We start from the raw sequence: 72,089 nt of genomic DNA, 5'->3' as shown, positions 1-72,089 counted from the left end.
AGCGGCGCCAGAGTCGACATAGGCATCCGCGGTAATAGATGATAAAGAACAAATCAGGGTCACAGATAGAATAAACTTAGACTGAAAAGTGCCAATTGAAACTGACTTATCAAGCTTCTTAGTACGCTTAGAGCATGCTGATATAACATGAGTTGAATCACCACAATAAAAGCACAACCCATTTTTTCGTCTAAAATTCTGCCGTTCGCTTCTGGACAGAATTCTATCACATTGCATATTCTCTGGCGTCTTCTCAGTAGACACCGCCAAATGGTGCACAGGTTTGCGCTCCCGCAGACGTCTATCGATCTGGATAGCCATTGTCATGGACTCATTCAGACCCGCAGGCACAGGGAACCCCACCATAACATCCTTAACGGCATCAGAGAGACCCTCTCTGAAATTCGCCGCCAGGGCGCACTCATTCCACTGAGTAAGCACAGACCATTTACGGAATTTTTGGCAGTATATTTCAACTTCATCTTGCCCCTGAGATAGGGACATCAAGGCTTTTTCTGCCTGAAGCTCTAAATGAGGTTCCTCATAAAGCAACCCCAAGGCCAGAAAAAACGCATCCACATTGAGCAACGCAGGATCCCCTGGAGCCAATGCAAAAGCCCAATCTTGAGGGTCGCCCCGGAGCAAGGAAATCACAATCCTGACCTGCTGAGCAGGATCTCCAGCAGAGCGAGATTTCAGGGACAAAAACAACTTGCAATTATTTTTGAAATTTTGAAAGCAAGATCTATTCCCCGAGAAAAATTCAGGCAAAGGAATTCTAGGTTCAGATATAGGAACATGAACAACAAAATCTTGTAAATTTTGAACTTTCGTGGTGAGATTATTCAAACCTGCAGCTAAACTCTGAATATCCATTTTAAACAGGTGAACACAGAGCCATTCCAGGATTAGAAGGAGAGAGAGAGAGGAAGGCTGCAATATAGGCAGACTTGCAAGTGATTCAATTGAAAGCACACTCAGAACTGAAGGAAAAAAAAAAAAAAAAAAAAAAAAAAATTTTCAGCAGACTTCTTTTTTCTCTCCTTTCTCTGCCAATTAATTTAACCCTTTGTGGGCCGGTCAAACTGTTATGGTTCTCAATGGCAAGAGAACATAGCCCAGCATACATAGGAACTAGCTCTTGGAAGGATGGAAACTTAAACTGACCATGAACTAAACCTGCCGCACAACTAACAGTAGCCGGGTAGCGTAGCCTGCGTTTTATCCCTAGACGCCCAGCGCCGGCCGGAGGACTAACTAATCCTGGCAGAGGAAAATATAGTCCTGGCTCACCTCTAGAGAAATTTCCCCGAAAGGCAGACAGAGGCCCCCACATATATTGGCGGTGATTTAAGATGAAAATGACAAACGTAGTATGAAAATAGGTTTAGCAAAATCGAGGTCCGCTTACTAGATAGCAGGAAGACAGAAAGGGTACTTTCATGGTCAGCTGAAAACCCTATCAATACACCATCCTGAAATTACTTTAAGACTCTAGTATTAACTCATAACATCAGAGTGGCAATTTCAGATCACAAGAGCTTTTCAGACACAGAAACGAAACTGCAGCTGTGAACTGGAACAAAATGCAAAAAACAAACAAGGACAAAAGTCCGACTTAGCTGGAAGTTGTCTGGTAGCAGGAACATGCACAGAAAGGCTTCTGATTACAATGTTGACCGGCATGGAAGTGACAGAGGAGCAAGGTTAAATAGCGACTCCCACATCCTGATGGGAACAGGTGAACAGAGAGGATGATGCACACAAGTTCAATTCCACCAGTGGCCACCGGGGGAGCCCAAAATCCAATTTCACAACACAGCACCTTGTTGAATCTATGCCACGAAGAATTGAGGCAGTTCTGAAGGCAAAAGGGGGTCCAACCCGTTACTAGCATGGTGTACCTAATAAAGTGGCCGGTGAGTGTATATGTCATTGAGACACACACACATATATATATATTTATATATACTGTATTTATATTTAATTCAGCGCGAGATATGTGAAAAGCCGGTAATTCAATTGCCGGCTTTTTCTTTCTCCTTCCCAAACCCGACATGATATGAGACATGGTTTACATACAGTAAACCATCTCATATCCCTTTTTTTCCATATTCCACACTACTAATGTTAGTAGTGTGTATGTGCAAAATTTGGGCGCTGTAGCTTGTAAAATAAAGGGTTAAATGGCGGAAAAAATTGGCGTGGGCTCCCGCGCAATTTTCTCCACCAGAGTGGTAAAGCCAGTGACTGAGGACAGATATTAATAGCCTAGAGAGGGTCCATGGTTATTGGCCCCCCCGGCTACAAACATCTGACCCAAGCCACCCAAGAAAAGGCACATCTGGAAGATGCGCCTATTCTGGCACTTGGCCACTCTCTTCCCACTCCCGTGTAGCGGTGGGATATGGGGTAATGAAGGGTTAATGTCACCTTGCTATTGTAAGGTGACATTAAGCCAGATTAATAATGGAGAGGCGTCAATTATGACACCTATCCATTATTAATCCAATACTACGAAATGGTTAATAAAACACACACACATTATTTAAAAGTATTTTAATGAAATAAAGACACAGGGTGTTGTAATATTTTATTATACTGGTAATCCACCTGAAGACCCTCGTTCTGTAACAAAGGAAAAATAAAAAAACAACAATATCTCATACCTTCCGTCGCTCAGGTCAAGTCCCACGAAGTAAATGCATCTGAAGGGGTTAAATCATTTTACAGCCAGGAGCTCTGCTACAGCAGTGCTCTGTCATGAATCCCCAATGGCTAGGGATAGCACAGGACAAGCAAAATATAACAAATATCGGACGAGCTCTAGGGTGATGGAACCTGGGCTGACCGCTGCCCTACGCCTGACAAACGCAACTAGAGATAGCCAGGGAGCGTGCCTACGTTGGTTCTAGACGCCACGCACCAGCCTAAGAGCTAACTAGTACTGCAGAGAAAACAAGACCTCACTTGCCTCCAGAGGAATTAACCCCAAAGGTATAGTTGCCCCCCACATGTATTGACGGTGAAATGAGAGGAAGGCACACACATAGAGATGATGTATATAGCTTTAGCAAATAGAAGCCCGCTGAAAACTAGAAAGCAGAATGATACAAAAGGGGACTGAGCGGTCAGCAAAAAACCCTAATCAAAAAAACCATCCTGAGATTACAAGAACCCATGTGCCAACTCATGGCACATGGGGAGAACCTCAGTCCACTAGAGCAACCAGCTAGCATAGAAACATTCTAAGCAAGCTGGACCAAAAACCAAACAACTGAAAATCAGCACTTAGCTTATCCTGAAAGATCTGGGAGCAGGTAGGCAGGAACCAAACAGAGCACATCTGAACACATTGATAGCCGGCAAGGGAAATGACAGAAAGGCCAGGTAAAATAGGAAACACCCAGCCTCTGATGGACAGGTGGAAACCAAAGGCCGCAACCCACCAAAGTCACCCAGTACCAGCAGTAACCACCAGAGGGAGCCCACCAACAGAATCCACAACAGTGCTCGTGCCTGTAAAAACCTTGGGGAATGAATAGAAAGCAGGGTGACCTGTAGTTACCTTGAGTTGCGGTGATGCGCCCTCTGCTGGATGTCCTCATATGAACTCGAGCGTGGGAACTTTTCCCAGGCTCCAGTTCATGAGGACCGAGATGAGATCCTCAGGCTATGTGCACACGTTGCGGATTTGCCTCTGGAATTTTTTGTGCGGATTCTGCATCTCTTGGCAGAAAACGCAGGTGCGGATTTGATGCGTTTTTATGCAGATTTTGTGCGGATTTGATGCGTTTTTACCCCTGCGGATTTCTATAATGGAATGGGCACAAAAACGCTGCAGATCCGCACAAAATAAGTGACATGCTCCTTCTTTTAATCCGCAGCTTTTCCGTGTGGAATTTTCCGCACCATTAGCACAGCATTTTTTTATTACATTATACTGTAAATCACTTGCTGATCTGCAGCGTTTCTGCACGGAAAAAAACGCTGCAGATCCGCAGTAAATCCGCAACGTGTGCACATAGCCTCAGACCCCTTGTGAGACCATATGCCGGTGCGGTTGGCCCTGGGTTCCTCCTAATGGAGGACAATGCCAGACCTCATGTGGCTGAAGTGTGTCAGCAGTTCCTGCAAGATGAAGGCATTGAAGCTATGGACTGGCCCGCCCGTTCCCCAGACCCGAATCTGAGCACATCTGGAACATCATGTCTCGCACCATCCACCAACGTCACGTTGCACCACAGACTGTCCAGGAGCTGGCGGATGCTTTAGTCCAGGTGTGGGAGGAGATCCCTCAGCAGACCATCCGCCGCCTCATCAGGAGCATGCCCAGGTGTTGTAGGGAGATCATACAGGCACGTGGAGGCCACACACACTACTGAGCATCATTTTCTTGTCTTGAGGCATTTCCAGTGAAGTTGGATCAGCCTGTAACTTCATTTTCCACTTTGATTTTGAGCATCATTCCAATTCCATACCTCCGTGGGATATTAGTTGTGATTGACGTTGATAATTTTTAGGTTTTATAGTTCTCAACACATTCCACTATGTAATGAATAAAGATTTACAACTGGAATATTTCATTCAGTGATATCTAGAATGTGGGATTTTAGTGTTCCCTTTATTTTGTGAGCAGTGTATATGGGCCTGACTTACAAAGATTCAGCTCGTCAGTTATTAATCACGTGATGTCATAGACCTAATGGAAAAAGGAACAATTAGATGGGTAGAAGGGTAAATTGAGCAATTGTAAGAACACAGTGCTATATAATATGATGACTGCAATGTATTAAGAGAATAAAACTGTAATGGGAGGAGGAGGAAGAGGAGGAGTGCTACTTTAAATACAATCATATATATCCGTATCCCTTTATCTGTTTAGTTACCATTAGGGCATCCACCAAATGATGGACACTTTAATTGAAACCAAGCGCCCCCCATTATAGCTAAGTCATATTAGTTTCCATTACTGTGTTTGGGTCTGACATGTAAAATATAGGACGTCAGGGGTGAATATCGCTATTTATCCTGTGTATTGTGTAAATGGCTCCCAAACAATGAATGATTCTATATAGAACTTTGAAATCACACTCCCTGTTGAGCCTCAACCCTAAAGTACTCCACTTTTTTTTTCTTTTGCTGTTATTTTTTGGTAAAAAAAGATGGGGTACTTTAGAGGTCCTTTTACCCAAGTCTCTGACTCCTTCCTTTACTGAGGGGTCATCAGGGTGGGATGTGGGGGGCACCGTCAGCTTCATCTGCCTAGGCCACCAACACTCCTGGTCCCGGCCCTGGTATACACTGCAATGATTAGATGCAATTCATGACAGAGGCCGCAGCAACAAACAATGTAACGTCAAGCAGATTTTCTCTGAAAGCGCGGAGTGTTACGCTGAATAATCACATTGCGATACAGCTTAAAGGGGTTTTCTGAACTCAAGACAAATTTCTGCAGTCGCTCTATATGTGACTCCTCACACTGTGTATGTGTATTACATGAGCTTATCTGCCTCAATCTTGGAAATCCCCTTTAAAGTGAACAGTGCTTATCAAGTCCTTTATTAGGAAAAATAATAAAAACATTCCAAAATTGTACGCTGCTCAAAAATTATTTAAATGAATACTTGTACATCACAATATAACCCCAAACCAGTAAACATTCAGAGATATCAATCTGTCCAGTTGGGAAGTATTGATTCTGAATCAGTGTGCAATGCTTTGGTGCAAATTAAAATGACAACATGTGCAAAAACTCAGGGACGACACTGGGTGGTTTAGAGGGAGGACTTGCAGGTCATGTTACCCTGGCGCAGAGGACGCTGTCGGACCACCTCATGCGGCTGTCTGAAATGTCTCCCAATGGGCAGCATTTTGACACCCCTAATGCTATGTGCACAATTTCAGGATTTTTTGCGTTTTTTCGTCCGTTTTCCGTGGAAAAAACACTAAAAAAACCCACATACATATGCATCCCATCATTTTTAATACATTCCGCAATTTTTGTGCCCATGCTGTGTTTTTTTGTGCAAAAAAAAGCATCGCGGTAAAAAACGCAGCATGTTCATAAATTTTGCGGATTTTTTGCGTTTTTGCAGCTATTTATTGCATTGGGAAGCCCCGGAAAAAAACGCGAAAAATCCGCGAAAAAAAAAAGCGCAAAAAACACGTGCGGACTTCCTGCAGAAAAAGTCCGGCTTTGTTCAGCAAAATTCTGCACACTTTCCTGAACGTGTGCATATAGCCTAAGGCCGGCGTCACACTAGCGAGTTTTACGGACGTAAGAGCGCAGAAAATACGTCCGTAAAACTCGCCAAACGAACGGCACAATTATTCTCAATGGGGCTGCTCCTATCAGCCGTATATTACGGTTCAGTATTATACGGCTTTCTACGGCCGTACAAAATCGCAGCATGCTGTGTTTGTCAGCGTATTGCGCAAAAAAAACGCCAATGAAAGTCTATGGGGGCGAGAAAAATACGGATTCCACACGGACCAGCAGTGTGACTTGCGAGAAATACGCAGCGCTGTTAGTGAAAAGTCGGTAATTCAATTGCCGGCTTTTCATTTCTCCTGCCTAAACCCGACATGATATGAGACATGGTTTACATACAGTAAACCATCTCATATCCCCTTTTTTTTGCATATTCCACACTACTAATGTTAGTAGTGTGTATGTGCAAAATGTGGGCGCTGTAGCTGCGAAAATAAAGGGTTAAATGGCGGAAAAAATTGGCGTGGGCTCCCGCGCAATTTTCTACGCCAGAGTGGTAAAACCAGTGACTGAGGGCAGATATTAATAGCCTAGAGAGGGTCCATGGTTATTGGCCCCCCCTGGCTACAAACATCTGCCCCCAGCCACCCCAGAAAAGGCACATCTGGAAGATGCGCCTATTCTGGCACTTGGCCACTCTCTTCCCACTCCCTGTAGCGGTGGGATATGGGGTAATGAAGGGTTAATGCCACCTTGCTATTGTAAGGTGACATTAAGCCAGATTAATAATGGAGAGGCGTCAATGATGACACCTATCCATTATTAATCCAATTGTCTGAAAGGGTTAAAACACACACACACACACACACACACACACACACACACACACACACACACACACACGATTAAAAATTATTTTAATGAAATAAACACAGGTTGTTTTAGTATTTTATTGCTCTCTCAATCCAGCTGAACACCCTCGCTTGGCAAAATAATAAACCCACAATATACATACCTTCTGATGACCTGTCACGTCCCACGAGGTAATCCATCTGAAGGGGTTAACTCAATTTACAGGCAGGAGCTGCGCTAAAGCACTCGCTAGTGCCTGTAACCCCCGGGGAATGAATGAAAGCTGGGTGATCTGTACTTACATTGAATCGCGGTGAGGTGCCATCTGGTGGATGAACTCATGAACTGGAGCCTTGGAAAAGTTCCCACGCTCGAGTTCATATGAGTTCATCCACCAGAGGGCGCCTCACCGCAACTCAATTTAAGTACAGATCATCCTGCTTTCATTCATTCCCCGGGGGTTACAGGCACGAGCGAGTGCTTTAGCGCAGCTCCTGCCTGTAAATTGAGTTAACCCCTTCAGATGGATTACCTCGTGGGACGTGACAGGTCATCTGAGGGTATGTATATTGTGGGCTTATTATTTTGCCAAGCGAGGGTGTTCAGCTGGATTGAGAGAGCAATAAAATATTAAAACAACCTGTGTGTTTATTTCATTAAAATACTTTTAAATAATGTTTTTTTTTTTTTTTTAACCCTTTCAGACAATTGGATTAATAATGGATAGGTGACATAATTGACGCCTCTCCATTATTAATCTGGCTTAATGTCACCTTACAATAGCAAGGTGGCATTAACCCTTCATTACCCCATATCCCACCGCTACACGGGAGTGGGAAGAGAGTGGCCAAGTGCCAGAATAGGCGCATCTTCCAGATGTGCCTTTTCTGGGGTGGCTGGGGGCAGATGTTTGTAGCCAGGGGGGGAGGCAATAACCATGGACCCTCTCTAGGCTATTAATATTTGCCCTCAGTCACTGGCTTTACCACTCTGGCGGAGAAAATTGCGCGGGAGCCCACGCCAATTTTTTCCGCGATTTAACCCTTTATTTTAGCAGCTACAGCGCCCAAATTTTGCACATACACACTACTAACATTAGTAGTGTGGAATATGCAAAAAAAAGGGGGATATGAGATGGTTTACTGTATGTAAACCATGTCTCATATCCTGTCGGGTTTGTGAAGGAGAAATGAAAAGCCGGCTATTGAATTACCGGCTTTTAACATATATCGCGCTGAATTAAATATAAATACAGAATATATATATATATATATATATATATATATATATATATATATACATATACATATACACACTGTATATATGTTTTCCCGAACATTTGAGCACATAAATCCATTAGATGTCGGTTTTGCAAGCCTGCGAGAAAATCTCGCAGTACGGATGCCATACGGATTACATACGGAGGATGCCATGCGCAAAATACGCTGACACACCCTGACTACGGATCACTATTTTGGGAACATTTCTCCGTATTACGGCCGTAAAAAACGGACCGTATTGTCTTACGCTGAGTGTGACGCCGGCCTAAGGGCTCATTTCCACATGCGAGGCACACGTCCGTATCTCGCATGTGGAAACCAAGCTCTGGCGCCGGCACTTTGGAGCGGAGCGTGCAGCTCCATGTGTTCCTATGCAGCCGCACGCTCCGCTCTGGAGTGCCGGCTCCACAGCTTGGTTTCCACATGCGAGATACGGACGTGTGCCTCGCATGTGGAAATGAGCCCTTAGAGTGAGAATTTGCAGTTCTTTGAGTCGGTTGTTAAACTGACAGCCGCATCGGAGAACAGTTAAAAGGACTGTCCAGTGCATGGAATTGCACTCACATCTTTCAGGCAAAAGTATAATTGAAGTTCTGACCACCTGTACTCCTGGGGACAAGGCGACATGCAGGAGTGTGATGAGGTCACCTGATCATGCTGCTGACGTCAATCCTAATAAAATAAAAAAAACACAGTAGCAGTCATAGAGTCTCATCAATATATATAACTTTTATTGAATAAGAATTAAAACCTAAAAATCCAGGTGCAATGACATGAATGGGAAGTGAATGCACGCTCACAATGGCCATACTGAAAGGGCTAAATTGGCCAACCACCCCTGCAACACCATAATGTCAAACCGCATTGCGGCAGGTATCTACAGCTACACTGTTCATGCAGGTGCAGTATCATTCAATAATCAATATGCTGACAATTATCCCAAAAATTCAATTCATGGTACATACCTAGTGAATGCAGGCATGGAAGGCAAATAGCCCTACCCCAAAGCGCGTTTCGCAGCTAACAGCTCCTTTCTCAGGGGGCGTGTGGAGGAAGCGTGGCGTGTGTATATATATATATACACACACACCGCCAGCTGGAAATGTGCTACATACTTACACGCCGCGCCACCCATCCCCGTCACCACGCACAATACATCCCCCATCTGTCCACGCTGGAAAAAAGGGGGGCCCCCATGTGACCAGGCGCTGGACGTGAGAAGGAGGCCGGCACACGGCTATGGGAAAGGAGGCGCCTGCGCACAACCATGAACACATTGCGGCCATTTTACATAAGGGCAACAACAAGGGCAACTACAACAATTAGTGCTAATAATAGACAAAACATTGAATGCTATACATATTGCTAGACTGAACAATGAAGGCATAAACATACTTAACGGCAATATTTACAAACATGGCAAATCCGGTTACAGAGGCCAATCGTATTAGCCGGAATTATACAGCACTTATATATACCCCATATACAAAAACTCACATATCAATGTGAATATATATCAATAAATCAACAATACATATATGTAAACATTACCCCATCTTATATCCACAGCCCACCCACATGTATGTACATATAAATATATGAAAATACACATAATTATAAAAATATAGATAGGCGAAAATCCCTCACAATACAGAAGATACACAAATGCATATATACCATATAGAACTACCAAGGAAACATATGCAAACTAATCTAATCTAATCCCTAATCTTTTGTATTAATAAATATTTGTTGTATTTTTTCATTAATTTGGACTTCCTTGATTGTTGTTTTTTTCTACTTTCGTTTTTGTATAAGCCCATGAAGGCAGGGTCTTCTCTCCTCTGTACCCATCTGTCACTGTTAGTTTCTTCATTGTAATTTATATTTTGTATGTAGCTCATTTTCACATGTACAGCACCATGGAATCAATGGTGCTCTAAAAATAAATAAATAAATAATAATAATAATGTAATAAAAAGTTGATACATGTAGTATTAGTATTCTACCACTAGGTGGCAGTGATGGCTCACTAATGAATTCTCGCTGTACTCTGTATGCAGTTTTATATTCATGAATTGGTCCACTTTTAAAGGGAATCTGTCACCAGGTTTTTGATACTTCGGTCGGGTTCACATTGCGTTAACCGCAGCCCGTTCAACACATACGTTAACGGGCTGCTGTTAACACAAGTGCCGGTATGGCTGCCCGCTAGCGCAGATAGAGCATCTGCTAGCTCTATCTGCGCTAGCGGTGACGGACCCGGAAACGCTGCAGCCCGCATCTCAGGGTCTGTCACTCAACCCATTGTGGGCGTGCGCTAGTGATGCGTCCAACATTGCAGTCAATGGCGGTGTTAACGGACTACGTTACACCACGTTATGCCGCGGTGTAACGTAGTCTGTTTAACGGACGAGCAGAACGCAATGTGAACCCAGCCTTAGGCCGGGTCACACATGCAACTGCAATGCGAGAAACTCCTGCGGTTCGGCCCGAGTGCCGGTGGCAGTGCCAGGTATTGAGGCGACAGACTCGCCCGAGTTTCTCGCATTGCAGTTGCAAGTGGGACACCGGCCTTAGGGTCCCTTTCCACTTGCGAGATAAAAAACGGTCCGTAATCTGGACCGAAAAAACGGATGGAACGTATGCGATTTTCATGCGAGTGTCATGCGAGTACAATGCGATTTTTAATCGCATCATCCGTTTTTTATAATCGCATCATCCGTATGACATCCGTATTACTGTCCGATTTGTACGCACCGGTGTCCTTTGAAAAGCCGGCAATTCAGCGCGGTGTACAGTAAAATCACACTGACAGGTTAGAATAGAGTAGATATATACACATAGAATAGGTATATATACATATATATATGTCAGTGAGACACCTATATATGTATATTTATATTTAATGCAGCGCTAGATAGCATAAAAGCCGCTAATTCAATTGCCGGCTTTTAATTTCTCCTTCACAAACCCGACATGATATGAGACATGGTTTACATACAGTAAACCATCTCATATCCCCTTTTTTTTGCATATTCCACACTACTAATGTTAGTAGTGTGTACGTGCAAAATTTGGGTGCTGTAGCTATTAAATTTAAGGGTTAACTCGCGGAAAAAATTGGCGTGGGCTCCCGCGCAATTTTCTCCGCCAGAGCGGTAAAGCCAGTGACTGAGGGCAGATATTAATAGCCAGGAGAGGGTCCATGGTTATTGGCCCCCCCATGGCTAAAAACATCTGCCCCCAGCCACCCCAGAAAAGGCACATCTGGAAAATGCGCCTATTCTGGCACTTGGCCACTCTCTTCCCACTCCCTGTAGCGGTGGGATATGGGGTAATGAAGGGTTAATGCCACCTTGCTATTGTAAGGTGACATTAAGCCAGATTAATAATGGAGAGGCGTTAATTATGACACCTATCCATTATTAATCCAATTGTAGGAAAGGGTTAAAAAACACACACACACATGATTACAAAGTAGTTTAATGAAATAAAGACAGCGGTTGTTGTAATAATTTATTGCTCTCTCAATCCATCAGGAACACCCTCGCTTGGCAACATAATAAACGCACAAGATACATACCCTCAGATGTCAGATCACGTCCCACGATGTAATCCATCTGAAGGGGTTAACTAATATTACAGGCAGGAGCCCTGCAAATGCAGCTGTGCTCCGTGCCTGTAATCCCCGGCGAATGAATGAAATGTAGGTCATTGACCTACATTTCCTTCAGTCGCGGTGATGCGCCCCCTGGTGGATGTCCTCATATGACCTGGAGCGTGGGAAAAAGTTCCCAGGCTGCAGTTCATGAGAACATCCACCAGGGGCGCCTCACCGCGACTCAATGTAAGTACAGATCCTGCTTTCCTTTCAGCACCCGGGGATTACAGGCACGAGCGAGTGGTTTATTGCAGCTCGTGCCTGTAATATTAGTTAACCCCTTCAGATGGATTACCTCGTTGGACGTGATCTGACATCAGAAGGTATGTATCTTGTGCGGTTATTATTTTGCCAAGCGAGGGTGTTGCTGATGGATTGAGAGAGCAATAAATTATTACAACAACCGCTGTGTTTATTTCATTAAAATACTTTTAAATCGTGTGTGTGTGTGTTTTTTAACCCTTTCCTACAATTGGATTAATAATGGATAGGTGTCATAATTGACGCCTCTCCATTATTAATCTGGCTTAATGTCACCTTACAATAGCAAGGTGGCATTAACCCTTCATTACCCCATATCCCACCGCTACAGGGAGTGGGAAGAGAGTGGCCAAGTGCCAGAATAGGCGCATCTTCCAGATGTGCCTTTTCTGGGGTGGCTGGGGGCAGATGTTTTTAGCCACGGGGGGGCCAATAACCATGGACCCTCTCCTGGCTATTAATATCTGCCCTCAGTCACTGGCTTTACCGCTCTGGCGGAGAAAATTGCGCGGGAGCCCACGCCAATTTTTTCCGCCATTTAACCCTTTATTTCAGCAGCTACAGCGCTGAAATTTTGCACATACACACTACTAACATTAGTAATGTGGAATATGCAAAAAAAAGGGGATATGAGATGGTTTACTGTATGTAATCATGTCTCATATCCTGTCGGGTTTGTGCAGGAGAAATGAGAAGCCGGCAATTGAATTAGCGGCTTTAATGCTCTCTAGCGCTGCATTAAATATAAATATACATATATAGGTGTCTCACTGACATATATATATGTATATATACACATTCTATGTGTATATATCTACTCTATTCTAACCTGTCAGTGTGATTTTACTGTACACCGCGCTGAATTACCGGCTTTTCAAAGGACACCGGTGCGTAAAAATCGGACAGAACTCGCATGGTGCGAGTGCTGTGCGATTTTTTTCTCGCACCCATTGACTTGCATTGGCGAGTCTCGTCCGAGAATCGCAGCAATACGCAGCATGCTGCGATTTTTTTCTCAGCCGATCCAGATTTTTCTCAGTCCGATTTCGGCTGAGAAAAAAATCGCAAATCAAAAGACACCTATTAACTAACATTGGTCCGAGTGCAATCCGATTTTTTATCGGATTGCACGCGTCCGTTTTCCTCGCAAGTGGAAAGGGACCCTAAATCTGAGAATAGCATGAAAAAAAACACAAAAATTGAGCTTGACTTAAAGGGAAGGTGCCATCAAAAAAAAAAAATTTTCCAACGATTGAGAAAACGTAAAGAATTAATGTTTAAATTTTCTTAAAAAATATTATCATTTGTTTATAATTTAGTAAAATATGAAAAATAATTTTAAAAGGTTTGGCATTTCCACTTTTAAACACTGGGGGGAGCAGCTACTGACATTTGACAAAAACCTAGTGTACAACTAGCTGACATTACGGCACTGCAGTAATTATGGGCGGAGTCGGCTGACATGGCTGCGAACACAGTGAGAAGCCATTTTGTTGGTGACTGCGGAGTTATACTGACAAGTAGACAGTCACAGAGGATGGCAGGCAGCAAGGATTCTGGGAGATATGTGGTGGAGGGAGCAGGGTGACAGCAGCACAGAGTATTTCAGGAGAGCAGTGTGCTGGTCTATGAGGGGCACCTGTTCGGTGCGCGGAGCAGCCAGGGATTGTACATAGAGCGCTGTCTTTTATACACATGGATGGACCGTCTGCTCCACAGAAATCCAGGAAACGTTTCTGTGGATTGATGGCCTGTTCTGATCCAGACTTTGCATACTAAGACCCCATTCCCCTCCTCAGATCTTGTCCTGGCGATGTGTGAAAGCGAGGCGACAGGCGCAGTACGGGGTGACGCTGGGAAGGAAATGTAGCCATATAGTAAAAATAAAAATGAGACCCCTCTCTTCAGCTGCCTCTCCAGCCTTCCCCTGACTGCACCTAACTGGAGGTCATGCTGCCCCCTCTATTACCCCAGACCCGTGTGCAGCTTCTCAACCAGAACCACCCTAGAATGGGTCCCCTTTCTGAAGATAATACTGCCATAGTGTTCTCACATAATACCATCATATAGATCGCAAATAACGACGCCAGTGTTCTCACATAATACCGCCATATAGATCACACATAATACCACCATATACTTCTCACATAATACCGCCATATAGATCACACATAATACTGTCCTATAGTTCTCACATAATACCATCATATAGATCGCAAATAACGACGCCAGTGTTCTCACATAATACCGCCATATAGATCTCACATAATACCGCCATATAGATCACACATAACAGGGGGGAGAGGAGTGCATAGGAGAGGATTAGATACACGGCTCAGCAGTCAGTATCACAAAGGATAGCATTCGATACACAGCTCAGCAGTCAGTATCACACAGGGGAGGATTAGATACACGGCTCAGCTGACAGCATCACACAGGAGAGGATTAGATACACGTCTCAGCACAGTATCACACAGGGTAGGATTAGATACACGGCTCAGCTGACAGCATCACACAGGAGAGGATTAGATACATTAGATACATGGCTCAGCAGACAGCATCACACAGGAGAGGATTAGATATGTCTCAGCACAGTATCACAAGGTAGGATTAGATACATGGCTCAGCACAGTAACACACATGGGAGGAGATACACTGCTCAGAGTCAGCATCACAAAGGAGAGGATTAGATTACCTCTCCCCCGATACTTACTTCACGGCTCCGCTGCTGAGTCCTTTCTCCCTCCCGTCCTTGGTCTCCTCCTATAACCGCAGGGCTGCTGCGATTATACTGGGAAACTGGCGCTCACAGCACACTGTGAGCTCCAGAAAGATGGCGCCGATCTCCTGCCTCTGCTGTGATGTGGACGGCTCAGGGGGCGTGGCCAGATCACAGCAGGAAGCAGCTCAATGTAAAGTATAGGGTCGGACACCGACCGCAGTCTCCTATGCCCAGGGCTGCCGTATTTGCAGAGTGTAAGTGTCGTGCAGCTACACTTACACTCCTGCAAAGCAAAATGGCGGCGCCCAGTGGCTGAAAAAATAATACGGTAATTAAAAAAAAAATGTTAAAGTTAAAAAATGTAAATTTGTATTAAATATAATTGTTTATATAAACAATCATTTTTAATACAAAAAATAAAATGCAGTGCCTTCCCTTTAAGTTGGTATATATGCAGCACTGTTATGATCCGGTGACCTTGGAGCCGCATGCAAGACTTTCTCAGGAGTAGGTGGTACCTGTACTGACCGCAATCCCTAAACTAACACCGCAACTAGAAGTAGCCGTGGGATGTACCTAACACGTCCTAGACACCTCGACACAGCCGGAGGACTAAATACCCCTATAGATGGAAAAGGGAATTCTATCTTGCCTCAGAGCAGAACCCCAAAGGATAGGCAGCCCCCCCAAAAATATTGACTGTGAGTATAAGAGGAAAGACTCACGCAGGCAGAAAAACAGGATTTAGCAAAAGAGGCACTTCTAGCTAAATAGAAAAGGATAGGACAGAATTCTAAGCGGTCAGTATTAAAATCCTAAAAATATCCACAGCAGATAATACAAATATTCTACATCTAACTAAAGACATAGAAAGTATATCTGCATCTCCTGAGAATCCAGCATGACTGAAAAATCCAAACAAAGTCTAAGCTGGACAAAAACACAATGAATTGCACTGAACTGCAAAGCACACTGCATGTGTGCACAGAGACAAAAAAACAGACACTTATCTTAGCTGAGTTGGCAGCAGGGCATGAGGAACCAGAGAGAGATGCAATCCCTCCAAGTACAATGGACAACTGGCAAGGAATCATGGATCCTGCACACCTAAATACCTAATAGAGCTGAAATCAGCAGAAACACCTGCCCTGGATTACAACCCCAAGACAACTGCACTACCACCAACAAACACCGGAGGGAGCCCAAGAGCAGAATTCACAACACAGCACATAAAACGCATGTTCACAAAAAACCTACAAGAGAAAAAAATAAGCAAAAACCCTGCTGTAAATAAGTAAAAAGAAAAAAGTGCATCTAAATAACAGAGTATTTAGTAATACTGTTTTTGATCAAAAATAGCATAAATTCCATCCCACCACGACAAGGTGACTCTGATCGGGACGGTCCTACACTGTCTAATATTAAACCTTACCATGTGTCAATGTTGACCTCAGTGTGAATAAGGGCAGACAACAGGACTGGGCCCAACCAGTAGACTTCAGTCTGGGGGAGCTTTATATAATGTGGGGCAGAGTCTCTGATTCCAGCGATGTATCACTGACTGTGCTATTTAGTGTAGTTATTTTAAAATCATTGTTTTATCAGCAGGAGATTATCAGTCGAGGACTACTTGGCTTGCTGCCAAGTAATCCAGCCTTGCCCCCACCACTGATTGGCAGCTTTCTGCCTCTGCACAGTGTGCACAGACAGCTGCTAAACAATGCAGGGTTATACAGAGCTCAGCTGTCACGATTGGACTAGCGAGTAAACTGGGACCAGGGGCACCTTTCCTGGCCCTAGCTCTAGGGAGCGCCCTAACTCGCCCTGTTCCCCGGGATACCTCAGATGGCGAGGATGCCGGGGCCTCCGCCCTTGCCCTTTCTCCTGACTGCCGCCCTGCGTCTGTCCCCCTCCCCACCCGGGGAAGAGAGGCGCTACCGTGTACAACAGAACACCAACCCAACAAACGGGAATGAAGACAAGGGTAAAAAGAAAACTCCACTCACACAGAATATGCTCTCACAAATAACAGGGGTAACCACCAGGGTGTGAAGGACGGGGAGAGTAAATAAGGCAGGTAAGGATGAGGAATATTCCAAGCGTACAAACCATACAACTGTCGCACAATAAATTCCTCCAGCTCTCCAAACACCAGCTCCTCACTACTCCAGGTCTATCAAGCAAGTGCTATCTCAGACAAAGGTCTGATTAGAAGGCCTAGCTTTTATAGGAGAGAGGAGTGGCTAACCGAGCACAGCTGAATGCAGGAATATCCACATGGCCTATTAACCCCTGTCCTGCTGAAAAAAAACAAAACACCATTAATACACAGGAGAAGTGCTTCTTCTCAAAGATGAAGCAGAAGCCATCAGACGCCGTGGTCTTCTGTTACTGCTCTGTCGCGGTAACTCCGTGACAGTACCCCCCTTCTATGAGGGACCTCCGGAACCTCAGGACCTAACCCCTATCTGGGTGGGCCGCATGAAAGGCCCGAACCAGTCTGGTTGCATGAACGTCAGAAGCTGGAACCCACACCCTCTCCTCAGGACCGTACCCCTTCCAATGCACCATGTATTGAAGTGACCGACGAACAAGATGAGAATCTAAGACCTTTGCTATCTGGAACTCCAGATTACCATCGACAATGATCGGAGAAGGTGGCAGAGGTGAAGATCCTGCAGATGCCACGTACTTCTTGAGAAGAGAACGGTGAAACACATTGTGGATTTTAAAAGTAGATGGCAGAGCAAGGCGAAATGCTACCGGATTGACGACGGCTAGGATCTTATAGGGACCAATAAACCTGGGACCCGATTTCCAAGATGGAACCTTTAGCTTAATGTTCCTTGAGGACAGCCACACCAAGTCACCAACACTCAGGTCCGGACCCACCAAACGTCTCCGATCAGCCACACTCTTATATTTGGAGCCCATTTTTTGCAAATTATTAACCCCTTAAGCCCCAAGGGTGGTTTGCACGTTAATGACCGGGCCAATTTTTACAATTTTGACCACTGTCCCTTTATGAGGTTATAACTCTGGAACGCTTCAACGGATCTTAGCGATTCTGACACTATTTCCTCGTGACATATTGTACTTCATCATAGTGGTAAAATTTCTTCGATATAGCTTGCGTTTATTTGTGAAAAAAATGGAAATTTGGCGAAACTTTTGAAAATTTCGCAATTTTCCAACTTTGAATTTTTATGCCCTTAAATCACAGAGATATGTCACGCAAAATACTTAATAAGTAACATTTCTACTTTACATCAGCACAATTTTGGAACCAAAATTTTTTTTTTTGTTAGGGAGTTATAAGGGTTAAAAGTTGACCAGAAATTTCTAATTTTTACAACACCATTTTTTTTTTGGGACCACATCTCATTTGAAGTCATTTTGAGGGGTCTCTATGATAGCAAATACCCAAGTGTAACACCATTTTAAAAACTGCACCCCTCAAGGTGCTCAAAACCACATTCAAAAAGTTTATTAACCCTTCAGGTGTTTCACAGGAATTTTTGGAATGTTTAAATAAAAATGAACATTTAACTTTTTTCACACAAAATTTATTTCAGCTCCAATTTGTTTTATTTTACCAAGGGTAACAGGAGAAAATGGACCCCAAAAGTTGTTGTACAATTTGTCCTGAGTACGCTGATACCCCATAAGTGGGTGTAAACCACTGTTTGGGCGCATGGCAGAGCTCGGAAGGGAAGGAGCGCCATTTGACTTTTCAATGCAAAATTGACTGGAATTGAGATGGGACGCCATGTTGCGTTTGGAGAGCCCCTGATGTGCGTAAACATTGAAACCCCCCACAAGTGACACCATTTTGGAAAGTAAACCCCTTAAGGAACTTATCTAGATGTGTGGTGAGCACTTTGACTCAACAAGTGCTTCACAGAAGTTTATAATGCAGAGGCGTAAAAATAAAAAATCATATTTTTTCACAAAAATGATCTTTTCGCCCCCAATTTTTTATTTTCCCAAGAGTAAGAGAAGAAATTGGACCCCAAAAGTTGTTGTGCAATTTGTCCTGAGTACGCTGATACCCCATATGTGGGGGTAAACGACTGTTTGGGCGCATGGCAGAGCTCGGAAGGGAAGGAGCGCCGTTTGACTTTTCAATGCAAAATTGACTGGAATTGAGATGGGACACAATGTCGCGTTTGGAGAGCCCCTGATGTGCCTAAACATTAAAACCCCCCACAAGTGACACCATTTTGGAAAGTAGACCACCTAAGGAACTTATCTAGATGTGTTTTGAGAGCTTTGAACCCCCAAGTGTTTCACTACAGTTTATAACGCAGAGCCGTGAAAATAAAAATTCTTTTTCCCTCAAAAAATTATTTTTAGCCCCCAAAATTTTTATTTTCCCAAGGATAACAAGAGAACTTGGACCCCAAAAGTTGTTGTCCAATTTGTCCCAAGTACGCTGATACCCCATATGTTGGGGTAAACCCCTGTTTGGGCGCACGGGAGAGCTCGGAAGGGAAGGAGCACTGTTTTACTTTTTCAATGCAGAATTGGCTGGAATTGAGATCGGACGCCATGTCCCGTTTGGAGAGCCCCTGATGTGCCTGAACAGTGGAAACTCCCCAATTCTACCTGAAACCCTAGTTCAAACGCACCCCTAACCCTAATCCCAACGGTAACCCTAACCACACCCCTAACCCTGACACACCCCTAACTCTAATACCAACCGTAAATGTAATCCAAACCCTAACCCTAACTTTAGCTCCAACCCTAGCCCCAACCCTAACCCTAGCCCTCACCCTAGCCCTTACGGGAAAATGGAAATAAATACATTTTTTTAATTTTATTATTTTTCCCTAACTTAGGGGGTGATGAAGGGGGGTTTGATTTACTTTTATAGCGGTTTTTATAGCGGATTTTTATGATTGGCAGCTGTCACACACTAAAAGACGCTTTTTATAGCAAAAAAGTTTTTGCGTCTCCACATTTTGAGACCTATAATTTTTCCATATTTTGGTCCACAGAGTCATGTGAGGTCTTGTTTTTTGCGGGACGAGTTGACGTTTTTATTGGTAACATTTTTGGACACGTGACAGTTTTTGATCGCTTTTTATTCCGATTTTTGTGAGGCAGAATGACCAAAAACCAGCTATTCATGAATTTCTTTTGGGGGAGGCGTTTATACCGTTCCACGTTTGGTAAAATGGATAAAGCAGTTTTATTCTTCGGGTCAGTACGATTACAGCGATATCTCATTTATATCTTTTTTTATGTTTTGGCGCTCTTGTATGATAAAAGCTATTTTATAGAAAAAATAATTATTTTGGCATCGCTTTATTCTGAGGACTATAACTTTTTTATTTTTTTGCTTATGATGCTGTATGGCAGCATGTTTTTTGCGGGACAAGATGACGTTTTCAGCAGTACCATGGTTATTTATATCCGTCTTTTTGATCGTGTGTTATTCCACTTTTTGTTCGGCGGTATGATAATAAAGCGTTGTTTTTTGCCTCTTTTTTTTTTTCTTACGGTGTTCACTAAAGGGGTTAACTAGTGGGCCAGTTTTATAGGTTGGGTCATTACGGATGCGGCGATACTAAATATGTGTACTTTTATTGTTTTTTTTTTTAATTTAGATAAAGAAATGTATTTATGGGAATAATAAAAAAGATCAATCTGATCTGATCAATCAATCCCCCCGTGAGCGCGGCCGATCGCATATGACGTACTATCCCGTCACTGGGAATTAAGTCCCAGGTCACCTTGACGGGATAGTATGTCATATGGGATTAAGGGGTTAATCACCCCCTGCCAAATCGTAGAAATAGCAGAAGAGAACCGTTCCTCCTCCGGTAAACCAGAAGGGCGATCACCATTGAACGAACTAAACTGCGGATGAAACCCATATGCCCCGAAAAACGGGGACTTACCAGTTGATTCCTGACAGCGATTATTAACTGCAAATTCAGCCAACGGTAAGTAGGTCACCCAGTCCTCCTGATTCTCAGATACAAAACATCTAAGATATGTTTCTAAATTCTGATTAACCCGTTCAGTCTGCCCGTTCGACTGGGTGAAACTCCGAAGAAAAAGAAAAATGGATCCCCAGACGGGTGCAAAACGCCCTCCAGAATTTGGAGATAAACTGCACACCCCGATCAGAAACAATATCCGTAGGAATCCCATGCAGTCTTATTATTTCCCTGACTAAGATTTGCGCCAGAGTTTTGGCATTAGGCAAAGCTGGCAAAGCAATAAAATGAGACAATTTACTGAACCTGTCCACCACCACCAGGATTACAGTGTTCCCTGCAGACACAGGTAGATCCGTAATAAAATCGACTGACAAATGAGTCCAAGGTCTGCTGGGAATCTCCAATGGTAGGAGAGCCCCTGACGGATGAGTATGTGAAGTCTTAGAACGCGCACAGATATTGCAGGCGGCGACATACTCCTGAACATCCTTAAAAGCCCCTGGCCACCAAAAACGCAGAGTAAGTAGATCCGCGGTAGCCTTAATCCCTGGATGTCCAGCCAGCACCGTATCATGATGTTCACTGAGGATTCTAAGACGGAGATTGACTGGTACAAACAGTTTACCAAGAGGACAGGTAGCAGGGGCGTCCCCCTGAGCGTCCGCCACCTCTCTTTCAAGATTGGAGCATATGGACGCCATCACTACCCCTTTTTGCAGTATAGGTACTGGTTTGCACTTATCGCCTCCCCCAGGAAAGCAACGGGACAAAGCATCTGCCTTAACATTTTTGCTTCCCGGCCTAAAAGTAACAAAAAAGTTAAATCTGGTAAAGAACAAAGCCCATCTTGCCTGACGAGGTGTAAGACGTTTTGCTGACTCCAAGTAAACCAGATTCTTATGGTCAGTGATCACCATCACAGGGTGAACCGCTCCTTCCAAGAAATGACGCCACTCCTCAAATGCCCATTTGATAGCTAAGAGTTCCCTATTACCAATATCATAGTTTCAGCTGGTGACAGTTTTTTAGAAAAGTAAGCGCATGGTTGCCATTTACCAGGAGACGCACCTTGCGATAATACAGCCCCCACTCCCACCTCGGATGCATCCACCTCCACAATGAATGGCTGAGTGACATCAGGCTGAATAAGAATCGGCGCAGAAGCAAAACACCCTTTCAAAGTGTCAAATGCCTCCCTGGCAGGACTGGACCACTTGGAGAAGTCCGTCCCCTTTTTAGTCATATCAGTGAGCGGTTTAGCTACTACTGAAAAGTTTTTTTTATGAACTTACGGTAGTAGTTGGCAAAACCCAAAAACCTTTGTAAGGCCTTCAAATCCTCGGGACGATCCCATTCCAATACCGCCCGGACTTTCGCCGGATCCATGCGAAAACCGGTGGCAGATAATACATATCCAAGGAAAGGGATCTCCTCAACCGAGAACATGCACTTTTCAGGTTTGACATACAATTTATTGTCCCGAAGTATCTGTAGGACTTGTCTGACATGTTGCTGGTGTGACTCAAGGTCAGGTGAGTACACAAGAATGTCATGCAGGTAGATAACAACAAACCTGCCTACAAGGTGACTAAGATGTCATTAATAAAGTGCTGGAATACGGCGGGCGCGTTCGTTAACCCAAAAAGGCATCACTAGATTCTCGTAGTGTCCTTCTGGCGTATTGAACGCAGTCTTCCACTCATCACCCTCGTTAATGCGGAAGAGATTGTACGCCCCCCTGAGGTCCATTTTAGAGAACCATTTTGCCCCAACAATTTGATTAAAAAGGTCAGGTATAAGAGGTAGCGGATACGGATCACGGACCGTGATAGCATTAAGTTCCCAGAAATCCAGGCAAGGACGTAACCCGCCATCCTTCTTCTTTACGAAAAAGAACCCTGCAGCAAGGGGAGAAGAGGAAGGTCGGATATGGTGTGAGGAAAATTTTCTCTGCCTGTTAGCACCAGCTGAGGGATTTTTGACTTCTGACCATGGTCCCCAAGAACACATGGCAGACACTGGGCTCAAAACCCCCCCTTCCCATTACTTCAGGATTTAGCTTTCCTTCTCAGAGAGTGTGGGGGTTTTATGAGAGCCAAGGTATTTACGACCGGCATTTCCTGCCGTGTAAGCTCTTGTCCGGCTATAGCTGGATTAGAAACTTCTAGAATCCATGAAAGTTCTTTGTTTGGTTTTTGTAAGATATTAGGCAAACCATTTAAGTTACGAACACGAAAATATATATTCGCAAAGTCCATCGGAGCATCTATCCATCACTCTAAAGACGAGTTTCTAACTCCATCTGGTAAAGAAGTAGGGATTTCTCTGTAAATATACATCCCAAATAGGACATATTTGATCTCCCCTGAATGCTAGCGATAATACGAGATGAATGCTGGGTGGGGTATGATGATGACATGTTCGGTAGCGAAGTTACGGGCATCAGATATATTTAATGCACAGTTAGTAAAACTGAAAAGGTAGGAGGGTCTGGGATAGCCAGCCCTTTCTGGTGATGTCAACAAGCTGAGCTATAACTGTTTTGGCCGGACTCCAGCAGTCAGTCTGTTGCTGGAAGAACATGTGAGTCTGATCTGAAGAGCTGTACCTCATGCATTGGGATTTTTGGGAGCTCCGCCCACCAGCATGGTTTTTGCCTGAACTTATATGAACTAAGAAATGTGAGTGTTATCTTTTCTCCTTTAATCCTCTTTATGTTATAATTACCTTGTACATATTTGCAATTGTCTCATTTGTAACATTTTTGTAAAATATTTTGATATAAACACTGCATAAACTTTATGAGTATAATATTTCATACTAGTTCATTCTCCATGCTCTAAATGTACCCTGTCTCCTGAAGGGAATTACGCTACTGTGTTGGGTTAGCTTCGGACCCGTTTAATCGGAGCTGGTGGCAGCGATAGTGTGCAGACTTTTGGGTGATGTGTAGCGACTGCGGCGTTTATAATTATTGTTCCTGCCTGAGCTGGAGTAGTTTATCGCGTCGCTGCAGCGTGCCCAATAGCCAGTACATAGCAGGCAGCCTTTCTGGCGACCAATTACCCTAGGTGCAGTACCTAATCTGACCTGACAGTAAGGGGGGCGCCAGAGAGCTGCAAGGTTTAAGTGGAACTGTAACGGGATATACTCAAATCCCTGCAGTTCATGGTATATGGAAGAGCAGTGGGATACCTAAAATAAGCCCCTGCTGTAAACTAAGAGGTCAATAGCCTTGTGTGTGTTTTTTTAATCACATTGTGGCAGTGGAGGGATAACTAAGATAAGCCCCCCCTGCACATGTGATAGCCGTCTGTTGGTCTAAAGTCTCCCCAATCCGTGACATATTGGTGGCAGTGGTCAGGAATCCCTGGGGATTTTGTGACAAACTGCTGGCCACGGCTAAGGGATCGTGACATATGGCCCTTAGCCAGACTTTCTGTAATATAGTCCTTCATGGCCTGCCTTTCTGGACCTGAGATGTTATAGAGTCTGCTCTTGGGCAGCTTGGCACCAGGAACCAGATTGATGGCACAATCATAAGGACGATGTGGGGGAAGCTCTTGGCTCCCCTGCTCAGAAAACACATCCACAAAGTCTGACAGGTAATGGGGCAAAGACTGGATATCCACCGTTGCCAACTGGGTACCCAGTGTCCTTGACAGTATGTACTCCACTTTACCACTTCCTGTGTCTGCCAATCAATTACTGGATTGTGCAGAGCGAGCCAAGGAAGTCCCAGTACCACAGGTGAGGGCAGGCCCTCAAGCACATAACATTTTAACACCTCAGAGTGCATGGCCCCTACCTGTAACCGTAAGTGATGAACTACCTGCATGAAGTGCCCCTATCTTAAAGGACCAGAATCGATAGCTATTATGGGTATAGGTCTGGAAAAGGTTTGTGAGACAAGGCCTTGGTCCCGGACGAACCCTGCGTCGACCAAATTAAACCCCGCCCCACTGTCCAAGAAGGCGGACACGTCAACCTTATTTTCACCCACATATAAAATAGCTGGAAGGAAAAAACGAGTCTTTCCCACAGAGGTTATGAGCACACCCGGGTTGCCTACCTCCCCGCAACACGGGCTCTCTAGTTTTCCGGCGGTTGTTTAAACAAGTGACAGGTAGGACATGTGCCCACAAAATGACCTTTCTTGCCACAACAAAAGCACACTCCCCCCTTACGCCGAATAAATGCAAGTTTGCTAGGTTGGGACGCTGCACCCACTTGCATGGGTTCCACAGTAGAATCAGTACTGGTCACGCTCAAACTTGGACCTCCTGCCCCCAGAGGTGTCTCCTTATGCCTCTGGCAAAGACGGCGATCAACCCGGATCGCCAGAGACATGGCTGCCTCAAGGGAATCCGGAGTCTCATAGAGAGCTAAAGCATCCCTTACTCTTACGGAGAGACCCTCGCAGAACTGACTACGGAGGGCCGGGTCATTCCACCTAGTGTCAGTGGCCCACCGCCGGAACTCGGAGCAGTATTCCTCCTCTAGATGGTCTCCTTGCTAAAGTTGGTGCAGAGACGACTCAGCCAAGGAGACACGATCAGGGTCATCATACACTAAGCCCAAAGCCTGGAAGAAGCCCTCTACTGACTGAAGTGACTGTGAGTTAGATGAGAGAGAAAATGCCCATGCTTGCGGGTCCCCCTGTAGGAGCGAGATAACAATCCCCACCCGTTGCTCCTCCGTACCAAAGGATACCGGACGCAGCCGGAAATAAAGTTTGCAGGCCTCCCGGAACACAACAAACTTGTCCCGCCCTCCAGAGAACCTGTCTGGCAGCACGACCTTGGGCTCCACAATGGTTTGGAAAGTGAGATCCCCACACCAGACGTAACAGAGTGCTGTGAAACCACCGTGCGTAAATCCGCCACCTCCAGACTGAGCTGCTGCAACTGCCCTGTCAGCGCTGTAATAGGATCCATAACGGATCAGAAAATGCTTTCGGGTCTGAGATAATGTCACGATTGGACTGGCGAGTAAACTGGAACCAGGGGCACCTTTCCTGGCCCTAGCTCTAGGGGGCGCCCTAACTTGCCCTGTTCCCCGGGATATCTCAGATGGCGAGGATGCCGGGGCCTCCTCCATTGCCCTGTCTCCTGACTGCCGCCCTGCGTCTGTCCCCCTCCCCACAGGGGGAAGAGAGGCGCTACCGTGTACAACAACCCGACAAACGGGAACGAAGACAAGGGTAAAAAGAAAACTCCACTCACACAGAATATGCTCTCACAAATAACAGGGGTAACCACCAGGGTGTGAAGGACGGGGAGAGTAAATAAGGCAGGTAAGGATGAGGAATATTCCAAGCGTACAAACCATACAACTGTCGCACAATAAATTCCTCCAGCTCTCCAAACACCAGCTCCTCACTACTCCAGGTCTATCAAGCAAGTGCTATCTCAGACAAAGGTCTGATCAGAAGGCCAAGCTTATATAGGAGAGAGGAGTGGCTAAGGCCGCTTTCACATTTGCGGTTGTGTCCGCAGCGTTTCTTCCGCAAATATCTGCATGCGTTGTGTATTCCTATCTTTAACATTATCGACGCATGCGTTTTTCTATGTTCGCGTTTTGCCGCGTTTGACGACGCATGCGTCGTCTAGCCGTCTGCGTCTTGGCGCGGAAATGCAACATGTAGTAATTTTTAGAGGCGTCAATTTGCCGCCTGGAAACGCATGCGGCTGATTGCGCAAGGTTTGCGCCCAAAAAACGCATTGTAGTCTATGTAAACGCATGCGTTTTCCAGTACATGCGTTTGCTTGCGTTTGCCGACGCATGCGTCTCAATTGAGAAAAACATGTCTAGACACTGATAAGCCACCCCCCACATAGAAGGTGATAAAGGGAGGAAGTGGACATTTGCAGGTCACTAGTCAGCAGACTGCCTTGCAGACGAGACGCCCCACAGCCCCTTGGATCAGCAAACAAGCCTCAGAACTATGTGAGTATATCCTATCCAAAGCATTTCTTTTCTATAATCTGTGTCTATGTGCCCTAATTTCTGTCATTCCTTTCTTTCTGCACACATCAGAATGTCTTCTGCTTCTGATGAGGAAACGCCTGGGCCTGCACAAGGGGAACATGTCAGCGAAGTGAGTATTCACCTCCTCAGATTGGTAAGTATTCACTGTCACATCTACACATATGACAATGTATATTTTCCCTTTTTCAGACCACTTCTTCTACAGCGGAAGACACTGAGCAGGAGACTGGGCAGGAGCAGCGTAGTCACGGCCGGGCAACACGGCGGCATCGTGTAAGTATAGCTGGCTGAATGTGTATTGTATCCTCACTTTATAATTCTGGAATCTTCATTTCTTTCTACTTCTCTCTTTCTTTCCCTTTGGCTTCAGCACCAGTGTTTTTTTTTATTTCAATATTCATGCCATTCCTCTGATTCTGTTTTCTGTCTTCCGTATGTGAATGCCTCCAATATTAATGTCCTTTTTGTTGTTAGGTTCCAGAGGAGGATGAGGACCTAATTGAGAATGAACACCTCATCTCCCTGGTTCACGAGCGAGTCGCATTGTGGGACACCAGGGATCCACTGCACGCCAACAATGTGACGATCCGGAGGCTTTGGAATGAGGTGGCCGCAGCGTTGTGGGATGGCTGGGCCAATGCCCCGGCTCGGGTCCGTTCTGCATTTGGTAAGTATCGCAATGCAGTGTGATGTAGTCAATACCTTGGCCATGCTCACACAACTGTGTATGATGTCAGAAAGTCATTACTTTTTCACAGCACATACAGTTGTGTGACCATGGTCAAAAGACCATTGTCCTAACTATTATGTTTTGTTTTGCCAACAGTGTCAAAAGTGAAAACACGTTGGAGATCGATGAAGGACCGCTTCAACAAGGACCTGCGCCAAGAGAGCCGGCTTCCAAGTGGTTCTGCAGCAAGGATACGCAAATACAAGTACCACCGCATCCTTGCGTTTTTGAGACCAGTCCTTGCACGAAGAACGTAAGTATATTGGTTAAAAAAGAAAAAAAAATGGTGTATAATGCAATTTGTTGTTGGTCATTATTTCCCATCAGTATTTGTAATCCGAAACCTTGATTGATTGATAGATGCAGCAGTGGGGTACGTGTTCTTTGAATACTTTCCCTCACATAGTTCCTCTCCAGGTTTTGGCATACCAATACTGATTTGAAATACTGATCAAATACTGAGAGTGTGATGGCAGCCTGCACAACAGATCTATACTCAGCAAGTTAGGTGTCAGAAATAATGAATTCAGGATGCCAATGGCTCATCAATTCATTTTTCCTGACACTTGTCCTGGTGAGTATACAGGTGGCTTGTATGTCCTCTGTCGTCAATTCGTATTTCCCATCAGTATTTGTAATCCGAAACCTTGATTGATTGATAGATGCAGCAGTGGGGTACGTGTTCTTTGAATACTTTCCCTCACATAGTTCCTCTCCAGGTTTTGGCATACCAATACTGATTTGAAATACTGATCAAATACTGAGAGTGTGATGGCAGCCTGCACAACAGATCTATACTCAGCAAGTTAGGTGTCAGAAATAATGAATTCAGGATGCCAATGGCTCATCAATTCATTTTTCCTGACACTTGTCCTGGTGAGTATACAGGTGGCTTGTATGTCCTCTGTCGTCAATTCGTATTTCCCATCAGTATTTGTAATCCGAAACCTTGATTGATTGATAGATGCAGCAGTGGGGTACGTGTTCTTTGAATACTTTCCCTCACATAGTTCCTCTCCAGGTTTTGGCATACCAATACTGATTTGAAATACTGATCAAATACTGAGAGTGTGATGGCAGCCTGCACAACAGATCTATACTCAGCAAGTTAGGTGTCAGAAATAATGAATTCAGGATGCCAATGGCTCATCAATTCATTTTTCCTGACACTTGTCCTGGTGAGTATACAGGTGGCTTGTATGTCCTCTGTCGTCAATTCGTATTTCCCATCAGTATTTGTAATCCGAAACCTTGATTGATTGATAGATGCAGCAGTGGGGTACGTGTTCTTTGAATACTTTCCCTCACATAGTTCCTCTCCAGGTTTTGGCATACCAATACTGATTTGAAATACTGATCAAATACTGAGAGTGTGATGGCAGCCTGCACAACAGATCTATACTCAGCAAGTTAGGTGTCAGAAATAATGAATTCAGGATGCCAATGGCTCATCAATTCATTTTTCCTGACACTTGTCCTGGTGAGTATACAGGTGGCTTGTATGTCCTCTGTCGTCAATTCGTATTTCCCATCAGTATTTGTAATCCGAAACCTTGATTGATTGATAGATGCAGCAGTGGGGTACGTGTTCTTTGAATACTTTCCCTCACATAGTTCCTCTCCAGGTTTTGGCTTACCAATACCTTGTATAGAGATATGGCTTGTATTGCCTCCATCGTCTCTTCATAGTTTACATCAGTTTTTGTAATCCCCAAGGACTGGTCGATGCATGCAGAAGTATAGCATGTTGTTTTATGAAACTTTTATTCCTACTGTTGAACTCCTGGCTTGAAAATTCTGATGTAAAATTCACTACAAATAGTAGTGTGACCTTTCCCTATCTGAATGTGTATCTAACTGTTCAGTTATCTTTTTGTAAATGTTTTGTAATATTTTTTTTTTTTTTTTCCGCAGCACTTGGAGCTCCACTGTTGGCCCAGGTTCTGGAGCGGTCCTTCATCAGTCAGCCACGGACCCGTCCCAGCCATCCTCCAGCGCTGCAGCAAGTGGGCCTGCCACACAACCTGGAGACCAGGAAGCTGGTCCATCAGATGTTCCCCTTCCCCAGTCCTCTGCCTCTAGCCAATTTTTTATGGGCTCCTCCCGGCAGCGGCAGAGGGCCGCGGACAGGTCACTCATGCCCGAGTTTTTGCACTTGAGCTCGGTCTTCCATGAGGGACTCAAGGCGATGGGTGACCGACTGGATACTGCCATTCGTCATATGAGCACATGTATCCAGGAGGTAACCACAGCCCTTGCCCAAGTGAAAGCCGACCTCCAGAGGCCAGCACATCATTTTTTTAATCAGATAGAACAGGGCATGTCGGAACACCTTAGTCCTGAGCTCCAGATTACTATTATGCAGGCCTGCAATGCTGCTTACGTGCAGGCTATGCAGCAGAGTCGGTATTTTCAGCAGACAGTGGGGGCATTTCCAACAGTGCCCACACTGTCACGCTTTACATCAATGCCGACATCTGCTGCATACCACTGCACGGCCACCTCCATTCCAAACACTTCCGGACCGTATTATAGCACCACCACCATGCCCAGTGCAGTGGGTCAGCCCACCGCCACCACCATGACAACTGCTGCTCCTGCTTGGCCCTCCTCCACTGCCACCAGCATGCTGCCGCCGCCGGACCCTGCCCTGGTGTTTCCTGGCACCACCACTACCAGACTGCCGCCGCCGGACCCTGCCCTGGTGTTTCCTGGCACCACCACTACCAGACTGCCATTGCCGGACACTGCCCTGGCGTTCTCTGGCACCACCACTACCAGACTGCCGTTGCCGGACCCTGCCCTGGCGTTCTCTGGCACCACCACTACCAGACTGCCGTTGCCGGACCCTGCCCTGGCGTTCTCTGGCACCACCACTACCAGACTGCCGTTGCCGGACCCTGCCCTGGCGTTCTCTGGCACCACCACTACCAGACTGCCGTTGCCGGACCCTGCCCTGGCGTTCTCTGGCACCACCACTACCAGACTGCCGTTGCCGGACCCTGCCCTGGCGTTCTCTGGCACCACCACTACCAGACTGCCATTGCCGGACACTGCCCTGGCGTTCTCTGGCACCACCACTACCAGACTGCCATTGCCGGACCCTGCCCTGGCGTTTCCTGGCACCACCACCACCAGACTGCCGTTGACGGACCCTGCCCTGGCGTTCCCTGCCACCACGACAACGTGCCCGCGCAAAACAAGAAAGGGGAAAGGCAAAAAAAAACAAAAAACCATAGCTATCCCTCCCCCCTCACCTCCCAATGTGTCTGTAATGTCTGGTTTGTCTCACCCTTCCAGTGTGTCTCAACCCTCTCATGTGTCTAGCCCTATCCCTGAATATCCTGACCCCAGTAGTTTCATAGCGCCTTCTCCTGCCACCCCTATGTCGGCTACAGTAATAAGCCAGACCTCACTACTCAACACCCCACAATATCGGCACTCAACCCCAAGCAGGCGCAGTTAATTTTTTGGTTTGTGTGTGTTTAATAAACCTGTGTTTTTTGCCCCAATAAGGTTTGGTTAATTGTGTATTTCGCCACCGTCACCACACAGCCTGCGCCAATAACAAATTATGCGTCAAACACATTTTTGGGGGCCACCTCCAACCTCCAGTACCTACTTAGCAGAACACTGAAGCTTGGTGTGTTTGGTTGAGAGATATGAGGTTGCCCCCAAAAATAACACTTGTATTTTCTCCAAAAACAGTTCTTTCTGTTTACTCCGTGACTTTTGGTCGCACACAGAAGACAAAATGGTGGTAATACACAGCACAACTATACTCAACAGGTCCTTTCTTATCCGAAACATTATTTATGACCCCTGACCTGCTGATTTTCGAAATGCATTGTATTACCTCCATTTTATCTTATTGGTACATATACATATATTTCACACAAAGTGAAGGAACAATGTACATGGCATATCTATACTCACCCGGACAAGTGTCAGGAAAAATGAATTCAAGAGCAAATAGCATCATGAATTCATTAGTTCAGACACGTGACTTGATGACTATAGATCTCTGGTGTAGGCTGCCATCACACTGTCAGTATTCGCTCTGTATTTTACAGCACTATTTGTAAGCCTAAACCTGGAGTGGAACTATGTGAGGAAAAGTACATTAAACAGATATGCACCACTAAAAGCATTTAACTACCGCTCCTGGTTTAGGCTTACAAATACTGATGTTAAGTACTGGACAAATACTGCGACAATAACGGACATCGTCTATACAGTCTGCGGCAAAAAGCTAATGGTGAACCAAGACAGGACTCACGTCAACAACCTAAGCCCAAAAACCCAAAGTGGTTTGTTAAGGAAATAGATAGGAGACATGGTGAAGAAAGTAAAACACAATTATTTTATTTGAAAAAACATTAACATTCCAAACATAAATTTGCAGACCCGAAACCAGCAGTACATTTTACACCATATTGTCCTGCCATGGCACACGTCCAATGTCAGAATCAAAAAACGCTGCAAATTGGTCCCGCATGTGGCCTACTTCAACTGTTGACCGCAGCGGATGATGACGGTAATCAGGCAAAGGGTTGGCAACAGGTTCATCAAGTTCTATGGTGTGTCGCTCCTTAGCCAGAATGAAATTGTGGAGAACCACACAGGCTTTAACTACCTCATCCACTGTCTCCATTTTTAGATTTATTGCAGTTGCTAGAATGCGCCATTTGGACACCATAATCCCAAAGGCACACTCTACTGTTCTGCGTGCCCTGGTTAGTCTGTAGTTGTAGATCCGTTTTGTGCGGTTCAAGTCCCGACTTGAATAGGGCTTCAGGAGATTTTCACTCATCTGAAAGGCCTCATCCCCAACCATTACAAATGGCAGCGGTGGGCCTTGAGTGTAGGGGAGTGGTCGTGGCTGTGGGAAATTAAAATTTTTGCCATAAACACGTCGGCCCATATCAGAGGTTTTAAAAGTCTGTGAATCGTTGCCACGGCCAAAAGCACCAATGTCCACAGCAATGAAGCGACAGTCCGCATCGGCTATTGCCATAAGAACTACAGAAAAATATTTTTTGTAGTTGAAGAACTGTGATCCCGTTCTGGCTGGTTTGGTAATCCGGATGTGCTTCCCATCCACCGCACCCAAACAGTTGGGAAAATCACAAACAGTCCAAAATTTGTCAGCAATTTCTTTCCACATGTCCTCCGTGGGTATGGGTATAAATTCCTCACGGAGAATGGTCCATAAAGCCCGGCAGGTTTCAAAAACAATTCCGGAGAGCGTGGAAATCCCAAGGCGGTACTGGAAATGAAGGGATGACAAGCTCTCTCCAGTTGCAAGAAATCTGTAGTAAGAATAAATAATTTACAAAATAGGCAAAAAAACATCAGACCTGCAAAAAATTTTGGTTAGCTTTTGTTTAGAATTATTACGTACCTTAAGGTAACCAGGAGACGTTCCGCTGGTGGAATGGCTCTACGGAGCTGTGTGTCCTGTCTCCGGATGGCTCCTTGGACACGATCAAGCAAATCCCGGAAAGAGTCTTGTGACATCCTGGTATATTCTGGGAATTTTTCTGGGTTCTCATTGAGCTCGCCATACAGGGTGTGATATGTACCACGGCTCTCCCGCAGTTCTACAATGGGGTGTTGCCAAAACCGCCTACGCCTTGTCCTTCTCTGTCTTTCCCGGTTTCGGTGTTGCTCCCAAGCAAACGCACATGCCAGAAAAATCTTGATGCTCAGATCCAGTTTAAAGTAATAGCTATCCATGTGAAGATCCATCTTCTCACAGGACACAGGAGCAAAATCTGAAGATTTCAGCTGTCCTAGGGTCTATATATAGATTTCACATAATACACGCCCTCTGTAGTCCCATTGGCTGGTTCTTGCATCTAGAATTTTTCTCTGGTGAAATTTTGCGCCATGCGCACAAAAAACGCAAACGCATAGAAAACGCAAGCAAAAGCATGTAAACGCTGCGTTTTAATGACGCATGCGGTAACCGTAAGCGTTTTAAAAACGCTGCGTTTACACGCGTTTTCATGCGTTTTTCGTGTCCTTCCGTTTGCGGATTAAACGCTGCAGATTCAAACGCTAATGTGAAAGTAGCCTAACCGAGCACAGCTGAATGCAGGAATTTCCACATGGCCTATTAACCCCTGTCCTGCTGAAAGAAAACAAAACACCATTAATAGACAGGAGAAGTGCTTCTTCTCAGCGATGAAGCAGAAGCCATCAGACGTCGTGGTCTTCTGGTACTGCTCTGTCGCGGTAACTCCATGACATCAGCATTCAACAAAACTGGTAGATCCGCAGCAGATAAAAGTTTTTAATCAAAACTGCCACAGCCAATAAAGTAAGTGATAAATCACTGGAGTCAGGGTCTCTGCCCCTACAGCATGCTGTTCTTATATGTGGTAGCAAAGACTTAGTGACAAATTCCCTTTAATAGTTTTTCTGTATTACATATTCATGCAATGTGCTCTGCACGTTGTGTCGCTGCTATAGTCTACTGGTGGTTTTCTTGCATTTTTTACAGGTCAATGATTACTGATCTTACAGTCTATTTAACATCCAGGCAAGTGATTCCCTGGCAGAAACATGGATTTCAGATCATGCCTGGGTGAGGGCACTGGCTTTTTGGTAATGGTGGTAGCTGTTAATTATGTCCCATTCCTCCAGCCTATTCCACACCACTGTACGTAGATTGGAATCACTCACATTGGTGGATACTTCTAATCTAGAAGCTGGCCCACTTACAATGGATATCTGAACTTGTGATTTATTGTTTTTTTTTGCCATTTCCAAAAAGTCCATATGTTCTGCGCTCACCTGTAGCACACAGAGACCAAATACATATTAAAGCCCATTATTCAATGTGATGATAATTTCTCCAAGGTTCTCTATGACAACAAGGCCAGTGACCCTATACTGAGGCGCCATTGCTGTATTTTACTTTTATCATTTTACACAATATATCAATGTATACTATAATACTGAAGACAGTGGCTGAATACTGCAGCTTCTAACTCAGAACAGCGATGAAGCATGGTGGCCAGCGCCCGGGTCAGGACAAGTATTGTGCCCTGCTGAACCATGGACCCTTCCATTAGCATTCCCTGAGGTCCTCCCACCAGTCCAGTATGGGACCCCCTATTCCCTACGCAGATTTATAGTATTATAAGGAAATACCAATGTCATTAAACTTTTTGCTTTTCCATAAAATTAAAAAAAACAATTAAGTTATACATTTCCATTTTGTTTACTTTTTTAAATTTTTTGTGTGGTTTCTTTTATCTATTTTATTACCAATCACTAAAGCTAACCCTCACCTAGCCCTAACCCTAAATGTATCCTTAACCCTAACCTTAGCCCAAGCCCGCTTAGTCTCTTGATTGCTGCCAATGCAGAGAGCAGCAGCTGTGATGAGTTGGTCTGCGCTCTGCATAGGCAGTGGTGGCAGTGACCGAGCTGACAGAGCAGCCGCATATTCATATAAGGAACTTAGCCCCTATTAACACCCCAAAAAAACAACCTACTGGTACCGCCCCTAAGTATCCACCGCCCTAAGTACAGCATATTAGGTGACAAGAGACAAAATGTGGGGTGAATGAGCCTGTGTATAAGGCCATTGGGACTGATATCCATTTGCCTAACAAGTTTTTGGCCAACAGCAACCAAAACTGCATAGTGAGCATTATCCCAACCCACCAATAGGGGGCGGAAGCCCTACAGGGGCCCAGAGCAGCATGAACCCTAAATATGGCCCTATCTGGGTAATAAGGCTTTCACCCTGAGAAGCAAAGGATCAAACCCCCATGAATGTGAATACTTGCTTTGTTAATACTGGGAATGTTAGAGATGCTTCTTCACACGATAATACTTCCCTCCCACTTATTGTAGCTAAAGTCTCAAGTAGATTTATTATTTAGGGTAAGTTCACGCTAGGCATTATTTTATGCTTTTTTTATCCAACTTTCAGCTGCATTTTATAGTACCAGCTTGTTTTTTTTGTCATCAGTATATTGCGCTTTCCATGGTGTTTTGCGCAATAGAGCGTGTCACTTCTTTCACACAGTGTCTACATAATTTATACACAGCATCATTGCCTCCTATTTGATGTACACACCATTCTGTGTCTCTTATATGATGTAAGACAAAAAAGGCAAAGCGCTCCTTGTGGAAATCTGTATATCTAGCTTCAACACCAACTCTGTGACCATTCTTGACCTAAACCCAATTGAGCATCTCTAAAGAGACCTGACATGGCTGACTGAGACCGGCAGGTGCTGGATGGATATTGTTCCCCACTGCGTCAGAGGGCTTATCGCTCCCCAGAATATAGTCAGAAAAGTCATTTTTGTTCAGCTATGATATGGGTATGTCTCCTGATGAACCTACAGAGGGGAAACGCGTCGAGCAAAGCATACTCAAGGCTATAAGCTAAGCACATCTAAATGCTTAAATGTTTACATACTTGGTCATATCTAGTGTCACTGGGTTAATGGCAATATTTGCACTTTTTTGCACTAATTTTGCACTTTATCTTGCCTGCACATTATCTTGCCTGCCTTATAAATTTCTATTATAGTCTGTCACCTACCTTAGGGTTTAAAAGGGACAGACGACGAGAGCGGGGGCGCCATTTGCGTAGGTTTGTAGGGTGCCAACCCCCGCAGGCAGGTAGGGTGTATTTTCTAGGTACAGCTTAGGTCTATTTATAATCTTCATATGTGCAATACAATATACGAGTCAACATATACACTCGTTGCACAGCCTTTGCACCGAATAATATAGGTGCATTAGCATTCTCTCCATTTAGTGCAATATAGTCCAAGTGACATTTGTTTGTTTTTGTCTTGTCTGTCTAGACGTATGGTCTGCTGATTGTAATTTTTTTCCTCACGATAGGGCCTAATAGGGTCAGTTGGGGCTAGTCTACGTTGAGCGGGGGCGCCAATGCGCAGGTCTTGTGGGGTGCAAACCTCCGCTGCAAGGTAGGAGACAGATAGTTGGTCCTATAGGGAACGAGAGCACCTTGTATCTTTGTTAGCAGACATATATGTTTTTAGGTCGTGTATGTTGTATTGTTTTATTATTGAATTTAGTAAATGTTAAGTTTTATTGGTGTCATTTACTACATTTGTTATAGTGTCATATATCGGTGAGCAGGTTAGAATAGGACACTTTATTTGATGTTCTGTGAGATATGACATGGCTGTCCACCAACGTTCACCATCCAACCTGACAGAAATGGGAGAGGATCTGCATGGAAGAATGGCAGAGGATCCCCAAATCCAGGTGTGAAAAACTTGTTGCATCGTTCCCAAGAAGACTCATGGCTGTACTAGCTCAAACGGGTGAACACCTCCAGTGGAGGACGCGATAGCAGGGAAGATGAAGATCGGTCTCAGGAGCGCAGAAAGAAGACTCGAACACCAGGTTGTATTTGAACCACAACGCATTTCAATGGATAACACCGTCTTCATCAGGTGGGCAGGTTATTAGTGGTGACAAAGAGGCAGTATTTAAATAAACAACAACCAATCGCAAAGCTATTACAATTACATATGCCAATGTGTAGGTATAATAGATTATTTATTTTTTATCTTAGGTTAGTTTTATTATGTTTGTATGATGTGATAGCCCCCCGCTGCGTTTGCTCTGCTGTCTCTGTGTATGTGTCACCGTGCACAGGCTATTTTTAATTATCTATTATACCTACACATTAGCATATGTAATTGTAATAGCTTTGCGACTGGTTGATGTTTATTTAAATACTGCCTCTTTGTCACCACTAATAACCTGCCCACCTGATGAAGACGGTGTTATCCGTTGAAACGCGTTGTGGTTCAAATACAACCTGGTGTTCGAGTCTTCTTTCTGCGCTCCTGAGACCGATCTTCATTTTCCCTACTTTCTATTATCTATCACTGTTTTATAGTCCACATATTTTGTGGCTTGTATATACCTTGTACTACCATGATTACACTATGTTATTGTCTTTTGTGTTGTTATTTGCTTATAATTGCTCTTTGCACTTATCACTTTAGTTAGGCTTATAGGTATGGGATGTTTTTATCTCCTTTGATATACATATATAGTTTTTGCACTATTCTTCTGGACCCCATAGGGTTTTTTTCTCCATACATTTTTTCTAACTTGACCTTCCCAACATGTGCGCATGTTCACTGTGGCTGGAATCCTGATACATTCTCGTGGGCCTCCGTAATGTCCAACGGGTGATATGACGTCATGGGTATTCCCCTTTCACCCGCTGAGACATGTGTGCGGCTTGCAAAGATGTGTCATTTGGGGCCTGCACATGCGCCATCTACTGCCGGGGAGATTGCTACAAGCGGCGGGTATATATGTCATACCTATTGGTACGCCGTATGGTATCCATACTTTAGTGCGCATGCGCGGGTGACGATTTACGGCAGTGACGACATGTATGACGTCTGTCATGTTAATGTGCGCACGCTCCGCCTACGTGAATTAGCAGTGGGAACAGCTGTGCCTTTGGCATATAAGCATTCGTTAATGACACACATACACAGCCCCCGGAAGAAGGCCACGCAAAACGTGCGTCGGGGCTGCTGTGGAGCACACACTGACAGATATTACCATGGGTAAGTTGAGCGACCTTTAAAGGGGTCCTTTACATTTTATACTTTGTGGGATTGGATCAAGGTTATGAAGTATTTCAGGCCCATTATTTACACTGAGGTCTTGGCATATCCATTTATGCCCTGCCTTATGGAATAGGCTTTGGATTGTGTATGGTAACAGTGGATACGGACTGTGCCTTTGGTGGTTTGCTCACTTGCTCATTCTGTTATTGCAGTTGTGGTGCTTCCCCCACATGAGTTGATGTCTGTGCTTTTCATGTCTGTTGTTACACTGGTTATTACCATTATGATGACTATGTATTTATTAATAAAATATCTATTTTGTTAAAATTGGTTTGGACATATACTCCTTCGGTTCTGTGTAGGATTTATAGCACTACAAAAAGTGTAGCCTAAACCTAACTGACAACTGGGCGTCGCTATTCCCCTTCTCCCAGGGATGTGTTGTTACAGTCTGATATTGTGAGAGATAATGGTACACTGCCAGACTGTTAATAGAAGAATAGAGACAATTTATTCAATTACAGCCGCATTCACACATCTGTGTGTCGCAGTACGAGTACAGACGTCATTCACAAACTGGCCACAGTTATTTTGACCCAAAATTAACAACCTCATAAGTGGCGCACCGCCTTGTGAGATGCAGGGCCTAGTATCTCGGAGGATGGTTCAGTCACAGTGACTCCGATGGCTCTAACAATCCCTAGGTTCGGTGGCAATTATAAAGGAGGAGACGACAGATATATATGAGACTGTGAGTTATGTTGTTGCCCGCAAAGTATGAGGCTGCAGACGAAAGAAGCATACACCGGGGTCTCGTGCAAACTTGAAAGATGAACTTTACTGAATATTTGTGACAATCCTTATATTTTTCAATATAACAGTCATGGGTAGCCGATAAATTTTTCTTACAATTGCGACGGTCAAAGCCTTTTCTCGGTCCCAGCCTTGGGAGGATGGTGGTAACTTTTCATTTGACTAACTGTGCTGCATGAAGGGGGAGGATCAAACTGACCTTAATCGGATCGGAGTATCCAGGGAATCTGCTGCGCAGTTCTGCAGTTCCTTCTCTTGTCTCAGCACTCTGTTGCTGCATAACGCGGGGCACTCCGAATAGGGTGCTATTTGTACACCCCACTTGTCCCAATCCAGGAGCCCCAATTTTCTACCTCCTCTCCCCACCAAAACTGTCCATAAAACCCTGTTTGTCCCGCACGCACCACCTCCAACTGCCATTTATCTTCAAATCAGAAAAACACATTGCAATGCCAAACTAAGGCACAAGAGGGCAGTATAGTACTACAAGTTGTAATACCAAAACAAGGCAGGAGAGGGCAGCATAGAATTAAATAGTTTACCTCCTCCCAAGGCAAGACAAGGAGCCGGTGTCGCAAGTGTAATCATGTAAGGAATAGAGAACACACCATATGATATATAACATACATTAGTAATGGCTTTCCTGGTCACTACATAAGCATATACAGTATGAGGCTGTAAGTTCAGGACAGGACACCTGGGGCCGGTCAGTGAATAACTGTCTGTACTCAGCCTGTGACACATGGATGTGCTGCTGCTCTCTCTTCCTCCAGATGTATGTGATATGTCCGAAGGTGGGTAGAGTGAAGCCAGGGCTGATTTGTTATAGGGATGCCAACACTGCTGGAACGGCGCCGGAACCGGAGGTGAGTATACATTTTATTAATTTAAAAGGGGAAAACATTCGGATTGAGAAGGGGTTGTCTGACTAGTGGACAACATATTTAAGCAAGGTGTGTAACAAGTAAAGCAAAATTCTGCACGACCTGTCAGTGTTCTATTATTCGGGTTGAGGACACTTATTGTATGTGGGCTAGTGAATTGTGTGTGCCAGGGCTGCTTTTTAGTCCCAGTCCGGCCCTTAATCACCCCCATTATCTGAATGCAAGGAAGAGTGTGAACTTGTGCTAATTGTGCAGTAACACGTTGTCATCTCTGCTCCGTCCTGTCTTCCAGCACAGGGTTAACCCCTTTCTGTCATTAGACGTACTATTCCGTCCATGTGGGGTGGGCCCTACTTCCCAAGGACGGAATAGTACGTCATACGCGATCGGCCGCGCTCACGGGGGGAGCGCGGCCGATCGCGGCCGGGTGTCAGCTGCATATCGCAGCTGACATCCGGCACTATGTGCCAGGCGCGGTCACGGACCGTCCCCGGCACATTAACCCCCGGCACACCGCGATCAAACATGATCGCGATGTGCCGGCGGTGCAGGGAAGCATCGCGCAGGGAGGGGGCTCCCTGCGGGCTTCCCTGAGCCCCCCGCAGCAACGCGAGATCGCGTTGCTGCGAGGGTCTTACCTCCCTCCCTGCCTGCTCCAGACCCGGATCCAAGATGGCCGCGGATCCGGGTCCTGCAGGGAGGGAGGTGGCTTCACAGAAGCCTGCTCAGAGCAGGCACTGTGAAGCAGCCTGCACTTCTCGCAGATCGGTGATCTGTCAGAGTGCTATGCAAACTGACAGATCACCGATCTGTATTGTCCCCCCCTGGGGCAAAGTAAAAAAGTAAAAAAAAAATTTTCCAAATGTGTAAAAAAAATAAAAAAAAAATATTCCAAAATAATGAAAAAAAAAAAAATATATTATTCCCATAAATACATTTCTTTATCTAAATAAAATAAAAAAAACAATAAAAGTACACATATTTAGTATCGCCGCGTCCGTAACGACCCGACCTATAAAACTGGCCCACTAGTTAACCCCTTCAGTAAACACCGTAAGAAAAAAAAAAAAACGAGGCAAAAAACAACGCTTTATTATCATACCGCCGAACAAAAAGTGGAATAACACGCGATCAAAAAGACTGATATAAATAACCATGGTACCGCTGAAAACGTCATCTTGTCCCGCAAAAAAAGAGCCACCATACAGCATCATCAGCAAAAAAATAAAAAAGTTATAGTCCTGAGAATAAAGCGATACCAAAATAATTATTTTTTCTATAAAATAGTTTTTATCGTATAAAAGCGCCAAAACATAAAAAAAATGATATAAATGAGATATCGCTGTAATCGTACTGACCCGACGAATAAAACTGCTTTATCAATTTTACCAAACGCGGAACGGTATAAACGCCTCCCCAAAAAGAAGTTCATGAATAGCTGGTTTTTGATCACTCTGCCTCACAAAAATCGGAATAAAAAGCGATCAAAAAATGTCACGTGTCCGAAAATGTTACCAATAAAAACGTCAACGCATCCCGCAAAAAACAAGATCTCACATGACTCTGTGGACTCAAATATGGAAAAATTACAGCTCTCAAAATGTGGTAACGCAAAAAATATTTTTTGCAATGAAAAGCGTCTTTCAGTGTGTGACAGCTACCAATCATAAAAATCCGCTAAAAAACCCGCTATAAAAGTAAATCAAACCCCCCTTCATCACCCCCTTAGTTAGGGAAAAATAAAAAAATAAAAAAATGTATTTATTTCCATTTTCCCATTAGGGTTAGGGTTAGGGCTAGAGTTAGGACTAGAGTTAGGGCTAGGGTTAGGGCTAGGGTTAGGGCTAGGGTTAGGGCTAGGGTTAGGGTTGGGGCTAGGGTTGGGGCTAGGGTTGGGGCTAGGGTTGGGGCTAGGGCTAGTGTTACGGCTAGTGTTAGGGCTAGGGTTATTGCTAGGGTTAGGGCTAGGGTTGGGGCTAGGGTTGGGGCTACAGTTAGGGTTGGGGCTAAAGATAGGGTTAGGGTTTGGATTACATTTACGGTTGGGAATAGGGTTGGGTGTGTCTGGGTTAGAGGAGTGGTTAGGGTTACTGTTGGGATTAGGGTAAGGGGTGTGTTTGGATTAGGGTTTCAGTTATAATTGGGGGGTTTCCACTGTTCGGGCACATCAGGGGCTTTCCAAACGGGATATGGCATCCGATCTGAATTCCAGCCAATTCTGCGTTGAAAAAGGAAAACAGTGCTCCTTCCCTTCCGAGCTCTCCCGTGTGCCCAAACAGGGGTTTACCCCAACATATGGGGTATCAGCGTACTCAGGACAAATTGGACATCATCTTTTGGGGTCCAATTTCTCCTGCTACCCTTGGGAAAATACAAAACTGGGGGCCAAAAAATAAGTTTTGTGGGAAAAAAAAGATTTTTTATTTTCACGGCTCTGCGTTGTAAACTGTAGTGAAACACTTGGGGGTTCAAAGTTCTCACAACACATCTAGATTAGTTCTTTGGGGGGTCTAATTTCCGATATGGGGTCACTTGTGGGAGGTTTATACTGTTTGCGTACATCAGGGGCTCTGCAAATGCAACGTGACGCCTGCAGACCAATCCATTTAAGTCTGCATTCCAAATGGTGCTCCTTCCCTTCCGAGCTCTGTCATGCGCCCAAACAGTGGTTCCCCCCCACATATGGGGTATCAGCATACTCAGGACAAATTAGACAACAACTTTTTGGGTCCAATTTATCCTGATACCCTTGTGAAAATACAAAACTGGGGGCTAAAAAAATCATTTTTGTGAAAAAAAAAGATTTTTTATTTTCACGGCTCTGCGTTATAAACTGTAGTGAAACACTTGGGGGTTCAAAGTTCTCACAACACATCTAGATAAGTTCCTTGGGGGGTCTAGTTTCCAATATGGGGTCACTTGTGGGGGGTTTGTACTGTTTGGGTACATCAGGGGCTCTGCAAATGCAACGTGACGCCTGCAGACCAATCCATTTAAGTCTGCATTCCAAATGGCGCTCCTTCCCTTCCGAGCTCTGTCATGCGCCCAAACAGTGGTTCCGCCCCACATATCGGGTATCAGCATACTCAGGACAAATTGGACAACAAATTTTGGGGTCCAATTTATCCTGTTACCCTTGTGAAAATACAAAACTGGGGGCTAAAAAATCATTTTTGTGAAAAAAAAAAAGAATTTATTTTCACGGCTCTGCGTTATAAACTGTAGTGAAACACTTGGGGGTTCAAAGTTCTCACAACACATCTAGATAAGTTCCATGGGGGGTCTAGTTTCCAATATGGGGTCACTTGTGGGGGGTTTGTACTGTTTGGGTACATCAGGGGCTCTGCAAATGCAACGTGACGCCTGCAGACCAATCCATTTAAGTCTGCATTCCAAATGGCGCTCCTTCCCTTCCGAGCTCTGTCATGCGCCCAAACAGTGGTTCCCCCCCACATATCGGGTATCAGCATACTCAGGACAAATTGGACAACAAATTTTGGGGTCCAATTTATCCTGTTACCCTTGTGAAAATACAAAACTGGGGGCTAAAAAATCATTTTTGTGAAAAAAAAAAAAGAATTTATTTTCACGGCTCTGCGTTATAAACTGTAGTGAAACACTTGGGGGTTCAAAGCTCTCAAAACACATCTAGATAAGTTCCTTAGGGGGTCTACTTTCCAAAATGGTGTCACTTGTGGGGGTTTTTAATGTTTAGGCACATCAGGGGCTCTGCAAACGCAACATGGCATCCCATCTTAATTCCAGTCAATTTTGCATTGAAAAGTAAAATAGCGCTCCTTCCCTTCCGAGCTCTGCTATGCGCCCAAACAGTGGTTTACCCCCACATATGGGGTATCGTCGTACTCAGGACAAATTGCACAACAACTTTTGTGCTCTAATTTCTTCTCTTACCCTTGGGGAAATAAAAAAATGGGGGCGAAAAGATCATTTTTGTGAAAAAATATGATTTTTTATTTTTACGGCTCTGCATTATAAACTTCTGTGAAGCACTTGTTGGGTCAAAGTGCTCACCACACATCTAGATAAGTTCCTTAGGGGGTCTACTTTCCAAAATGGTGTCACTTGTGGGGGGTTTCAATGCTTAGGCACATCAGGGGCTCTCCAAATGCAACATGGCGTCCCATCTCAATTCCAGTCAATTTTGCATTGAAAAGTCAAATGGCGCTCCTTCCCTTCCGAGCTCTGCCCTGCGCCCAAACAATGGTTTACACCCACATATGGGGTATCAGCGTACTCAGGACAAATTGCACAACAATTTTTGGGGTCCAATTTCTTCTCTTACCCTTGGGAAAATAAAAAATTGGGGGCGAAAAGATCATTTTTGTGAAAAAAATATGATTTTTTATTTTTACCGCTCTGCATTATAAACTTCTGTGAAGCACTTGTTGGGTCAAAGTGCTCACCACACATCTAGATAAGTTCCTTAGGGGGTCTACTTTCCAAAATGGTGTCACTTGTGGGGGGTTTCAATGTTTAGGCACATCAGGGGCTCTCCAAATGCAACATGGCGTCCCATCTCAATTCCAGTCAATTTTGCATTGAAAAGTCAAATGGCGCTCCTTTCCTTCCGAGCTCTGCCATGCGCCCAAACAGTGGATTACCCCCACATATGGGGTATCCGCATACTCAGGACAAATTGTACAACAAATTTTGGGGTCTATTTTCTCCTGTTACCCTTGGTAAAATAAAACAAATTGGATCTGAAATAAATTTTGTGTGAAAAAAAGTTAAATGTTCATTTTTATTTAAACATTCCAAAAATTCCTGTGAAACACCTGAAGGGTTAATAAACTTTTTGAAAGTGGTTTTGAGTACCTTGAGGGGTGCAGTTTTTAGAATGGTGTCACACTTGGGTATTTTCTATCATATAGACCCCTCAAAATGACTTCAAATGAGATGTGGTCCCTAAAAAAAAATGGTGTTGTAAAAATGAGAAATTGCTGGTCAACTTTTAACCCTTATAACTCCGTCACAAAAAAAAATTTTGGTTCCAAAATTGTGCTGATGTAAAGTAGACATGTGGGAAATGTTACTTATGAAGTATTTTGCGTGACATATGTCTGTGATTTAAGGGCATAAAAATTAAAAGTTGGAAAATTGCGAAATTTTCAAAATTTTCGCCAAATATTCATTTTTTTCACAAATAAACGCAACTTATATCGAATAAATTTTACCACTATCATGAAGTACAATATGTCATGAGAAAACAATGTCAGAATCGCCAAGATCCGTTGAAGCGTTCCAGAGTTATAGCCTCATAAAGGGACAGTGGTCAGAATTGTAAAAATTGGCCCGGTCATTAACGTGCAAACCACCCTTGGGGGTGAAGGGGTTAAAATTGCTCCGACTCCATTTCTGGCTTCATGGCTTGATCATAGATGCTGGATCCTGATTCCCAAGAAAATCTCCCCAACCCAAGATTGTGAAAGAAACACACCAAACACTTTTATTGGATGATAAATTGACCGAATTTTATTCCAAATCTCATTATTATTATTTCTGTCAGTGTCTCAAATTTAGAATCAGCCAATTACTATGAAAGAGACACTGAAAATGGCACAACCTCCGACTCACGAAGAATCGTCCTTCAGCACTCAGGAGAGGAAAAACCCCATGGTGGAAACCTCTAGGGAACGATGGCTGGAGGACTGCCCTTCCCTTGGGCTTAGAAGGTTAATGCCGACACATAACAGCAAATTGTACCAGAATTTGTACATTGTGTCATATTTGGTATGGAGAAGCCTAATGCGACCTCTCCAGGCCGTACACATAAAGGTGAAGGCGGCGAGTACCGGACGTGAGGGAGATCTGTCTGCAACATCTGTCACCCCATTGATCGCTAGGGTTAGTTTGATCTGGCTGGCTAGGCGGTATGGCTGATCGGGCTGGCTAGGCGGTATGGCTGATCTGGCTGGCTAGGTGGTATGGCTGATCGGGCTGGCTAGGCGGTATGGCTGATCTGGCTGGCTAGGCGGTGTCCCCTTCCTCCCATTGATTGTGGAGTGATGAAGCTCCAGGTCTCCAGACACATCAAGTACGGCTCCTCATACGGCTGAATGACTGGTGGTTCTGGAATCTTCTCCTGTATCATAGATGTATGTGTTTATGACATCAGCACAGTTGCCGTAGTTACCACAGATGTTTATTGCTGATTGTTCATTGGCTAGAAAGTCCCTCTCAGTGTTCCAAAGAATTAACCCTTGAATGCCTGGCATTGTGCCTTTCTCCATAAGTCTGTAAAATAAACTTCTCACTAGGCAGGACCATTATCAATATTTTATCATTATTATATTTTAAAGTTACCACCCTAAAAAAGTGTGAATTGTAATAACATCTACAGATTTGATGTGTAACGATCACAATAATTCCCTTAAGCCATACTAAATACATAAACGCACAATATGAGTACAGAGCAGTCCCATAGAGAAATAAATTAAGGGGCTGGAGACAAATGAAAATGAGAAGAAAGCCCCTCATGACTGGGACTGGATGAGAGGTTCAGTTTGGAATGCTTAAAGGGAAGGTGCCATAAAAAAAAATTTTTTTACAGCAAATGAAAAAATGTAAAGAATTAATAATTACATTTTGTTAAAAAATATCATAATTTGTTTATAATTTAGTAAAATATGAAAAATAATTTTAATAGGTTTGGCATTTCCAGTTTTAAACACTAGAGGGAGCAGCTACTGAAATTGGACAAAAACCTAGTGTACAACTAGCTCACATTACTGCACTGCAGTAATTATGGGTGGAGGCTGCTGACATGGCTGTGATGTCTCCTCTCCTCCCCTTCTGGGTGTTTGCTAAGGGATAAGAGCAGATGAGATTTAGGAACACATTGAGCAGCCATTTTCTTAGTGACTGCAAAGTTATACTGACAAGTAAACAGTCACAGAGGATGGCAGGCAGCAAGGATTCTGGGAGATATATGGTGGAGGGAGCAGGGTGACATCAGCACAGAGTATTTCAGGAGAGCAGTGTGCTGGTCTATGGGGGCACCCTGTTCGGTGCGCGGAGCAGCCAGGGATTTACATAGAACGCTGTCTTTCATACACATGGATGGACCGTCTGCTCCACAAAAATCCAGGAAACATTTCTGCTGATTGATGGCCTGTTCTGATCCAGACACTGCATGCAAAGACCCCATTCCTCTCCTCAGATCCTGGCTTCTCCATCCTGTCCTGGCAATGTGTGAAAGCGAGGTGACAGGCGCAGTACGGGGTGATGCTGGGAAGCAGGTTGGGGGGAAATGTAGCCATATACTAAAGATAAAAATGAGACCCTTCTATTCAGCTGCTTCACCAGCCCTCCCCTGACTGCACCGAACTGGAGGTCATGCTGCCCCATCTATTACCCCAGACCCGCGTGCAGGTGCTCAGCCAAAACCACCCTAGAATGGGTCCCCTTTCTTAAGATAATACCGCCATATACATCACACACAATACCGCCATATACTTCTAAGCACTAGCGTAGCTACTGGGGGGGCAGAGGTGGCCATCGCCCCGGGCCCTGTCACATGAAGGGGCCCACCGGGAGCCAGGGCCAATTCTGTGAGGAGGCAGAACACCGCATAGGAGGAGAGCAGTATAATGTCTGCTCCCATCTGACGGAGACTCTGCACCCTATTAGCACAGTGTCGGCTGCAGTCTCCCCCCTGCAGTGAATGGTTTCGCCCCTCTGACCTGATGATGAAGCTTTTCCTGGCTGCAGTTTTCTTCACTCTGTGCACGCTGGGATTGGCTCAGGCACGCTGGGTCCTAGTGCCCACCTTGCATTTCACCTAGACACTTCCTGGTCCTGCCTGCAAACTTTATCAGTAAGTGCTGGGGATGGAACATTTTAGGTTTATTAAATTCAGGTATGTCACTGTGATGTGAATGTGATGACGCCACTGGGGTATTGTGGGCGTTGAAAGTGGGTGAGGGGGGACAGGGTACTGAGGGGGTGGATGTGAGATGATGGGGGTATTGGGTACTGAAGTGAGGGAGGGGAGACAGGGCACTGGGGGGTAAATGTGAGACCATGGGGGTATTGTGGGGGAGGGAGACAGGGCACTGGGGGGTAAATGTGAGACCATGGGGGTGTTGTGGGGGCTGAAGGTGGGTGAGGGGGGACAGGGCACTGAGGGGGTGGATGTGAGATGATGGGGGTATTGGGGCTGAAGTGGGGGAGGGGGGACAGGTCACTGGGGGCTGAATATTATAATGTTTTGTTACGATATTATATGTGATCCATCACATGTAATATTTGCTGTCTGGGGAGGCTGGAGATGGGGGGGTAGGGGGCTTTTGATACATACCACCTGGGTCTTTTATGAGTATTAGTATACGAAGCCCCCATATAGTAACCAAGAGCTGCATCACATTTACAGCACCACTCCAGCATTTTTTTTTTCTTTCACTGCTGGAGCGGTGCTGAAAATCCAAGTCCCCTGCCCCCTGTCTGACACTCCCCTTCTGGCGTTTTCATCTGTTTTAGTCTCCGCTCGGCTCCGTCTCCTTCAGTTTGTGACCTGTCCGCGGCTCCAGTGTTTTATGGAGCAGCGCAGAGGTCACTAATCAATGTGAGTCTATGGGAGCCTTGATCTGGCCTCTTTCTCACTCTCAGGCTATGTGCACACGTTGCGGATTTGGCTGCTAATTTGCAGCACTTTTCCATGCGGTGTACAGTACCATGTAAACCTATGGAAAAACAAATCCGCAGTGTCCATGGTGTGGAAAATACCGTGCGGAAACGCTGCGTTGTATTTTCCACAGCATGTCAAGCCTTTGTGCGGATTCCGCAGCGTTTTACACCTGCTCCTGTATAGGATTGTGCAGGTGTAAAAATGCAGGCGAAATCCTCACAAAAAACGCGGGAAATCCACAGGTAAAACGCAGCACGTTTTACCTGTGGATTTTGCAAAAACGGTGCGGAAAAATCCGCAGACGAATCCTCAACGTGGGCACATAGCCTCATAGTCTTACACTGAGCGCTTGTGACATAGCTTCTAACTTCTGGCCAGTCAGGAGCTACACTCACAAGTTTGAGCAGTGGCACTGCAGCAGTGCCACAAAATAGTGAATACCCCGGAGGATGAGTAAATGACCAGGGTAGGGTACTTGCGCTTAAAACACCACTCCAGCGGTGGAAAAAAAAACCCTGCTAGAGTGGTACTTTAATAATTTAATAATAAGCAATTTAGTACTATAAAGTTGATAAAGGCTTGGAATAAATGTCTGCAGTCACATTATGTGACTGCAGACTGCCAAATCATGACAGGGAGCTGCGGGCCCATCATACTGTGTACAGTATAAGGGAGCTGCGGGCCCATCATACTATGTGTAAGGGAGCTGCGGGCCCATCATACTGTGTATAAGGAGCTGTGGCCCCATCATACTGTGTATAAGGGAGCTGCGGGCCCATCATACTGTGTATAAGGGAGATGTGGGCCCGTCAGACCGTGTATAAGGGAGATGTGGGCCCATCATACCGTGTATAAGGGAGCTGCGGGCTCATCATACTGTGTATAAGGGAGCTGCGGGCTCATCATACTGTGTATAAGGGAGCTGCGTGCCCATCATACTGTGTATAAGGGAGCTGCGTGCCCATCATACTGTGTATAAGGGAGCTGCGGGCCCATCATACTGTGTATAAGGGAGCTGCGGGCCCATCATACTGTGTATAAGGGAGCTGTGGCCCCATCATACTGTGTATAAGGGAGCTGCGGGCTCATCATACTATATATAAGGGAGCTGCGGGCCCATCATACTATGTATAAGGAGCTGCGGGCCCATCATACTGTGTATAAGGGAGCTGCGGGCCCATCATACTGTGTATAAGGGAGCTGCGGGCCCATCATACTGTGTATAAGGAGCTGTGGCCCCATCATACTGTGTACAGGGGAACTGTGAGGGACATCATACTGTTTATAAGGGAGCTATGGACCCACCATACTGTGTATAGGGAACTTTGAAGGCATATTGTGCATATGGGAGCTGTTGGCCCACTACACTGTATATAGGGGAGCTCTGTCAGCATTATACTGTGTAAAGGGGAGCCGTGAGAACATCATACGGTGTATCGGGGAGTTATAGAATCATCATACTGTGTATAATGGAGCAGTACATCAGGGAACTTAGGGGACATTATTAAATGTAAAGTGGGCACTTAAGCATTACTGTGTTGTTATAGGGGCACTCAGAGTATTGCTATTGCGACCATCAAAGTTGTATATCGTCACAATATGGCGGTAAAATCAATGTTTGTTTTTGTATATAGATTTATTTTCAATAACAGAGCGGTCATATTCTGAGGTTCCACTATATTCACAATTAGAGTGTGCAACCGTAACTGTAATCAGGGTTAGCTGGTTAGGGGCCCACTCAGATGTTTCGCCCCCCCTAAGTTGAAACCCTAGCTACGCCTCTGCTTCTAAGTCATATAGATCACCCATAATACCGCCACATAGATCACCCATAATACCGCCATATAGATCACCCATAATGCCGCCATATACTTCTCACACAATACCGCCATATACTTCTCACACAATACCGCCATATACTTCTCACATACTGTCATATAGATCACACACAATACCACCATGTAGATCACACATAAAACCACCATATAATTCTCACATACTACTGCCACATAATCACACATAATCCCAAAATATAGTTCTCATATAATACCGTCATATAGTTTTCACATCATTCCACAACACTGATCAAACATAATGCCACCAAATAGATCACATATAATACCGTCATATAGATGACACAATGCCATAATACAGATCACACATAATACTTGGCGGCATCATGTGTGATCTATATGGCAGTATTATGTAATAAATATATATGGCCGCATAATGTGTGGTCTTTATGGGAGTATTATGTGATAAATATATATGCCGCCGCATTATATGTGATCCATATGGCATTGTGCTGGTCTAGGGGGGTCACAGAGAGAGGTATGGTGGAAGGAGCAGGGTGACAGGAGCACAGAGTATTTCAGGAGAGCAGTGTGCTGGTCTATGGGGGGAGTGTGCTCACACAACTGTATACTTAGCCTTTACTGGCTATTGAAATGGGGGACCTCCCCCCCTCCAAAAAAAAAAAGATGTGGGGTCCCCTATAATTAATAACCATTAAATGCTATGTAGACTGCTGCGGGCTGACATTAATAGCTTAGGAAGGGGCCATGGATATGGTCCCCCCACAGGCTAAAAACATCAGCTCTCGGCCGCCTGTTAGATGCGCCTTTTCTGGCGCTTTGCCTGGCAATTCCCACTTGCTCTGTAGCGGTAGCAAGTGGGGTTCATATTTGTGGGGTTGATGTCACCTTTATATTGTCCGGTAACATCAAGCCCATGGCTCACTAATGGAGAGGCGTATATAAGACAAGTATCCATTACTAATCCTGTGTATTGTAAATACACAGCCAGAATAAAGTCCTTTATTAATCTTAATTAAACCATAATCCCCGACTCCTTCGTCTCCTGCAACAAAAATAATAAACCACAATGGGGAAAGACATGCAGGGGAAGAGGAGAGCATAGGAGGGAGAGCGACCCATGGGGAGAGAGGAGTGTGCAGGAGAGAATTAGATACTGACTGCTGAGCTGTGTATCTAATACTTTCTGGTGTATTTAAACCTGTCCTGTGTATCTAATCCTGTCCTGTGTGATACTGACTACTGAGCTGTGTATCTAATCCTGTCCTGTGTGATACTGACTGCTGAGCTGTGTATCTAATCCTATCTTGTGTGATACTGACTACTGAGCTGTGTATCTAATCCTGTCTTGTGTGATACTGACTACTGAGCTGTGTATCTAATCCTGTCCTGTGTGATACAGACTGCTGAGCTGTGTATCTAATCCTGTCCTGTGTGATACTGACTACTGAGCTGTGTATCTAATCCTGTCCTGTGTGATACTGACTGCTGAGCTGTGTATCTAATCCTGTCCTGTGTGATACTGACTGCTGAGCTGTGTATCTAATCCTGTCCTGTGTGATACTGACTGCTGAGCTGTGTATCTAATCCTGTCCTGTGTGATATTGACTACTGAGCTGTGTATCTAATCCTGTCCTGTGTGATACTGACTACTGAGCTGTGTATCTAATCCTGTCCTGTGTGATACTGACTGCTGAGCTGTGTATCTAATCCTGTCCTGTGTGATACTGACTACTGAGCTGTGTATCTAATGCTGTCCTGTGTGATACTGACTGCTGAGCTGTGTATCTAATGCTGTCCTGTGTGATACTGACTGCTGAGCCGTGTGTCTAATCCTATCTTGTGTGATACTGTCTGCTATACAGGACAGGATTAGATACCCAGGACAGGATTAGATAGACAACTCACCAGTCAGTATCACACAGGACAGGACACCGGCCTTAATCTGAGAATAGCATGAGAAAAAACACAAAAATTGAGCTTGACTTAACCCCTTCCCGACATTTGACGTACTATCCCGTCGAGGTGGGGTGGGCCCGTATGACCGCCGACGGGATAGTACGTCATCATCGATCAGCGGCGCTCACGGGGGGAGCGCGGCCGATCGCGGCCGGGTGTCAGCTGCATATCGCAGCTGACATCCGGCACTATGTGCCAGGAGCGGTCACGGACCGCCCCCGGCACATTAACCCCCGGCACACCGCGATCAAACATGATCGCAGTGTACCGGCGGTATAGGGAAGCATCGCGCAGGGAGGGGGCTCCCTGCGGGCTTCCCTGAGACCCCCGGAGCAACGCGATGTAATCGCGTTGCTCTGAGGGTCTCCTACCTCCCTCCTCGCCGCAGGTCCCGGATCCAAGATGGCCGCGGCATCCGGGTCCTGCAGGGAGGGAGGTGGCTTACCGAGTGTCTGCTCAGAGCAGACACTTGGAAAGCCTGCAGCCCTGCACAGCAGATCGTCGATCTGGCAGAGTGCTGTGCACACTGCCAGATCAATGATCTGTGATGTCCCCCCCTGGGACAAAGTAAAAAAGTAAAAAAAAAATTTTTCCACATGTGTAAAAAAAAATAAAAAAAAAATTCCTAAATAAATAATAATAAAAAAAATATATTATTCCCATAAATACATTTCTTTATCTAAATAAAAAAAACAAAACAATAAAAGTACACATATTTAGTATCGCCGCGTCCGTAACGACCCAACCTATAAAACTGCCCCACTAGTTAACCCCTTCAGTAAACACCGTAAGAAAAAAAAAAAAAAAACGAGGCAAAAAACAACGCTTTATTACCATACCGCCGAACAAAAAGTGGAATAACACACGATCAAAAAGACTGATATAAATATCCATGGTACCGCTGAAAACGTCATCTTGTCCCGCAAAAAAAAAGCCGCCATACAGCATCATCAGCAAAAAAATAAAAAAGTTATAGTCCTGAGAATAAAGCGATACCAAAATAATTATTTTTTGTATATTTTAGTTTTTATCGTATAAAAGCGCCAAAACATAAAAAAATGATATAAATGAGATATCGCTGTAATCGTACTGACCCGACGAATAAAACTGCTTTATCAATTTTACCAAACGCGGAACGGTATAAACGCCTCTCCCAAAAGAAATTCATGAATAGCAGGTTTTTGGTCATTCTGCCTCACAAAAATCGGAATAAAAAGCGATCAAAAATGGTCACGTGTCCGAAAATGTTACCAATAAAAACGTCAACTCGTCCCGCAAAAAACAAGACCTCACATGACTCTGTGGAGCAAAATGTGGAAAAATTATAGGTCTCAAAATGTGGAGACGCAAAAACTTTTTTGCTATAAAAAGCGTCGCTGGTTTCACACTTGCGTTTTTGTCTGCAGCGTTTTTTGCACAAAAAACCGCATGCGTTTTTTCCCTATATTTGACATTGAAAACGCATGCGGTTTTTTTGTACGCGTTTGGTCGCGTTTTCAAACGCATGCGGTTTTTTTCTGCATGCGTTCATTTTCAGAAATACAACCTGCAGTATTTTCTTGCGTTTTTAAGCACATGCGTTTGTTTGCGTTAAAAACGCATGCATTTTTATCGAAAAAAAACAGAAAACACACTGAAAAGCCACCCACCACCATCAAGGTGATAAAGGGATCCAAACCCTAACCCTAACTCTACCCCTAACCTCACCCCTAACCGTTTAATGAACATTTTCTGACAGTCATAGTGCCACGTATTTCAGTGCCACGTATTTCAGTGCCACGTATTTCAGTGCCACGTATTTCAGTGCCACGTATTTCTGTGCCACGTATTTCAGTGCCACGTGTTTCAGTGCCACGTATTTCAGTGCCACGTATCACGTATTTCAGTGCCACATATTTTAGTACCACGTATTTCAGTGCCACATATTTCAGTGCCACGTATTTCTGTGCCACGTATTTCAGTGCCACGTGTTTCAGTGCCACGTATTTCAGTGCCACGTATCACGTATTTCAGTGCCACATATTTTAGTACCACGTATTTCAGTGCCACGTATTTCAGTGCCACGTATTTCAGTGCCACGTATTTCAGTGCCACGTATTTCAGTGCCACGTATTTCAGTGCCACGTGTTTCAGTGCCACGTGTTTCAGTGCCACGTATTTAAGTGCCACGTATCACATATTTCAGTGCCACGTATTTCAGTGCCACGTATTTCAGTGCCACGTATTTCAGTGCCACGTATTTCAGTGCCACGTATTTCAGTGCCACGTATTTCAGTGCCACGTATCACATATTTCAGTGCCACGTATTTAAGTGCCACGTATTTCAGTGCCACATATTTCAGTGCCACGTATCACGTATTTCAGTGCCACGTGTTTCAGTGCCACGTATTTCAGTGCCACGTATTTCAGTGCCACATATTTCAGTGCCACGTATTTCAGTGCCACGTATTTTAGGGCCACGTATTTCAGTGCCACGTGTTTCAGTGCCACGTGTTTCAGTGCCACGTGTTTCAGTGCCACGTATTTCAGTGCCACGTATTTCAGTGCCACGTATTTTAGTGACACGTATTTTAGTGACACGTATTTCAGTCACGTTTAGGGTTAGGGTGAGGGGTAGGGTTAGGGTTAGGGCTAGGGTTGGAGGTAAAGTTAGGGTTAGGGTTTGGATTACATTTACGTTTGGATTAGGGTTGGGATTAGAATTATGGGTGTGTCAGGGCTAGGGGTGTGGTTAGGGTTACCGTTGGGATTAGGGTTAGGGGTGTGTTTGGGTTAGGGTTTCAGGTAGAATTGGGGAGTTTCCACTGTCCAGGCACATCAGGGGCTCTCCAAGCGCGACATGGCGTCCAATCTCAATTCCAGCCAATTCTGCGTTGAAAAAGTAAAACAGTGCTCCTTCCCTTCCGAGCTCTCCCGTGCGCCCAAAAAGGGGTTTACCCCAACATATGTGTTATCAGCGTACTCGGGACAAATTGAACAACAACTTCTGGGGTCCAAGTTCTCTTGTTATCCTTAGGAAAATAAAAATTTGGGGGGCTAAAAATCATTTTTGTGGGAAAAAAAAGATGTTTTATTTTCACGGCTCTGCGTTATAAACTGTAGTGAAACACTTGGGGGTTCAAAGTTCTCACAACACATCTAGATAAGTTCCTTGGGAGGTCTAGTTTCCAATATGGGGTCACTTGTGGGGGGTTTGTACTGTTTGGGTACATCAGGGGCTCTGCAAATGCAACGTGACGCCTGCAGACCAATCCATTTAAGGCTGCATTCCAAATGGCGCTCCTTCCCTTCCGAGCTCTGTCATGCACCCAAACAGTGGTTCCCCCCCACATATGGGGTATCAGCGTACTCAGGACAAATTGGACAACAACTTTTGGGGTCTAATTTATCCTGTTACCCTTGTAAAAATACAAAACTGGGGGCTAAAAAATCATTTTTGTGAAAAAAAAAAAGAATTTTTATTTTCACGGCTTTGCGCTATAAACTTTAGTGAAACACTTGGGGGTTCAAAGTTCTCAAAACACATCTAGATAAGTTCCTTGGGAGGTCTAGTTTCCAATATGGGGTCACTTGTGGGGGGTTTGTACTGTTTGGGTACATCAGGGGCTCTGCAAATGCAACGTGACGGCTGCTGACCAATCCATTTAAGTCTGCATTCCAAATGGCGCTCCTTCCCTTCCGAGCTCTGTCATGCGCCCAAACAGTGGTTCCCCCCCACATATGGGGTATCAGCGTACTCAGGACAAATTGGAAAACAAATTTTGGGGTCCAATTTATTCTGTTACCCTTGTAAAAATACAAAGCTGGGTGCTAAAAAAATCATTTTTGAGAAAAAAAATAAAAATTATTTTCACGGCTCTGCGTTATAATCTGTAGTGAAACACTTGGGGGTTCAAAGCTCTCAAAACACATCTAGATAAGATCCTTAGGGGGTCTACTTTCCAAAATGGTGTCACTTGTAGGGAGTTTCAATGTTTAGGCACATCAGGGGCTCTCCAAACGCAACATGGCGTCCCATCTCAATTCCAGTCAATTTTGCATTGAAAAGTCAAATGGCGCTCCTTCCCTTCCAAGCTCTGCCATGCGCCCAAACAATGGTTTACACCCACATATGGGGTATCAGCGTACTCAGGACAAATTGCACAACATTTTTTGGGGTCCAATTTCTTCTCTTACCCTTGGGAAAATAAAAAATTGGGGGCGAAAAGATCATTTTTGTGAAAAAATATGATTTTTTATTTTTACGGCTCTGCATTATAAACTTCTGTGAAGCACTTGGTGGGTCAAAGTGCTCACCACACATCTAGATAAGTTCCTTAGGGGGTCTACTTTCCAAAATGGTGTCACTTGTAGGGAGTTTCAATGTTTAGGCACATCAGGGGCTCTCCAAACGCAACATGGCGTCCCATCTCAATTCCAGTCAATTTTGCATTGAAAAGTCAAATGGCGCTCCTTCCCTTCCAAGCTCTGCCATGCGCCCAAACAATGGTTTACACCCACATATGGGGTATCATCGTACTCAGGACAAATTGGCCAACATTTTTTGGGGTCCAATTTCTTCTCTTACCCTTGGGAAAATAAAAAATTGGGGGCGAAAAGATCATTTTTGTGAAAAAATATGATTTTTTATTTTTACGGCTCTGCATTATAAACTTCTGTGAAGCACTTGGTGGGTCAAAGTGCTCACCACACATCTAGATAAGTTCCTTAGGGGGTCTACTTTCCAAAATGGTGTCACTTGTAGGGAGTTTCAATGTTTAGGCACATCAGGGGCTCTCCAAACGCAACATGGCGTCCCATCTCAATTCCAGTCAATTTTGCATTGAAAAGTCAAATGGCGCTCCTTCCCTTCCAAGCTCTGCCATGCGCCCAAACAATGGTTTACACCCACATATGGGGTATCATCGTACTCAGGACAAATTGCACAACATTTTTTGGGGTCCAATTTCTTCTCTTACCCTTGGGAAAATAAAAAATTGGGGGCGAAAAGATCATTTTTGTGAAACAATATGATTTTTTATTTTTACGGCTCTGCATTATAAACTTCTGTGAAGCACTTGGTGGGTCAAAGTGCTCACCACACATCAAGATAAGTTCCTTAGGGGGTCTACTTTCCAAAATGGTGTCACTTGTAGGGGGTTTCAGTGTTTAGGCACATCAGGGGCTCTCCAAACGCAACATGGCGTCCCATCTCAATTCCAGTCAATTTTGCATTGAAAAGTCAAATGGCGCTCCTTTCCTTCCGAGCTCTGCCATACGCCCAAACAGTGGTTTACCCCCACATATGGGGTATCAGCGTACTCAGGACAAATTGTACAACAACTTTGGGGGTCCATTTTCTCCTGTTACCCTTGGTAAAATAAAACAAATTGGAGCTGAAATAAATTTTGTGTGAAAAAAAGTTAAATGTTCATTTTTATTTAAACATTCCAAAAATTCCTGTGAAACACCTGAAGGGTTAATAAACTTCTTGAATGTGGTTTTGAGCACCTTGAGGGGTGCAGTTTTTAGAATGGTGTCACACTTGGGTATTTTCTATCATATAGACCCCTCAAAATGACTTCAAATGAGATGTGGTCCCTAAAAAAAAATGGTGTTGTAAAAATGAGAAATTGCTGGTCAACTTTTAACCCTTATAACTCCGTCACAAAAAAAAATTTTGGTTCCAAAATTGTACTGATGTAAAGTAGACATGTGGGAAATGTTACTTATTAAGTATTTTGCGTGACATATGTCTGTGATTTAAGGGCATAAAAATTCAAAGTTGGAAAATTGCAAAATTTTCAAAATTTTCGCCAAATTTCCATTTTTTTCACAAATAAACGCAAGTTATATCGAATAAATTTTACCACTAACATGAAGTACAATATGTCACGAGAAAACAATGTCAGAATCGCCAAGATCCGTCAAAGCGTTCCAGAGTTATAGCCTCATAAAGGGACAGTGGTCAGAATTGTAAAAATTGGCCCGGTCATTAACGTGCAAACCACCCTTGGGGGTGAAGGGGTTAAAGGGAAGGTGCCATCAAAAAAAAAAAAAAAAAAATCCAACGATTGAGAAAACGTAAAGAATTAATGTTTAAATTTTCTTAAAAAATATTATCATTTGTTTATAATTTAGTAAAATATGAAAAATAATTTTAAAAGGTTTGGCATTTCCGCTTTTAAACACTGGGGGGAGCAGCTACTGACATTTGACAAAAACCTAGTGTACAACTAGCTCACATTACGGCACTGCAGTAATTATGGGCGGAGTCGGCTGACATGGCTGCGAACACAGTGAGAAGCCATTTTGTTGGTGACTGCAGGGTTATACAGAGCTCAGCTGTCACGATTGGACTAGCGAGTAAACTGGGACCAGGGGCACCTTTCCTGGCCCTAGCTCTAGGGGGCGCCCTAACTCGCCCTGTTCCCCGGGATACCTCAGATGGCGAGGATGCTGGGGCCTCCGCCCTTGCCCTGTCTCCTGACTGCCGCCCTGCGTCTGTCCCCCTCCCCACCCGGGGAAGAGAGGCGCTACCGTGTACAACAGAACACCAACCCAACAAACAGGGGAATGAAGACAAGGGTAAAAAGAAAACTCCACTCACACAGAATATGCTCTCACAAATAACAGGGGTAACCACCAGGGTGTGAAGGACGGGGAGAGTAAATAAGGCAGGTAAGGATGAGGAATATTCCAAGCGTACAAACCATACAACTGTCGCACAATAAATTCCTCCAGCTCTCCAAACACCAGCTCCTCACTACTCCAGGTCTATCAAGCAAGTGCTATCTCAGACAAAGGGCTGATCAGAAGGCCTAGCTTTTATAGGAGAGAGGAGTGGCTAACCGAGCACAGCTGAATGCAGGAATATCCACATGGCCTATTAACCCCTGTCCTGCTGAAAGAAAACAAAACACCATTAATACACAGGAGAAGTGCTTCTTCTCAGCGATGAAGCAGAAGCCATCAGACGCCGTGGTCTTCTGGTACTGCTCTGTCGCGGTAACTCCGTGACAGTACCCCCCCTTCTATGAGGGACCTCCGGAACCTCAGGACCTAACCCCTATCTGGGTGGGCCGCATGAAAGGCCCGAACCAGTCTGGTCGCATGAACGTCGGAAGCTGGAACCCACATTTAATAACCCTTCAGGTGTTTCACAGGAATTGTTTGAATGTTTAAATAAAAATGAACATTTAACTTTTTTCACACAAAATTTATTTCAGCTCCAATTTGTTTTATTTTACCAAGGGTAACAGGAGAAAATGGACCCCAAAAGTTGTTGTACAATTTGTCCTGAGTACGCTGATACCCCATAAGTGGGTGTAAACCACTGTTTGGGCACATGGCAGAGCTCGGAAGGGAAGGAGCGCCATTTGACTCTTCAATGCAAAATTGACTGGAATTGAGATGGGACGCCATGTTGCGTTTGGAGAGCCCCTGATGTGCGTAAACATTGAAACCCCCCACAAGTGACACCATTTTGGAAAGTAAACCCCTTAAGGAACTTATCTAGATGTGTGGTGAGCACTTTGACCCAACAAGTGCTTCACAGAAGTTTATAATGCAGAGCCGTAAAAATAAAAAATCATATTTTTTCACAAAAATGATTTTTTCGCCCCCAATTTTTTATTTTCCCAAGAGTAAGAGAAGAAATTGGACCCCAAAAGTTGTTGTGCAATTTGTCCTGAGTACGCTGATACCCCATATGTGGGGGTAAACGACTGTTTGGGCGCATGGCAGAGCTCGGAAGGGAAGGAGCGCCGTTTGACTTTTCAATGCAAAATTGACTGGAATTGAGATGGGACACAATGTCGCGTTTGGAGAGCCCCTGATGTGCCTAAACATTAAAACCCCCCACAAGTGACACCATTTTGGAAAGTAGACCACCTAAGGAACTTATCTATGTGTTTTGAGAGCTTTGAACCCCCAAGTGTTTCACTACAGTTTATAACGCAGAGCCGTGAAAATAAAAATTATTTTTCCCTCAAAAAATTATTTTTAGCCCCCCAAATTTTTATTTTCCCAAGGATAACAAGAGAACTTGGACCCCAAAAGTTGTTGTCCAATTTGTCCCAAGTACGCTGATACCCCATATGTTGGGGTAAACCCCTGTTTGGGCGCACGGGAGAGCTCGGAAGGGAAGGAGCACTGTTTTACTTTTTCAATGCAGAATTGGCTGGAATTGAGATCGGACGCCATGTCCCGTTTGGAGAGCCCCTGATGTGCCTGAACAGTGGAAACTCCCCAATTCTACCTGAAACCCTAATCCAAACACACCCCTAATCCCAACGGTAACCCTAACCACACCCCTAACCCTGACACACCCCTAACTCTAATCCCAACCGTAAATGTAATCCAAACCCTAACCCTAACTTTAGCTCCAACCCTAGCCCCAACCCTAACCCTAGCCCTCACCCTAGCCCTAACGGAAAAATGGAAATAAATACATTTTTTTAATTTTATTATTTTTCCCTAACTAAGGGGGTGATGAAGGGGGGTTTGATTTACTTTATAGCGTTTTTCATAGCGGATTTTTATGATTGGCAGCTGTCACACACTAAAAGACGCTTTTTAACCAAATCCGCTGTGCCCATGGTGCGGAAAATTCTGTGCAGAAACGCTGCATTGTATTTTCCGCAGCATGTCAATTCTTTGTGCGGATTCCGCAGCGTTTTACACCTGTTCCTCAATAGGAATCTGCAGGTGAAATCCGCACAAAAAAACACTGGAAATCTGCTGTAAATCCGCAGGTAAAACGCAGTGCCTTTTACCTGCAGATTTTTCAAAAATCGTGCGGAAAAATCTCACACGAATCCGCAACGTGGGCACATAGCCTTAGGGTTAGGGTTGGAATTAGAGTTAGGGTTGGAATTAGGGCTAGGGTTTGAAATAGGGTTAAGATTAGGCTTGTGGTTAGGGTTACGGATAGGGTTAGGGGTGTGTTGGGGTTACAGTTGTGGTTAGGGTTGGGATTAGGGTTACGGTTGGGATTAGGGTTGGAATTAGGGTTACGGGTGTGTTGCGGTTAGGGTTGTGGTTAGGGGTGTGTTGGGGTTAGGGTTGTGATTAGGGTTATGGCTACAGTTGGGATTAGGATTAGGGGTGTGTTGGGGTTAGTGTTGAAGTTAGAATTGAGGGGTTTCCACTGTTTAGGCACATCAGGGGTCTCCAAACGCAACATGGCGCCACCATTGATTCCAGCCAATCTTGCGTTCAAAAAGTCAAATGGTGCTCCCGCCCTTCCAAGCCCCGACGTGCGCCCAAACAGTGGTTTACCCCCACATTTGGGGTACCAGCGTACTCAGGACAAACTGGGCAACAACTGTTGGGGTCCAATTTCTCCTGTTACCCTTGCAAAAATAAAAAATTACTTGCTAAAACATAATTTTTGAGGAAAGAACAATTATTTTTTATTTTCACGGCTCTGCGTTATAAACTTCTGTGAAGCACTTGGGGGTTGAAAGTGCTCACCACACATCTAGATAAGTTCCTTCGGGGGTCTAGTTTCCAAAATGGGGTCACTTGTGGGGGGTTTCTACTGTTTAGGCATATCAGGGGCTCTGCAAACGTAACATGATGCCCGCAGACCATTCCATCAAAGTCTGCATTCCAAAACGTCACTACTTCCCTTCCGAGCCCCGGCATGTGCCCAAACAGTGGTTTACCCCCACATATGGGGTATCAGCGTACTCAGGAGAAACTGGACAACAACTTTTGGGGTCCAATTTCTCCTGTTACTCTTGCAAAAATAAAAAATTCTGGGCTAAAAAAATATTTTTGAGGAAAGGAAACACATTTATTATTTTCACGGCTCTGCGTTATAAACTTCTGTGAAGCACTTGGGGGTTCAAAGTGCTCACCACACATCTAGATAAGTTCCATTGGGGGTCTAGTTTCCAAAATGGAGTCACTTGTGGGGAGTTCCTACTGTTTAGGCACATCAGGGACTCTGCAAACGCAACCTGATGCCCGCAGAGCATTCCATCAAAGTCTGCATTTCAAAACGTCACTACTTCCCTTCCGAACCCCGACGTGTGCCAAAACAGTGGTTTATCCCCACATATGGGGTATCAGCGTACTCAGGAGAAACTGGACAACAACTTTTGGGGTCCAATTTCTCCTATTACCCTTGGGAAAATAAAAAATTCTGGGCTAAAAATCATTTTTGAGGAAAGAAAAATTATTTTTTTATTTTCACGGCTCTGCGTTATAAACTTCTGTGAAGCACCTGGGGGTTATAAGTGCTCACTATGCATCTAGATAAGTTCCTTGGGGGGTCTAGTTTCCAAAATGGGGTCACTTGTAGGGGAGCTCCAATGTTTAGGCACACAGGGGCTCTCCAAACGCGACATGGTGTCAGGTAACGATTGGAGCTAATTTTCCATTCAAAAAGTCAAATGGCACGCCTCCCCTTTCCGAGCCTTGCCGTGCACCCAAACAGTGGTTTACCCCCACATATGAGGTATCGGCATACTCAGGAGAAATTGCCCAACAAATTTTAGGATCCATTTTATCCTGTTGCCCATGTGAAAATGAAAGAATAGAAGCTAAAAGAAATTTTGTGTGAAAAAAAAGTACTTTTTCATTTTTGCGGATCAATTTGTGAAGCACCTGGGGGTTTAAAGTGCTCACTATGCCTCTAGATGAGTTCCTTGGGGGGTCTAGTTTCCAAAATGGGGTCACTTGTGGAGGAGCTCCAATGTTTAGGCACACAGGGGCTTTCCAAACGCGACATGGTGTCCGCTAATGATGGAGATAATTTTTCATTCAAAAAGTCAAATGGCGCTCCTTCCCTTCCGAGCCTTACCATGTGCCCAAACAGTGGTTTACCCCCACATGTGAGGTATTGGTGTACTCAGGAGAAATTGCCCAACAAAATTTAGGATCCATTTTATCCTGTTGCCCATGTGAAAATGAAAAAATTGAGGCTAAAATAATTTTTTTGTGAAAAAAAAGTACTTTTTCATTTTTACGGATCAATTTGTGAAGCACCTGGGGGTTTAAAGTGCTCACTATGCTTCTAGATAAGTTCCTTGGGGGGTCTAGTTTCCAAAATGTGGTCACTTGTGGGGGAGCTCCAATGTTTAGGCACACGGGGGCTCTCCAAACGCGACATGGTGTCCGCTAAAGATTGGAGCCAATTTTTCATTCAAAAAGTCAAATGGCGCTCCTTCCCTTCCGAGCCCTGCCGTGCGCCCAAACAGTGGTTTACCCCCACATATGAGGTATCAGCGTACTCAGGACAAATTGGACAACAACGTCCGTGGTCCAGTTTCTCCTTTTACCCTTGGGAAAATAAAAAATTGTTGCTAAAAGATCATTTTTGTGACTAAAAAGTTAAATGTTCATTTTTTCCTTCCATGTTGCTTCTGCTGCTGTGAAACACCTGAAGGGTTAATAAACTTCTTGAATGTGGTTTTGAGCACCTTGAGGGGTGCAGTTTTTAGAATGGTGTCACTTTTGGGTATTTTCAGCCATATAGAACCCTCAAACTGACTTCAAATGTGAGGTGGTCCCTAAAAAAAATGGTTTTGTAAATTTTGTTGTAAAAATGAGAAATCACTGGTCAAATTTTAACCCTTATAACTTCCTAGCAAAAAAAAAATTTGTTTCCAAAATTGTGCTGATGTAAAGTAGACATGTGGGAAATGTTATTTATTAACTATTTTGTGTCACATAACTCTCTGGTTTAACAGAATAAAAATTCAAAATGTGAAAATTGCGAAATTTTCAAAATTTTTGCCAAATTTCCGTTTTTTTCACAAATAAACTCAGAAATTATCGACCTAAATTTACCACTAACATGAAGCCCAATATGTCACGAAAAAACAATCTCAGAATCGCTAGGATCCGTTGAAGCGTTCCTGAGTTATTACCTCATAAAGGGACACTGGTCAGAATTGCAAAAAACGGCAAGGTCATGAAGGGGTTAAGTTGGTATATATGCAGCACATAAACGCATGTTCACATTGGCCATAAAACATAAAACCTACAAGAGAAAAAAATGAGCAAAAACCCTGCTGTAAATAAGTAAAAAAAAAAAAGTGCATCTAAATAACAGAGTTTTTAGTAATACTGTTTTTGATCAAAAATAGCATAAAAGCCATCCCACCACGACAAGGTGACTCTGATCGGGACGGTCCTACTCTGTCTAATATTAAACCTTACCATGTGTCAGTGTTGACCTCAGTGTGAATAAGGGCAAACGACAGGACTGGGCCCAACCAGAAGACACCAGTCTGGGGAGCTTTATATAATGTGGGGCAGAGTCTCTGATTCCAGCGATGTATCACTGCCTGTGCTATTTAGTGTAGTTATTTTAAAATCATTGTTTTATCAGCAGGAGATTATCACTAGAGGACTACTTGGCTTGCTGCCAAGTAATCCAGCCTTGCCCCCACCACTGATTGGCAGCTTTCTGCCTCTGCACAGTGTGCACAGAAAGCTGCTAAACAGTGCAGGGTTATACAGAGCTCAGCATTCAACAAAACTGGTAGTTTCGCATCAGATAAAAGTTATTAATCAAAACTGCCACAGCCAATAAAGTAAGTAATAAATCGCTGGAGTCAGAGTCTCTGCCTCTACAGCATGCTGTTCTTATATGTGGTAGCAAAGACTTAGTGACAAATTCCCTTTAATAGTTTTTCTGTATTACATATTCATGCAATGTGCTCTACACGTTGTGTCGCTGCTATAGTCTACAGGTGGTTTTCTTGCATTTTTTACAGGCGAATGATTACTGATCTTACAGTCTATCTAACATCCAGGCAAGTGATTCCCTGGCAGAAACATGGATTTCAGAGCCCGGGTCAGGACAAGTATTGTGCTCTGCTGAACCATGGACCATTCCATTAGCATTCCCTGAGGTCCCCCCACCAGTCCAGTATGGGATCCCCTATTCCCCAAGCAGATTTATTGTATTATAAGGAAATACCAATGTCATTATACTTTTTGCTTTTCCATAAAATTAAGAAATATATATGAGACTGTGAGTTATGTTGATGCCCGCAAGGGATGAGGCTGCAGACGAAAGAAGCATACACCGGGGTCTCGTGCAAATTTGAAAGATGAACTTTACTGAATATTTGTAAAAATCCTTATATTTTTCAATATAACAGTCATGGGTAGCCGATAAATTTTTCTTACAATTGCGACGGTCAAAGCCTTTTCTCGGTCCCAGCCTTGGGAGGATGGTGGTAACTTTTCATTTGACTAACTGTGCTGCATGAAGGGGGAGGATCAAACTGACCTTAATCAGATCGGAGTATCCAGGGAATCTGCTGCGCAGTTCTGCAGTTCCTTCTCTTGTCTCAGCACTCTGTGGCTGCATAACGCGGGGCACTCCGAATAGGGTGCTATTTGTACACCCCACTTGTCCCAATCCAGGAGCCCCAATTTTCTACCTCCTCTCCCCACCAAAACCGTCCATAAAGCCCTGTTTGTCCCGCACGCACCACCTCCAACTGCCATTTATCTTCAAATCAGAAAAACACGTTGCAATGCCAAACTAAGGCACAAGAGGGCAGTATAGTACTACAAGTTGTAATACCAAAACAAGGCAGGAGAGGGCAGCATAGAATTAAATAGTTTACCTCCTCCCAAGGCAAGACAAGGAGCCGGTGTCGCAAGTGTAATCATGTAAGGAATAGAGAACACACCATATGATATATAACATACATTAGTAATGGCTTTCCTGGTCACTACATAAGCATATACAGTATGAGGCTGTAAGTTCAGGACAGGACACCTGGGGCCGGTCAGTGAATAACTGTCTGTACTCAGCCTGTGACACATGGATGTGCTGCTGCTCTCTCTTCCTCCAGATGTATGTGATATGTCCGAAGGCGGGTAGAGTGAAGCCAGGGCTGATTTGCTATAGGGATGCCAACACTGCTGGAACGGCGCCGGAACCGGAGGTGAGTATACATTTTATTAATTTAAAAGGGGAAAACATTCGGATTGAGAAGGGGTTGTCTGACTAGTGGACAACATATTTAAGCAAGGGGTGTAACAAGTAATGCAAAATTCTGCACGACCTGTCAGTGTTCTATTATTCGGGTTGAGGACACTTATTGTATGTGGGCTTGTGAATTGTGTGTGCCAGGGCAGCTTTTTAGTCCCAGTCCGGCTCTGAGTCTCCCCATTATCTGAATGCAAGGAAGAGTGAGAACTTGTGCTAATTGTGCAGTAACACCTCATCTCTGCTCCGTCCTGCCTTCTAGCACAGGGTTAAAATTGCTCCGACTCCATTTCTGGCTTCATGGCTTGATCATAGATGCTGGATCCTGATTCCCAAGAAAATCTCCCCAACCCAAGATTGTGAAAGAAACACACCAAACACTTTTATTGGATGATAAATTGACCGAATTTTATTCCAAATCTCATTATTATTATTTCTGTCAGTGTCTCAAATTTAGAATCAGCCAATTACTATGAAAGAGACACTGAAAATGGCACAACCTCCGACTCACGAAGAATCGTCCTTCAGCACTCAGGAGAGGAAAAACCCCATGGTGGAAACCTCTAGGGAACGATGGCTGGAGGACTGCCCTTCCCTTGGGCTTAGAAGGTTAATGCCGACACATAACAGCAAATTGTACCAGAATTTGTACATTGTGTCATATTTGGTATGGAGAAGCCTAATGCGACCTCTCCAGGCCGTACACATAAAGGTGAAGTACCGGACGTGAGGGAGATCTGGCTGCAACATCTGTCACCCCATTGATCGCTAGGGTTAGTTTGATCTGGCTGGCTAGGCGGTATGGCTGATCTGGCTGGCTAGGCGGTATGGCTGATCGGGCTGGCTAGGCGGTATGGCTGATCTGGCTGGCTAGGCGGTATGGCTGATCTGGCTGGCTAGGCAGTGTCCCCTTCCTCCCATTGTGGAGTGATGAAGCTCCAGGTCTCCAGACACATCAAGTACGGCTCCTCATACGGCTGAATGACTGGTGGTTCTGGAATCTTCTCCTGTATCATAGATGTATGTGTTTATGACATCAGCACAGTTGCCGTAGTTACTGCAGATGTTTATTGCTGATTGTTCATTGGCTAGAAAGTCCCTCTCAGTGTTCCAAAGAATTAACCCTTGAATGCCTGGCATTGTGCCTTTCTCCATAAGTCTGTAAAATAAACTTTTCACTAGGCAGGACCATTATCAATATTTTATCATTACTGTATTTTAAAGTTACCCCCCTAAAAAAGTCTGAATTGTAATAACATCTACAGATTTGATGTGTAACGATCACAATAATTCCCTTAAGCCATACTAAATACATAAACGCACAATATGAGTACAGAGCAGTCCCACAGAGAAATAAATTAAGGGGCTGGACACAAATGAAAATGAGAAGACGGCCCCTCATGACTGGGACTGGATGAGAGGTTCAGTTTGGAATGCTTAAAGAGAAGGTGCCATCAAAAAAAATTTTTTTACAGCAAATGAAAAAATGTAAAGAATTAATAATTATATTTTGTTAAAAAATATCATAATTTGTTTATAATTTAGTAAAATATGAAAAATAATTTTAATAGGTTTGGCATTTCCAGTTTTAAACACTGGGGGGAGCAGCTACTGAAATTGGACAAAAACCTAGTGTACAACTAGCTCACATTACTGCACTGCAGTAATGATGGGCGGAGTCTGCTGACATGGCTGTGATGTCTCCTCTCCTCCCTTCTGGGTGTTTGCTAAGGGATAAGAGCAGATGAGATTTAGGAACACATTGAGCAGCCATTTTCTTAGTGACTGCAAAGTTATACTGACAAGTAGACAGTCACAGAGGATGGCAGGCAGCAAGGATTCTGGGAGATATATGGTGGAGGGAGCAGGGTGACATCAGCACAGAGTATTTCAGGAGAGCAGTGTGCTGGTCTATGGGGGGCACCCTGTTCGGTGCGCGGAGCAGCCAGGGATTTACATAGAACGCTGTCTTTCATACACATGGATGGACCGTCTGCTCCACAAAAATCCAGGAAACATTTCTGCTGATTGATGGCCTGTTCTGATCCAGACATTGCATGCAAAGACCCCATTCCCCTCCTCAGATCCTGGCTTCTCCATCCTGTCCTGGCAATGTGTGAAAGCGAGGTGACAGGCGCAGTACGGGGTGATGCTGGGAAGCAGGTTGGGGGGAAATGTAGCCATATACTAAAGATAAAAATGAGACCCTTCTATTTAGCTGCTTCACCAGCCCTCCCCTGACTGCACCGAACTGGAGGTCATGCTGCCCCATCTATTACCCCAGACCCGCGTGCAGGTGCTCAGCCAAAACCACCCTAGAATGGGTCCCCTTTCTTAAGATAATACCGCCATATACATCACACACAATACCGCCATATACTTCTAAGTCATATAGATCACCCATAATACCGCCACATAGATCACCCATAATACCGCCACATAGATCACCCATAATACCGCCATATAGATCACCCATAATGCCTCCATATACTTCTCTCAAACCACCATATACTTCTCACACAATACTGCCATATACTTCTCACAAAATACCGCCATATACTTCTCACATACTGTCATATAGATCACACACAATACCACCATGTAGATCACACATAAAACCACCATATAATTCTCACATACTACTTCCACATAATCCCTAAATATAGTTCTCATATAATACCGTCATATAGTTTTCACATCATTCCACAACACTGATCAAACATAATACCACCAAATAGATCACATATAATACCGTCATATAGATGACACAATGCCATAATACAGATCACACATAATACTTGGTGGCATCATGTGTGATCTATATGGCAGTATTATGTAATAAATATATATGGCCGCATAATGTGTGGTCTTTATGGGAGTATTATGTGATAAATATATATGCCGCCGCATTATATGTGATCCATATGGCATTGTGCTGGTCTAGGGGGGTCACAGAGAGAGGTATGGTGGAAGGAGCAGGGTGACAGGAGCACAGAGTATTTCAGGAGAGCAGTGTGCTGGTCTATGGGGGGAGTGTGCTCACACAACTGTATACTTAGCCTTTACTGGCTATTGAAATGGGGGACCTCCCCCCCTCCAAAAAAAAAAAAAGATGTGGGGTCCCCTATAATTAATAACCAGTAAATGCTATGCAGACTGCTGCGGGCTGACATTAATAGCTTAGGAAGGGGCCATGGATATGGTCCCCCCACAGGCTAAAAACATCAGCTCTCAGCCGCCTGTTAGATGCGCCTTTTCTGGCGCTTTGCCTGGCAATTCCCACTTGCTCTATAGCGGTAGCAAGTGGGGTTCATATTTGTGGGGTTGATGTCACCTTTATATTGTCCGGTAACATCAAGCCCACGGCTTACTAATGGAGAGGCGTCTATAAGACACGTATCCATTACTAATCCTGTAGTTGTATTGTAAATACACAGCCAGAATAAAGTCCTTTATTAATCTTAATTAAACCATAATCCCCGACTCCCTCGTCTCCTGCAACAAAAATAATAAACCACAATGGGGAAAGACATGCAGGGGGAGAGGAGAGCATAGGAGGGAGAGCGACCCATGGGGAGAGAGGAGTGTACAGGAGAGAATTAGATACTGACTGCTGAGCTGTGTATCTAATACTTTCTGGTGTATTTAAACCTGTCCTGTGTATCTACTCCTGTCCTGTGTGATACTGACTGCTGAGCTGTGTATCTAATCCTGTCCTGTGTGATACTGACTACTGAGCTGTGTATCTAATCCTGTCCTGTGTGATACTGACTGCTGAGCTGTGTATCTAATCCTGTCCTGTGTGATACTGACTGCTGAGCTGTGTATCTAATACTTTCTGGTGTATTTAAACCTGTCCTGTGTATCTACTCCTGTCCTGTGTGATACTGACTGCTGAGCTGTGTATCTAATCCTGTCCCGTGTGATACTGACTACTGAGCTGTGTATCTAATCCTGTCCTGTGTGATACTGACTGCTGAGCTGTGTATCTAATCCTGTCCTGTGTGATACTGACTACTGAGCTGTGTATCTAATCCTGTCCTGTGTGATACTGACTGTTGAGCCGTGTATCTAATCCTATCTTGTGTGATACTGACTACTGAGCTGTGTATCTAATCCTGTCCTGTGTGATATTGACTACTGAGCTGTGTATCTAATCCTGTCCTGTGTGATACTGACTGCTGAGCTGTGTATCTAATCATGTCCTGTGTGATACTGACTACTGAGCTGTGTATCTAATCCTGTCCTGTGTGATACTGACTGCTGAGCTGTGTATCTAATCCTGTCCTGTGTGATACTGACTGCTGAGCTGTGTATCTAATCCTGTCCTGTGTGATACTGACTGCTGAGCTGTGTATCTAATCCTGTCCTGTGTGATATTGACTACTGAGCTGTGTATCTAATCCTGTCCTGTGTGATACTGACTACTGAGCTGTGTATCTAATCCTGTCCTGTGTGATACTGACTACTGAGCTATGTATCTAATCCTGTCCTGTGTGATACTGACTGCTGAGCTGTGTATCTAATCCTGTCCTGTGTGATATTGACTACTGAGCTGTGTATCTAATCCTGTCCTGTGTGATACTGACTACTGAGCTGTGTATCTAATCCTGTCCTGTGTGATACTGTCTGCTATACAGGACAGGATTAGATACCCAGGACAGGATTAGATAGACAACTCACCAGTCAGTATCACACAGGACAGGATTAGATACACAGGACAAGATTAGATACACAGGGCACAGGTAGCAGTGGTAGGTGGTATATCGGCCAACGGGTCTGCCACTATTAGCTGTACGCAGGGGCGTTGCTAGGGTCAGAAAAGATTGGGGGCCCAAGACAAAGAGTTGCCCCCAACCCCCTCTTAATTTTTTTTTAACTCTTCAGATAAAACAGTGCTAACTCTCTGAGAACAGATAATGTAGTAGATGTCACCTGCAGTCCTATGTAACACCAGAGATAGCAGTGATAATTCTCTGAGTACAGATAATTTTGTATATATCACATGCAGTCCTATGTAACACCACAGATAGACATAGCATTTCAGAGTAAGGCCGGCCTCACACTAGCGAGTTTTACGGACGTATGAGCGCATAAACTACGTCCGTAAAACTCGCAAAATAAACTGCACAATTATTCTCAATGGGGCTGCTCCTATTAGCCGTATATTACGGTTCAGTATTATACGGCTTTCTACGGCCGTACAAAATCGCAGCATGCTGCGTTTGTCACCGTATTGCGCAAAAAAATCGCCAATGAAAGTCTATGGGGGCGAGAAAAATACGGATTCCACACTGACCAGCAGTGTGACTTGCGAGAAATACGCAGCAGTGTTAGTGAAAAGTCGGTAATTCAATTGCCGGCTTTTCATTTCTCCTGCAAAAACCCGACAGGATATGAGTCGCGGTGATGCGCCCCCTGCTGGATGTCCTCATATGACCTGGAGCGTGGGAAAAAGTTCCCAGGCTGCAGTTCATGAGAACATCCAGCAGAGCGCGCCTCACCGCGACTGAAGGAAATGTAGGTCAATGACCTACATTTCATTCATTCGCTGGGGAATTACAAGCACGGAGCACAGCTGCATTTAGCAGGGCTCCTGCCTGTAATATTAGTTAACCCCTTCAGATGGATTACTTCGTGGGACGAGACGGTTCACCAGAAGGTATGTATCTTGTGCGTTTATTATTTTTCCAAGCGAGGGTGTTCCTGATGGATTGAGAGAACAATAAATTATTACAACAACCGCTGTGTTTATTTC

The sequence above is a fragment of the Ranitomeya variabilis genome, chromosome 1, assembly GCF_051348905.1.
Source record: "Ranitomeya variabilis isolate aRanVar5 chromosome 1, aRanVar5.hap1, whole genome shotgun sequence".
Classification (NCBI taxonomy): Eukaryota; Metazoa; Chordata; class Amphibia; order Anura; family Dendrobatidae; genus Ranitomeya; species Ranitomeya variabilis.
The sequence above is the reverse complement of the archived record's forward strand: the minus strand, read 5'-3'. Positions refer to the sequence as shown.